This window comes from Pristiophorus japonicus, chromosome 10, assembly GCF_044704955.1.
Source record: "Pristiophorus japonicus isolate sPriJap1 chromosome 10, sPriJap1.hap1, whole genome shotgun sequence".
NCBI lineage: Eukaryota > Metazoa > Chordata > Chondrichthyes > Pristiophoridae > Pristiophorus > Pristiophorus japonicus.
In genome coordinates, this window is record NC_091986.1 from 178,138,346 (window position 1) to 178,210,105 (window position 71,760).

A 71,760-nucleotide genomic window follows, 5' to 3' on the forward strand; every position below is an offset into this window, starting at 1 on the left:
CACTTATTTATTCTTCTATCTCCCTCTGACTGTTTGACGATCTGTAGTACATTCCCAGTAGTGTGATCACCCCTTTTCTATTTTTCAATTCAAACCACATGGCCTCGTTTGATCATCCCTCTAACATATCATCCATTCTCACATGTAATTGTTGCTTTAATTAATACTGTGATGCCCACATCCTTTTTTGCCCTCTCTCTATCCCCTCTGAAAACCCTGTAACTAGGAATGTTGAGCTGCCATACCTGCCCTTCTTTCAGCCATGTCTCTGTAATAGCTATAATATCATACTCTTAATGTCAATCTGTGCTCTCAGCTCATCTGCCTTATTCTCTATACTCCTTGCATTGAAGTATATATCATTTAGTGGTGCCAAACTCCCTTCTTGTCTATTTTCCAGCCCTTGTTTCCTCTTTCTTCCAAATTCACTTTCTACTTTCCTGCTGCCCAATTCCAACTTTGCTTCTCTCTCCACTTAATCTATTCTCAGGTTTCCATCTCCCTGCCAAGCTTACTGAAACCATCCCCAACAACACTCGCAAACCCTCCCGCAAGGATACTGTCCTGGCTCCGTTGAGGTGCAACCCGTCCACCTCCCCCAGAAATGGTCCCAGTGCCTCAGGAATCTAAAGCCCATGCAGCCTGCACCATCTCTCCAGCCATGCATTCAATCTTTTTTTATCTTCTTATTTCTGTACACACTAGCACAGGCACCAGCAGTAACCAAAGATTACTACCTTTGAGGTCCTGCTTTTTAATCTCTATCCAGCTCCCTAAACTGCCTGCAGGACCACAGCCCTCTTTCTACCTACATCATTGGTACTGATAAGGACCATGACCTCCGGCTGTTCGCCCTCTCCCCCCAGAATATCTTGCAGTCGCTCAGTGACATCTTTTACCTTAGCACCAGAGAGGCAACATACCATCCTGGAGTCACGTCTGCAGCCACAGAAACCCTGTCTGCTCCCCTGACAATCGAATCCCCTACCAATATTGCTCTTCCACCCTTCTTCCTCCCTCCATGTGCAGCTGAGCCACCCGTGGTGCCGTGATCTTGGCTCTGGCTGCACTCCCCAGAGGCACCATTACCCTCACCAGTACTCAGAACAGAATACTGGTTGGAGAGCGAGATGGACTCAGGTGACTCCTGCACTATCTGCCTAGTCCTCCTCTTCTGCCTGGTGGTCACACATTTCCTCTCTGCCTGCACACGTTTAGGCTGTGCGTTGACCACCTCTAGAAATGTACTATCCACGAAATTCTCATTCTCGCAGATGCACCGCAGTGACTCCAGCCGACGCTCAAGTTCCGAAACCCGGAGCTCGAGTTGCTGTAGCACTTCCTGCACATGTAAGCACATAAGAACATAGGAATTAAGAACAGGAGTAGGCCATCTAGCCCCTCGAGCCTGCTCCGCCATTCAATAAGATCATGGCTGATCTGGCCGTGGACTCAGCTCCACTTACCCGCCCGCTCCCCGTAACCCTTAATTCCCTTATTGGTTAAAAATCTATCTATCTGTGACTTGAATACATTCAATGAGCTCGCCTCAACTGCTTCCTTGGGCAGAGAATTCCACATATTTACAACCCTCTGGGAGAAGAAATTCCTTCTCAACTCGGTTTTAAATTGGCTCCCCCGTATTTTGAGGCTGTGCCCCCTAGTTCTAGTCTCCCTGACCAGTGGAAACAACCTCTCTGCCTCTATCTTGTCTATCCCTTTCATTATTTTAAATGTTTCTATAAGATCACCCCTCATCCTTCTGAACTCCAACGAGTAAAGACCCAGTCTACTCAATCTATCATCATAAGGTAACCCCCTCATCTCCGGAATCAGCCTGGTGTCTGTACCCCCTCCAAAGCCAATATATCCTTCCTTAAGTAAGGTGACCAAAACTGCACGCAGTACTCCAGATGCGGCCTTACCAATACCCTATACAGTTGGAGCAGGACCTCCCTGCTTTTGTACTCCATCCCTCTCGCAATGAAGGCCAACATTCCATTTGCCTTCCTGATTACCTGCTGCACCTGCAAACTAACTTTTTGGGGTTCATGCACAAGGACCCCCAGGTCCCTCTGCACCTCAGCATGTTGTAATTTCTCCCCATTCAAATAATATTCCCTTTTACTGTTTTTTTTCCCAAGGTGGATGACCTCACACTTTCCGACATTGTATTCCATCTGCCAAATCTTAGCCCATTCGCTTAACCTATCTAAATCTCTTTGCAGCCTCTCTGTGTTCTCTACACAACCCGCTTTCCCACTAATCTTTGTGTCATCTGCAAATTTTGTTGCACTACACTCTGTCCCCTCTTCCAGGTCATCTATGTATATTGTAAACAGTTGTGTTCCCAGCACCGATCCCTGTGGCACACCACTAACCACCGATTTCCAATCCGAAAAGGACCCATTTATCCCGACTCTCTGCTTTCTGTTCGCCAGCCAATTCTTGACCCATGCTAATACATTTCCACTGACTCCGCGTACCGCTATCTTCTGCAGTAACCTTTTGTGTGGCACCTTATCAAATGCCTTTTGGAAATCTAAATATACCACATCCATCGGTACATCTCTATCCACCATGCTCGTTATATCCTCAAAGAATTCCAGTAAATTAGTTAAACATGATTTCCCCTTCATGAATCCATGCTGCGTCTGCTTGATTGCACTATTCCTATCTAGATGTCCCGCTATTTCTTCCTTAATGATAGTTTCAAGCATTTTCCCTGCTACAGATGTTAAACTAACCAGCCTATAGTTACCTGCCTTTTGCCTGCCCCCTTTTTTAAACAGAGGCATTACATTAGCTGCTTTCCAATCCGCTAGTACCTCCCCAGAGTCCAGAGAATTTTGGTAGATTATAACGAATGCATCTGCTATAACTTCCGCCATCTCTTTTAATACCCTGGGATGCATTTCATCAGGACCGGGGAACTTGTCTACCTTGAGTCCCATTAGCCTGTCCAGTACTACCCCCCTAGTGATTGTCTCAAGGTCCTCCCTTCCCACATTCCTATGACCAGCAACTTTTGGCATGCTTTTTGTGTCTTCCACTGTGAAGACCGAAGCAAAATAATTGTTTAAAGTCTCAGTCATTTCCACATTTCCCATTATTAAATCCCTCTTCTCATCTTCTAAGGGACCAACATTTACTTTGGTCACTCTTTTCCGTTTTATATATCTGTAAAAGATTTTACTATCTGTTTTTATGTTTTGCGCAAGTTTACCTTCGTAATCGATCTTTCCTTTCTTTATTGCTTTTTTAGTCATTCTTTGCTGTTGTTTAAAATTTTCCCAATCTTTTAGTTTCCCACTAACCTTGGCCACCTTATACGCATTGGTCTTTGATTTGATACTCTCCTTTATTTCCTTGGTTATCCACGGCTGGTTATCCCTTCTCTTACCACCCTTCTTTTTCACTGGAATATATTTTTGTTGCGCACTATGAAAGAGCTCCTTAAAAGTCCTCCACTGTTCCTCAATTGTGCCACCGTTTAGTCTGTGTTTCCAGTCTACTCTAGCCAACTCTGCCCTCATCCCACTGTAGTCCCCTTTGTTTAAGCATAGTACGCTAGTTTCTGACAACTTCCTCACCCTCAATCTGTATTACAAATTCAACCATACTATGATCACTCATTCCAAGAGGATCTTTTACTAGGAGATCGTTTATTTTTCCTCTCTCATTACACAGGACCAGATCTAAGATAGCTTGCTCCCTTGTAGATTCTGTTACATACTGTTCTAAAGAACAATCCCGTATGCATTCTATGAATTCCTCTTCCAGGCTACCTCGTGCGATTTGAGTTGACCAATCGATATGTAGGTTAAAATCCCCCATGACTACTGCCGTTCCTTTTTCACATGCCTCCATTATTCCCTTGATTATTGCCCGCCCCACCGTGAAGTTATTATTTGGGGGCCTATAAACTACGCCCACCAGTGACTTTTTCCCCTTACTATCTCTAATCTCCACCCACAATGATTCTACAATTTCAAATCATAGCTACTGTTGCCATTTTTTTTCCAGACAGCAGGTGCTGGTAATGTTTCTGCTGTTGCCATTTACACCTCCTCTAAACCCATCTTTCTTTACATGTCCCATTACCAATCCCTTTTGTTAATCACTACTGCCCTCCACCCAATCACAGACCTTCCCTTTTGTTCTTCCCTGCTTCTGCTTGCTTAAAAGCAGTTACATTTGCCAGTTTGAAATGTTAACTCTGTATCTTTCTCCACAGGTGCTGCCTGACCTGCGTATTTCCAGCATTTATTTCAGATTTCTAGTCGGAATTAATAGCGTCGCCCAAAGTGAAACTGTCCAAATGGCTGCGGTCAGCTCAGTTCATTATCCACGACAGATTATTGCTATTGAGCATCTGCTTTGCACATCATCTACCATCGCATGTAACTAATACTTTGGACATGTAGAATTTACTGTTTATACTTTCAACTTTGCCCATCTGTCAAAGACTTTCTCATTCTCAGCCTCTATCTCACTTCTCCCTGGAGAGAGCACCTGGAACAAAACTTGTGATTTATTCCAGATCAATCAGCCTGGTCCTATAAAAGGTTTGAAGGTAGGTTCTCCATTTTGAAATTGGGTTGAGAAAAGACAGCTTCCATTTTAACTCCAGATATTTCAGAGCTGTCATTTCCCATTTTATCATAATGTACACACTAACTAAAGCAGTGTTGTACAGCAGTGTACCCACAGAGATTTAAAGAAAATGGGTACTTAACAGCATTTTTAAATTTTATAAGTTTGTTAATTCATAAACCATACACAAAGTTAAGTAACTTTAATTGCTCATTCCCCAAACCTAGATTCATCACTAGCCTGCATTGTGATTGGGTGCTTGCTTTAAGGCTTTAAAAAAAAAACTACAGGTAAAAACTTGTGAAAAATCTTTATTCCAAAGTAGTGACAACAACAATAACATAAAACATATCCTGTTCCAATTCAAGTAGACTTTAATACAGTCAAAGGTTCCAAGAACCATCTGTAAAAGAACCCAACATTCTTCATTGATGGCTGCATGGTTTTTTTCTCCACCATTATTTTCTTATTATTGGTCTCTTCACTTTGGGTTCTCCCAGCTTTCTCTCTCTTCTCCCCACCAACCCCATTTTATTCCCCGTGGAAGCTGCTAAGTAATTAAGTTGCTCACGTCTATTCCTCCCTCCCAATTTGCACCTCCCAGCGAATAGACTAACTAATTTTATTTAAAATACACACTGGTCCTGGGGTGCATCCCATCTGATCAGTGCAAGTGTTTCAAACCACAGTAAGCCCGATAGGCTAGAAAGCAGTAATACAAGTTGCACAGACCTAATATTGGATGTCAGTAATAAAGGGAGGTAGGCAGAGGGGGTGGGGGCAGTGTGTACGCGATGATCTATTCATATTTAAGAGTTGTCTGCCTTCACTGATTTAGACAGGTGCTGGTTATCGATAATTCAAACTCCGTTTATTTCAAGAATTTAACCGTGGATGTTTCCTAAGCAACCCCAGAGTATATTTTCTTCCCGACCTAAAGCTGATAGTCACATTTAATAAAGATCTCCTTTTCCTTTTTGAAAGGAAACACACAATTAACAGCAACAAAGAGGTATGAAGAAAAATCAACAGTCTACCTAAAGTGATAACATTTAATTTTGTTTGCTAAATTCTTGCGGTACAACATTCCCCTGCACATTCCATTTACATTCCCTCATCTGTCTGCAAGTTACTGAGGCTTCAAGTCCTGCTCCTCATCCATTATACCCGCAATTTAAAAATCATTGAGCCGGTAGTTCCTTCATTTTAAACTCTCGGCAGAAGTGGGCAGAAAGGTGCTGCCTTTGGACTGGTTTGATTATTTGGCATTTAATTATGTGCTCGTTTGCAGAATAGAATCCATTTTAACACCTTCAAAAACCCAAATGAAAATGTACATTACATTGCTGTGTAGAATATTGTGTTACTGCTCAGAATACAGTAAGAGACCAAACCATGAACGCGGCAAGCACAGCAAATCCAGACATGCACTTCACAGCATCACAAGTTATAGCTATAAAATAAAACAAAAAGACATTAGTTTCAAACTTACAATAGCAATCGATTTTCCCTATAAAATTTGAGGCTGTGCAATAACCATCAAAACTAGAAAGAATAAACTTGCATTTCTACAGCACCTTTCACAAACTCAGGACATCCCAAAGCGCTTCACAGCCAATGAAGTACTTTTTGAAGTGTAGTCATTGTTGTAATGTAGGAAATACAGCAGCCAATTTGCGCACAGTAAGTTCCCACAAACAGCAATGTGATAATGACTAGATAATCTGTTTCTGATGTTGGTTGAGGTAGACATTTTGAGAACTCCCTGCTCTTCCAGTGGTGCCATGGGATCTTTTGCTTCCACCTGAGAGAGCAGATGGGGCCTCGGTTTTATGTTTCATCTGAAAGAGGGCACCTCAGCAGTGCAGCACTCTCTCAGCACTGCACTGGGAGTGTCAGCTCGGATTGTGCTCAAGACTCGAGTGGGACTTGAACCCATGACTTTCGGACTCAGGGAGAGTGCTCCCACTGGGCCATGGCCGATACTGTACAGCAACAAAGGAAGTTTGCTTTCCAAAAATCTACTAAAAAGTTACCAATAGGAATGAGAAAGAAATACGAGTTATCTCGCCAATCAAAAAATACAACAAATGCCTCATCTTCCGGGCGTGCATCATCAGGGAGTTGTGCTCACACATTCTATAATTTCTGTCCGTACAGTGCAAGTGGGGGTCTGAGCACAACCAGAACATTCTGTGGCAATTCAAGATTTCTTTGACTATTTTTTCTACAGCAAGGATTTGAAAGGGAGTTATATCAGATGAGTATTTTAAATGCAAAAGGATGTTCACACAGGGTTAAAAGTCTCTTTGCGGCTGTAAAGAACCGGGTGGGGGTGGGTCCGATGTAGAAACAGAAAATGCTGGAAATACTCAGTAGGTCAGGAAGCATCTGTGGAGAGAGAAAAACAGGGTTTACGTTTCAGATCGATGACCTTTCATCAGAACGTTAACTCTTGTTTCTCGCACCTCAGATGCTGCCTGGCCTGCTGAGTATTTCCAGCATTTTCTGTAATTGTAACCCAAGTCGGCAGGAAACTGAGGGGTTCCCCCTTTCCCTAAGCCCCCCATCCCGATTTACATAAGGCACAAATTTTTACTATCTACGGACTTCCAATGGAAAGTAAAATTGTGCGGTGAGTAAAGTGGGAGGGGAAGGGGGACAATCCAATCCAGCTAGATCGCCGCTGGGCAAGTTGGGTTAAAATTACCCACGAAAGGTTTATGTGTTACTGGATCAAGCATTGAAGAGGTATCTTAAAGCTGGAGGTAGTTTTGTGGAATACGATTGGCTCACAGACCATTGCACAGTCAGGATCCACCTGTATTATTTTAGTCTTCAGTAACACTTGTGCAATCCTCTCAACTACTCAATGGGAACAGATGGTCCAGTGCAGTGGGAAAGATTCAGATGGTCACCTTATTCCATTCATCTTTTCCCATTTCCTTCCCCGCTCCGTAGGTACAGATTAGGGAAGATGATTTTACTGCTATCAAAACCCCAATACAAATCTCCCCACTCAGAGCTGACAGAATTAATTTTGCTCAGTTCTGTCGAAGGATATGAATTAATAATGATTACTCACAGATTTCTTCGGAGAGTATCTTAACCCAATAAACAGCTTTGCTCTCGGCAATAGTCGCTCTGTAATAGAAAGCAATCATTGGCATAAATATCACAAACATTTGCCAAGTATACAAAATTGAGGGGCAGGAAAAGACCAACTGGTCGGCCAAGCCTGCCCTACATCTCATCATGGCCACAGCATCATGACTAGATACTTCGTCCCCGCAGCATGTAACCTCCTGATAGAGGCACAAAACCAAGGGCCATTCCTCTCCAACCCCCTCAGACCACTGAAACCAGTCCACGAGATCACAAAGTGTTATCTGTTAATCCACTTACCGTCTCTGATGCAATCTCTGATACCCCAGTCCAGGACCGGTGAGGCTCCCTCTTGAAGGCAGAGTTCGTACCCACTGCACCAGCTAGCAACGCATTCCAGAGTCTCACTACTCTCTGGGAAAAGCCCATCATCAAGTCTATTGTATATAAATCCAGGCTGGACTGTTTACAATGCAATAGTTGGTAGATTTTTTACCAGAGACTTTGCATGGGGAGCAGTTTTCGGCAAGATGTTTTAATACTGCCTGAATTTATCTTTGGTAACAATGTTACTGCAAGGCTGGAGATGCTCCTAGTAGATAGTAATTTCAGCTTACAACCCCTTCTCCGCCTGGCACTAATAAGCAATCAGCAACCAGTTAAAATATTACTCAAGCTAAGACTTGAGAATTGAGTTTATCTCCATCCCATTTTTTTTGCCCGGTGGCTTTGATATGGATGGAGTACTGACCTCAGTCCAAAGATGGTAATTGTAGGAACCCATGACTCGCACCCTCCTGTTCTGTTCTATTCTCCACCCTCACCCTCATTACATGAAATGTACAACACAGAAACAGACCATTGGCCCAATAGGTCCGTGCCGGTGTTTATGCTCTACACAAGCCTCCTCCCACCCCAATCACCATGTCCTTCTATTCCCTTCTCCGTCACCGGTTTATCTAGCTTCCCATTAAATGTATCTATGCTATTCGCCTCCAGCACTCTTCGTGGTATTCTCACCACTCTCTGGGTAAAGAAATCTACCCTGAATTCCTTACTGGATATATTAGTGACTCTTCTATTTATGGCCCCTAGTTTTGGACTCTCCCATAAGTGGAAACACTTTCTCTCCATCTACCCTATCAAACTGCTTCATAATTTTTTTTAAAAACCTCTATCAATGGTCTCTAAATATTTCCCCATCATCCCCCCCCTCACCCACAAATGTTTCTTCTCTCAAGACATTAAACTCTTGCCGTGTGCCATTCTACAGGCACAGAATCTTACCCAAGGTGACACTTCGTAATGCACAAGTCCACACAGTGTTGGATTCATTCTAACCCGGGAGTGGGCGCAAGTTGGGTAGCATCCATTTTGGGTGCAAGCTGGAGCTGCCTGCTAATCCAAAGCAGAGTTTGGGGCTTTCAATTTTCCACAGGGTAGAAGTCCCAGAGTTATTGTGTAAACTGACAGTTTTTGTGTTGTTTCTCTGGGGGAGAAGATTCACTTTCAAATGGTTACCCGCCTGTCCCCAGATATTTCTGGGTTTTGATAATTCAGGATCAACCAGCAGCAAAATACTTACACAAATGTCATTTTACTGACGCAGTTCGCCGGTGGGGTCCAGGAGTAAATGACGTTGCCGTTTTTGTCATTGATGTTCGAATGAGTAATCGCACTATTCCCCCTGTTGAAACACTGCAGTGAGGTAATGCAAGAAGTTAATGCTTAGAAGTACAATGGGTCAGAATTTGCTAGAGTGAGACATCTCGCAGCATGCCTTCAACCTTCAGCTCAAAACATTTTTGACCTCTAGTTCCAGTCTCACCAGCCAGGGGAAACAGCCTCCCTGCATCTGCCCTGTAAGAATTGTATGTTTCAATGAGGTCACCTCTCATTTTTCTAAACCCCACAGAATATATGCCCATTCTATTAAATCTTTGCTCATAAGACAGCCCTCTCATCCCAGGACTCAATCTGGTGAACCTTCACTGCACCCTCTTGAAGGCAATTATATCCTTCCTTAGGTAAAGAGACCAAAACCATACACAGTTCTTCTGGTGTGGTCTCACCAAAGTCTTATATTTTTTGGGTTTTTTTTTTGGGGCACTAAAACCAAATTTTTTTTCCCCAAGTGCCCCCTATAAAAAGGGGAGGGGGACACTAAAAACACCGGCAATTAAAACAAATTAAACTTTAAAACATAAAATCAAATTAAAATTTGGTTGCCGGGGGTGATGATGCACTCCAGTCCCTCCGGCGCCCACCTCTCGCGGAAGGCCGCGAGTGTACCGGTGGACACCACGTGCTCCATCTCCAAGGACACCCTGGACCGGATGTACGCGCGGAAGAGAGGCAGGCAGTCAGGCTGCAAAGTCTTATATAGTTGCAGCAAGACATCCTTATGTTTATACTTAAACCTCCTTTCAATAAAGGCTAACATATCATTTGGCTTCCTAATTGCTTGCTGTACTTGTATATTAGCTTTCTGATTTATGTACAAGGACCCGCAAATCCCCCTGAATAAATCCAAAAGTTTATCTCCTTAACCAATGAGATTAAAGGATTGAGAAAGAAACAGGAAGGACGGAGAAGGAAATGGAGTGAATTAGAGTCAAATCAGGTATTGAAAGAGAAAGAGGGAAAAAAAGATTAGATTAGGAAAAAGAAAAAAGAAAAAATTACATTTTTTTTACATCTCTCAACAATTCACAACCTGAAGGAATAGGACTCCAAACTTTTAATTGGACCCTTTCTGGGTCAGAGAGGTTGATTGGCCATCATTAACAATAATCACGTTGTTAAAAGGGTACTTCCGCTGTTAATTACTAGACTTCACCATCTGCTGTGAGTATAATGGGCAGTTAATGCTCAAAAACAGCAACCTCATGAAACTCGGGGGGGAGGGAGTGTCAAGAGTGAGTTTGAACTTCCCTCAAGAGCTCTGGCTTTGAATTCTGTGTCAACATTCAGTGGGTGTTTCATCGTCCGACTGTCTCTCCCCCTCCCCGTGTGTGAGTTGTAGGAGTCCATAAACCCTTCCCTCCACATAGGACTGACCATCCGCCCCAACCAAAAAAATCGGCTGGTATAAAGATGGTCACGGCCATGGAAGGAGCGTTGATGTTGCGGCCCGTCAGACTGTTAATCGGACCGTGAATCCCTCCACTGCTTCACGCTCTACTCAGGGGGGAAATATGGAAGCACCAATATGCCAAAATCTACAGCAAAAGCAAAAAATTATTTTTGACCAAATGATGAAAACAGTGGGACCATTATAAGATTAATTATAATTGCAGTATTAATACACAAATTATTCGTACCGCTAAGGTTTTCGTATCCGGTGATGATGTTGACCACGTGCCGATTGCAATAGCAGCACCGGGTTCCCGTGCTTGCAATAGGATGCCTTTGTATATTCCACCCGCTATTTTCACTGTAAAGGAAGGGGAGATTTTCTTGGTACAAGTACATTTTTTTTTTACTAAAAGCACCCCATCAAATCTGTAAGCAATGAATTGTTTTGCTGGAAACTATTGACACGAGAAAACAGAATTTAACAAGAAGTTGTTACACATGAAAAAGATTAATGGGCACCGAGGAATTGGACAGACCAAACACCGTAAGATCAACTTCCTGCATTCATATACTTGGGAGTACAGTTCTGGTCTTCATAATTACAAAATGGGTGTAGAGGTACTGGAAAAGGTGCAGAGAGACTTTACAAGCATGATTTTATTTTTAAACTCTTTTGAGTTTACCTGCGAAAACATAAAACATTAAACGGTGCCACCCGACCTGGGTGACACTCCAGACATTTACAAGGCCCTTTTTTTTTTCCCCCCTTTTTTTGTTTTTTTTGTGTTTTTCTTTTTTTGGTTTTTTTTTGGGCACTAAAATCACAATTTTCCCCAGTGCCCCCTATAAAAGGGAAGGGGGACACTAAAAGCACCGGCAATTAAAACAAATTAAACTTAAAAACGTAAAATCAAATTAAAATTTGGTTGCCGGGCGTGATGATGCACTCCAGTCCCTCCGGTGCCCACCTCTCGTGATTTTATTTTTATTCATGGGAAGTGGGCATCACCTGCAAGGCCTGCATTTATTGCCCATCCCTAATTGCCCTTAACTGAGCGGCTTGCCATTTCAAAGGGCAGTTAAGAGGCAACCATATTGCAACATAGAGGACAGACTGGATTATGGGGAGCGGGCACGGAATTGGAGCTAAATCCATGATCAGATCAGCCATGATCTTATTAAATGGTGGAGCAGGATCGAGAGGCCAAATGGCCCACTCCTGCTCCTATTTCTTATATTCTTATGATGTCATCGCCTTGCATGGCAACCCCTTTGCGCCCCAAAGCAGAAGTTGCTTAGCGCCCCAAAGCAGAAGTTGCTTAGCGCCCCGTGAGGCTGCTGCGTGCCAGCATTTTTTTTTTCCTTCAGCCCCCGTCAAAGTCACACGGTCTGGACCGCGATCATAGCTCTGGTGACCCTGTGGAGGTCATCAAAGGGCCTGCAGAGGTCGCAGCAGCCCTCCCCTTTAACAGAAAGGGAGGGCTGTTGAAACAGATCATCGTTACTCGTTAGAGCACACCGTAAATCCCACAACATTGCATCCCCTATGGGTTTTTATATGGCAATCTGGTAGTTATATAATCACCATTACTGATACTAACTTTTTATTCCAAATTAATTTATTAATTGAATTTAAAATTCCCCAGCTGCTGTGGTAACATTTAAACTCGTGTGTCTCGATCATTAGCCCAGGCTTCTGGATTATCAGTCTAATACCATAACCACGATGTTACCGTTCCCTATATACCAGAACGGAGAGGATGTATGTATCGGGAAAGACTGAACAGGCTGCGGCATCCTTCCTCTAGAAAAGAGAAGGCGGAGGGGTGACCCGACAGAGGTCTTTAAAAATTATGAAGGGTTTTTGATAGATGTAGAGAAGATGTTTCCAGTTGTGGGAAACACCAAAACTAGGGGGCAAAAATAAGATAGTCACTAATAAATCCAATAAGGAATTCAAGAGAAACCTCTTTATACAGATTGGTTGGATGTGAAACTCCCTACTACTTGGAGAGGTTGAGGCAAATAGCATATATGCAGTTAAGGGAAAGCTCAATAAACACATGAGGGAGAAAAGAATAGGATATGCAGATAGGGCGAGATGACAAGGAGTGGGAGGGGGCTTGTGCGAAGTGTAAACACCGACATGGACCAGTTGGGCCAAATGGCCTGTTTCTGTGCTGTTTATTCTATGTAATATAGTATCTCTCGCATCAGAAAGGTATCTCGGGATGCATCATACGACGACGTTCATTTTTTTTTAAATGGACAGAAGGAAAGAGAAGGGTGGGTACATCAAATTGGGGGAGCAGCACTGCAAGAAGAGGTGAAGAAAATCATCAAGACTTGGGAAGGAAAGAAGGGAGAGGCAGGCTTGGGGATTTAGGAAGGAAGATCCAGAGCATGAGGTATGATGACTGAAAGAAGCCAATGGTGAAAGAGAGAATGGGGAACAAGGTCTAGGCCAATGTCTGAGGAGCAAAGGTCACCAAGGTATGGTGGGGTGGGGTGGGGCAAGGTCAGAGAAGCATTTACCCAGTCACCATTGTCCAGTGCCCATTACCCATTGTCCAGTGCTCATTACCCAGTGCCCATTGTCCAGTGCCCATTATCCAGTCCTACCTTGCAGCGCCGGGCTGCTGGTCTTGCTGAATTCGATGGTGTAGGGGGTCATGCTCTCCTGATGGGTAATGTTCTGGTGCTTGGGGTGCATGGTTGTGCAGGCACTGATCGGCGCCCCGGTGGGAAGGGGCGAGGCGGGCAAGCAGAGCGCCAGCAGCCCGAGCAGGGCGAGGCGGATCTGAGGTTGCGAGCTCTCCATGTCCCGGCGCTGAGTGCCGCGCTCCCCGGGCTCCGCCCCTCTTATAGCGGCTCAGTCCCGCTCCGCCCCCGCCGCTCCTCCCAAACCACACGTGCGGCTTTAGCTCTTTGAGATGCAGCTTGCTCTGACCGAGCAGCTCCTCAGAACATCTTAAGGTGCTTCGCCTCTCATTACTGACCACTTGAAAACTCGCCTCGGCGTCAGAGGTTGTCGGTTCAAGTCCCGCTCCAGGGACCTGAGCACAAAAATCTCGCTGACACTCCAGTGTAGTGCTGAGGGAGCGCTGCATTGTCAGAGGGACAATACTGAGGGAGTGCTGCACTGTCGGAGGGGCAGTTCTGAGGGAGTGCCGCACTGTCGGAGGGACAGTACTGAGGGAGTGCCGCACTGTCGGAGGGACAGTACTGAGGGAGTGCCGCACGGTCTGAGGGGCAGTACTGAGGGGGTGCCGTACAGTCGGAGGGACAATACTGAGGGAGTGCCGCACTGTTGCAGGGATAGTACTGAGGGAACGCTGCACTGTCGGAGGGACAGTACTGAGAGAGTGCTGTACTGTCGGAGGGTCAGTTCTGAGGGAGCGCTGCACTGAAGGAGTGGGAGTACTGAGGGAGCTCTGCACTGTCAGAGGGACAGTATTGAGGGAGCCTCGCACTGTCGGAGAGACAATACTGAGGGAGCCTTGCACTGTCAGAGGTGCAGTACTGAGGGAGTGCCGCATTATCGGAGGTGCCGTTTTCGGATGAGACGTTAAACCGAGGCCCCATCTACTCCTTCAGGTGGGCGTAAAAGATCCCAAGGCACTATTTGGAAGCAGAGTAGGGAAGTTCTTACTGGTGTCCTGGCCAATCTTTATCCCTCAATCAACATCACTAAAAAAACAGACTATCTAGTCATTCTCACGTTGCTGTTTGTGGGAGCTTGCTGTGCACAAATTGACTGGCGTTTCCCACATTACATAAGAACATAAGAAATAGGAGCAGGAGTAGGCCATTTGACTCCTCGAGCCTGCTCCGCCATTTAATAAGATCGTGGTTGATCTGATCATGGACTCAGCTCCACTTCCCTGCCCGCTCCCATAAACCTTTATTCCTCTATCACTCAAAAATCTGTCTATCTCCACCTTAAATATATTCAATGACCCAGCCGAAAATTCCACAGATTTACAACCCTCTGAGAGAAGAAATTCATCCTCATCTCAGTTTTAAATGGGCGGCCCCTTATTCTGAGACTATGCCCCCTAGTTTTAGTTTCCCCGATGAGTGGAAATATTCTCTCTGCATCCCGAGCCCCCTCATTATCCCTACCGCAGAGAGTTGTTGATGCCAGTTCATTGGATATGTTCAAGAGGGAGTTAGATATGGCCCTTACGGCTAAAGGGATCAAAGTGTATGGAGAGAAAGCAAAAAAAGGGTACTGAGGTCAATGATCAGCCATGATCTTATTGAATTTTGGTGCAGGATCGAAGGGCCGAATGGCCTACTCCTGCACCTATTTTCTATGTTTCTATTGGCCCGGACTTTGCATTGAGAATAACAGTGAGGCTAACAGCGCTCATGGTTATGGAGTAAATCAGACAGCAAATTCTGGAGTACGCACATGGACACACGAAAATCAGGATGTTGCGGTCTGTGTTACCCTCCTCCTCCGCAGCCTGCGCTATAGCGGTACCTTGCCAATCAACTCAACAATGAAATCAATGTAAGGGCATGAAGTTGCTGTTCTTCTTCGGCATTCCATGAGGTCCTGACGTTCCAGGTCCCAAACTTCATTTTAACGGTTGGAAGATGCCTGTACGTAAATTCTTTTAACGTGGGATGGCGGATGCGCACCAGCTACCACATGGGCTTGACAGAGCAAGGTCTTGGGCCAATGGCAAGGGGATCCAATTCGATTGGAGACCAGGCTCTGCTGCATGGTTTTGGCACACAAACACACACACATATTCCTACTGTCCCCCTCCCTCCTTCCCACAGGTGCTCTCTCCCTTGGTTTCAGATAATGCAGTGTAGGCCTCCTGACCTCGCTACACCTTCCCTGGGCCCCGACCCCGCTGCTGGTCCATGCTGCGCAACTCCTAGGCATCGACCTCGCTGCTGGGTCCCGACCTCACTCCTGGGCCCTGACCTTGCTGCTGGGCTTGTCCTCTCTCCTGGGCCCTGACCTCACTGCTGGGTCTTGACCTCGCTTTATACACTGGAGTTTAGAAGGATGAGAGAGGATTCTCATAGAAACATATAAGATTCTGACGGGACGGGACAGGTTAGATGCGGGTAGAATGTTCCCAATGTTGAGTAAGTCCAGAACCAGGGGACACAGTCTGAGGATAAGGGGTAGGCCATTTAGGACTGAGATGAGGAGAAACTTCTTCACTTAGAGAGTTGTTAACCTGTGGAATTCCCTGCCGCAGAGAGTTGTTGATGCCAGTTCATTGGATATATTCAAGAGGGAGTTAGATATGGCCCTTACGGCTAAAGGGATCAAGGAGTATGAAGAGAAAGCAGGAAAGGGGTACTGAGGGAATGATCAGCCCTGATCTTATTGAATGGTGATGCAGACTCGAAGGGCCGAATGGCCTACTCCTGTACCTATTTTCTATGTTTCACCTCTCTTGGGCCCGCACCTCCAGATCTCGCTGCTGGGCTCAACCTCACTCCTCCGGACCTCGCGCGACCTCGCTGCTCAACCAGACCATTGCTCCACCCGATCATGAAGTTGCTGTATTTACTCACTGGACACTGACTAAATATGGCAGAATAGTTAGGGCTGGTGCATTCAGGTGTAAGTGAAGCTTAACGGTGTGATAAGTCTGAATTATTGCCAACCAACCTCTCTGGCACTGAACATTTAATTTTACAAGTGTGGAATCTCATTCCTTCAGAATTTAATTAATGTTGGAGATTTTAAAAATATAAAAATAATTTTTTAAACTTTTCCTGTTGGTCTCTTTTATCTATCTCTCTGTTAATCCCTTCTTTTTCAATCTTTATTTCACTTACTGTACATGACTTAAATCTAATTTATACTTCCGGGTTTATACTTCTTGGTTTACTTTATTTATTATAGAATCATAGAATCATAGAAGTTTACAGTACGGATGGAGGCCATTTTGACCCATCGTATCCACGCCTAATCCCACTTTCCAGCTCTTGGTCCGTAGCCCTGTAGTTTACGGCACTTTAAGTGCACATCCAAGTATTTATTAAATGTGGTGAAGCTTTTTACCTCTACCACCCTTTCAGGCAGTGAGTTCCAGACCCGCACCACCCTCTGGGTGGCGAAATTTCCCCTCATATCTCCTCTATACCTCCCCCCAATTACTTTAAATCTAATGCCCTCTGGTTGTTGACCCCCTCTGCCAAGGGAAACTGGTCCTTCCTATCCACTCTATCCAGGCCCCTCATAATTGTATACACATCAATCAGGTCTCCTCTCAGCCTCCTCTGTTCCAATGAAAACAGACCCAGCATCTACAATCTTTCCTCAGAGCCAAAATTCTCCAGCCCAGGCGACATTCTTGTAAATCTCCTCTGCACCCTTTCCAGTGCAATCACATCTTTCCTGTCATGTGGTGACCAGAACTACACATAGTACTCCAGCTGCGGCCTAACCAGTGTTTTATACAGTTCAGGCATAACATCCTTGCTCATGTATTCCATGCCTCGACTAATGAAGGCAAGTATTCCATATGTCTTCTTAACCACCTTATCTACCTGGTCTGCTATCTTCAGGGATCTGTGGACCTGCACTCCAAGGTCCCTTTGTTCCTCTACACTTTTCAGTGTCGTACTATTTAATGTGTATTTCCTTGCCTTGTTAGACCTCCCCAAATGCATTACCTCACACTTATCCAGATTGAATTCCATTTGCCACTGTTCTGCCCACCTGACCAGTACATTGATATCTTCCTGCAGTCTGCAGCGTTCTTCTTCATTATCAACCACACAGCCTATTTTAGTGTCCTCTGCAAACTTCTTAATCATACCCTCAACATTCAAGTCTAAGTCATTGACATATATACCACAGAAAGCAAGGGACCCAGAACTGAGCCCTGTGGAACCCCACTGGATACAGCCTTCATGTCACAAAAACACCCATCAACCATTACGCTTTGCTTCTTGCCTCTGAGGCAATTTTGGATCCAACTTGCTACTTTGCCCTGGATCCCATGGGCTTTTACTTTCGTGACCAATCTGCCATGTGGGACCTTATCAAAAGCTTTGCTAAAATCCATATACACTACATCATATGCACTGCCCTCATTGACCCTCCTGGTTAGCTCCTCGAAAAATTCTATTAAGTTAGTCAGAGACGACTTTCCCTTAACAAATCCATGCTGACTGTCCTTGATTAATCCATGTCTTTCCAAATGAAGATTCATCCTGTCCATCAGGATTTTTTCCAATAAATTTCCCACTACTGAGGTTAGGCTGACTGGCCTGTAATTACTCCGTCTATCCCTTTCTGCATTTTTAAACAAAGGTGCAACATTAGCAGTCCTCTGGTCCTCTGGCACCACACCTGTTGCCAGAGAGGATTGGAAAATGATGGTCAGACCCTCTGTTATTTCCACTTTTGCTTCTCTTAACAGCCTGGGATACATTTCATCCGGGCCTGGTGATTTATCCACTTTCAAAGCTGCCATGCCCCTTAATACTTCCTCTCTTACGATGTTTATCTCGTCTAATATTTCACACTCCTCCTCTTCAGTTCAGGAGTCCGAGAGTTCGGGAGTTCAGGAGTCTGAGAGTTGGGGAGTCCGAAAGTTCGGGAGTTCAGGAGTCTGAGAGTTCTGCAGTCCGAGAGAGTGAGTTCTGGAGTCCGAGGAGCAGGAGGCCCGGAGGTCGGCAAGGAGTTCACTTCTGGCAAGGAGCCTGTCATGTATGTAACCTTTATGTAACAACACTGCAATATTGTATATACGTAAGAAATGCACACCTTGAACACAGGGGGTGAACTTGTGGGAGACACTCCTCACCTGGTCACCCAGGTATATAAAGGGAGGTCCCACGCAGGGTCATCACTTCTTGGTCCTGTGAATAAAGGTTCAGATCATGGAGTGACCTTGTCCATAGAATGTGCCTTGTGTGGATTTGTGGTATTGTGTAAGGACTTTACATTGGCGACGAGAAACGGGAATCAACGACCCACGAGAATGGCCACCGGCGGCACAGATGAACGGTGCTGTGTTGGTGAGGACTGGGAAGATTTCATTGAGAGGCTTCAGCAGAGTTTTGTCATGAAGGACTGGCTGGGAGACGCAGCGGCCGACAAGCGAAGGGCTCATTTGTTAACCAGCTGTGGATCTAAGACTTACGCGCTCATGAAAGATCTGCTAGCACCTAAGAAGCCGGCCGACAAAACCTTTGAAGAGCTCAGCAAACTAATCGGTGAGCACATCAAACCAGCGAGCAGCGTACAAATGGCCCGACACAGATTTTATACCCACCGACGTCGGGAAGGACAGAGCATACCGGATTTCGTTGCGGACCTCCGGCACTTGGCCAGCCTCTGTAAGTTCACAGACGTCTGCAGGGGGGAGATGCTAAAGGATTTCGTTATTGAGGGCATTGGTCATGCTGGGATTTTCAGAAAGCTAATTGAGACCAAGGACTTGACCTTGGAAGCGGCGGCGTTGATGGCTCAGACTTTTATGGCGGGGAAGGAGGAAACCAAGATAATATACGCGCGCAATTCTGCCTCCAACGTGGTGATGGATCAGGGAGTCAATATCATAAATGCGACACAGAGCCCCGCAGGCAGGCAAGGGCAGTTCGACACACCCCAGGCAGCAATAGACCCAAGAGTAAGTCTCCAACAGAGACAATTGCAAGCTGAATGGACATTTACGCCCCCCTCAGTGGACAATGCGGCCTGGGATGGGGCTATTGACACCCACTAACAGGGTGCTCAAGAGCAGTCAAAGGGACAATCAGCGAGGAATGCCTGGTAACAGCTCTTTTGTTCACAACAATGGGAATCTCAGTTCATGCTGGAGGTGTGGGGGCAGACATGCTGCCAGGACTTGCAGGTTTCAACAGTTCGTTTGCAGAAATTGTAACCTCACTGGCCATTTAGCCAGAATGTGCAGGAAGCCTGCGACCAGGCTAATTTACGAGGCAGATGGACCAGAAGAGGGGTCTGCGAGGCAGGGTGACGCGTGGGGCAAAATCAATGGACGCTGAAGTTCAGCGGGTTCATGTGGCAAACATTCACAGCTCCATATACCAAAACGCCACCTATGATGATGAAAGTCCTATTAAACGGCATCCTTGTACGCATGGAGCTGGACACGGGGGCCAGCCAGTCACTCATGAGTGTTCAACAATTCAAAAACCTGTGGCCACTCAAAGCCAGCAGACCCAAACTAGAACGCATTGAGATGCAATTACAGACGTATACCAAAGAAATAATTCCAGTGCTAGGCAGTGCAATGTTGGCGGTCACACACAATGGATCGGTGAACCGGCTGCTACTCTGCATTGTCCCGGGCAATGGTCCCGCACTGTTGGGGAGGAGCTGGTCAGCTGAGATGAACTGGAAATGGGGGCATGTGCAAGCCATGTCATCTGTGGAGCGAAGTTCATGCTCACAGGTCCTACAGCAATTTGAGTCACTATTTCAACCTGGCGTCGGGACGTTCAAAGGTACCAAAGTAGTGATACGCATCACCCCGGACGCCAGACCAGTGCACCACAAAGCCAGAGCTGTCCCGTATGTGATGCGGGAGAAAATTGAGAGCGAGTTGGACCGGTTGCTGAGAGAGGGCATCATCTCGCCTATTGAATTCAGCGACTGGGTGAGCCCCATCATTCCCGTCCTAAAAGCGGATGGCTCGGTCAAGATCTGTGGCGACTACAAGGCTATTATCAACCGGGTGTCTCTACAAGACCAATACCTGCTCCCGAGAGCGGAGGACCTTTTTGCCACGCTGGCAGGTGGCAAGCTGTTCACCAAGTTGGACCTCACTTCAGCCTACATGACCCAAGAACTGGCCAATGAATCTAAACTACTGACCACCATCACCACGCACAAGGGACTGTTTGTTTACAACAGGTGTCCGTTTGGCAGCGGCCGCGATTTTTCAAAGAAACATGGAAAACCTGCTCAAATCCATTCCCGGAACAATCGTATTTCAGGACGACATCCTCATCACCGGTCGTGACACCGAGGAACACCGCCACAACCTGGAGGAGGTGCTACACCGACTGGACCGGGTAGGCCTGCGACTTAAGAAGTCTAAGTGTGTGTTTGGCTCGCGAGGTCAAGTTTCTGGGCAGGAGGGTTGCTGCAGATGGGATTCGGCCTACCGAATCCAAAACGGAGACGATTCGACGAGCGCCCAGGCCCTGCAACACATCGGAGCTGCGTTCATTTCTGGGACTCTTGAACTATTTCGGGAACTTTCTGCCGAACTTAAGCACATTGTTGGAGCTGCTACACATGCTCCTGTGTAAGGGTTGCAATTGGTTTTGGGGTGACTGTCAGGAACGGGCTTTCAATCGGGCGCGGAACCTACTTTGTTCAAATAAGTTGTTGACCCCGTACGACCCCCGTAAGAAATTGGTTCTGGCATGTGATGCATCGTCCTATGGGGTTGGGTGCGTGCTGCAGCAGAGTAACGCTGAGGGCCAACTACAACCTGTGGCTTATGCCTCCAGGTCGCTCTCTCAAGCTGAACGGGGATATGGGATGGTTGAGAAGGAAGCGCTTGCATGTGTCTATGGGGTGAAAAAGATGAATCAGTACCTTTTTGGCAGGAGGTTTGAATTAGAAACGGACCACAAGCCGTTAACCAGCAAGGCTGTCAATGCCAATGCGTCAGCTCGCATACAGCGATGGGCCTCATGCTCGCTGCGTATGACTACACCATCCGGCACCGGCCCGGCACCGAAAACTGCGCTGACAAGCTCAGCAGGCGTCCACTGGCACTGAGGGAGCAGCGGAGCAAAGCGCTGAGATGGTCATGGCTGTTGATGCCTTTGACAGCGCAGGCTCCCCCATCACAGCCCGCCAGATCAAAATCTGGACCAACAGAGATCCCCGCCTATCCTTGATTAAGAAATGTGTCCTGACTGGGGATTGGGCGCCCGCACACAGAGCATGCCCTGAGGTCAGACCGTTTCACAGACGGATGGATGAGCTCTCCATCCAAGCCAACTGCCTACTATGGGTCAGCCGGGTAGTCATGCCCCAGAGGGGCAGGGAAGCATTCATCAGGGAACTCCACAGCGAGCATCGTGCTGATGAAGGCCATTGCCCGGTCACATGTGTGGTGGCCGGGAATTGATTCAGACCTGGAACACTGTGTTCGCAGGTGCACGACGTGTGCCCAGCTAGATAATGTCCCCAGGGAAGCCCCGCTCAGCCCGTGGCCCTCGCCCACCAGGCCATGGTCACATATTCACGTAGACTACGCGGGCCCATTCATGGGAAAAATGTTTCTCATTGTGGTTGATGTGTACTCGAAATGGATCGAATGCATCATTTTGAATTCGTGCACGACATCCACCACCGTTGAGAGTCTGCGCGCGGTCTTTGCGACCCACAGCCTGCCGGACATCCTTGTTAGCGATAATGGCCCATGTTTCACAAGCTACGAATTCCGGGAGTTCATGTCGGGTAATGGCATTAACCATGTCAGGACAGCACCGTTCAAGCCGGCCTCCAATGGCCAGGCGGAACGTGCGGTCCAAATCATAAAACAAGGCATGCTCCGGATTCAAGGACCCTCCCTTCAATGCCGCCTATCGCGCCTCCTGCTGGCCTATAGGTCCCGACTCCACTCGCTCACGGGGGTCCCGCCCGCGGAGCTACTCATGAAACGAACACTCAAAACTCGGCTGTCCCTCATTCATCCAGTCCTGTCCGACATTGTTGAGGGCAAGCGCCAGTCCCAAAACGAGTACCATGACCAAAATTCAAGGGGGAGATGTATAGAAATTGATGACCCCGTATTTGTTCTCAATCACGCTTTGGGGTGAGGGTACTGTAATAGACAAAGAGGGGAATAGAGTCATAGTGGTTAAACTTAACAATGGGCAGATATGCCGCAAGCATCTGGACCAAGTAAAAAAAGGTTCAGCATGGACACTGAGGAACCTGAGGAAGATCATGAGATGGTATTCACACCACCGCCAGTGAACGAGTAACAAGAACATTCAGCAGCATGCACAGTCCCTGCGGTCAGCCCGGACAGACCGGAATCACCACAGGTGACAGAGACGCATACCAAGGCTCAACAACCAGAGCCCCAACTGCGGCGCTCCACGAGAGAGCGCAGACCACCCGAGAGACTTAACCTATGATCCCAATAAGATGTTGAGGGGGAGGTGATGTCATGTATGTAACATTTATGTAACAACACTGCAATACTGTATATACATAAGAAATGCACACCTTGACCACAGGGGGTGAACTTGTGAGAGACACTCCTCACCTGGTCATCCAGGTATATAAAGGGAGGTCCCACGCAGGGTCATCACTTCTTGGTCCTGTGAATAAAGGTTCAGGTCATGGAGTGATCTTGTCCATAGAATGTGCCTCGTGTGGATTTGTGGTACTGTGTAAGGACTTTACAGAGCCCACAGCCCTCATCCGGGCAGGTAAGTGATTGGCTGGTTGATTGATAAATATCTCTCTTTTATAACAGATAAATCTAAATAGAGGGATGGCAGGGCAGGTCATTCCTGTGGAGTGCATGTCCTGCGGCACGTAGGAAGCCCTGGATGCTTCATGCAACCGAGACAACTATGTGTGCAGGAGGTGTCTCCAGCTTCAACTACTCGAGCTCCGCATTTCGGAGCTTGAGCAGCGGCTGGTGTCAATACGGTGCATCTGCGAGGCTAAGAGCTATGTGGATAGCATGTTTCAGGAGATGGTCACCCCAGATGCAGGTAGAGGGGAAGTGGGTGAACACCAGACGGAGGAAGAACACTAGGCAGGTAGTGCAGGAGCCTCCCCCGCCCTGAGTCCATCTCGCTTTCCAACCGATATTCTGTTCTGAGCACCGGTGAGGGCGATGGTGCCTCTGGGGAGTGCAGCCAGAGCTAATCCAAGGCACCATGAGTGGCTCAGCTGAAAAGGGAGAGGGACAAAGAATAACAGATCTATAGTGGTAGGGGATTCAATAGTTAGGGGCATAGAGAGGCATTTCTGCGGCTGTTGACGTGACTCCAGGATGGTATGGTGCCTCCCTGGTGCCAGGATCAAGGATGCCACAGAGCGGAAGCAGGGCATTCTGGGGGGAGAGGGTGAACAGCGAGAGGTCGTGGTCCATATCGGGACAGCTCCATATGTTTTGCTCCTCGCAGCAATTTTCCCACTTATTTATTCTTCTATCTCCCTCTGACTGTTTGGGAGTCCATAGTACATTCCCAGTAGTGTGATCGCCCCTGCTTTGTTTTTCAATTCGACCCATATGGCCTCATTTGATGACCCCTCTAACATATCATCCATTCTCACATGTAATTGTTACTTTAATTAATATTGCGACCCCCCACATCCTTTTTTACCCTCTCTCTATCCCCTCTGAAAACTCTGTAACTAGGAATGTTGAGCTGCCATACCTGCCCTTCTTTCAGCCATGTCTCTGTAATAGCTATAATATCATTCTCCAATGTCAATCTGTGTTCTCAGCTCATCTGCCTTATCCTCTATACACTCCTTGCATTGAAGTATATACCATTTAGTGGTGCCAAACGCCCCTCTTGTCTATTTTCCAGCCCTTGTTTCCTCTGTCTTCCAAATTCACTGTCCTGCTGCCCAATTCCAGCTTTGCTTCTCTCTCCACTTAATCTATTCTCGTGTTTCCACCCCCCCGCGAAGGAAGCTCAACTGTGGCTAACAAGGGAAATTAGGGATAGCGTTAAATCCAAGGAAGAGGCATATAAATTGGCCAGAAAAAGCAGCAAACCTGAGGACTAGGAGAAATTTGGAATTCAGCAGAGGAGGACAAAGGGTTTAATTAGGAGGGGAGAATAGAGTATGAGAGGAAGCTTGTAGGGAACATAAAAACTGACTGCAAAAGCTTCTATAGATATGTGAAGAGAAAAAGATTAGTGAAGACTGACGTAGGTCCCTTGCAGTCAGAATCAGGTGAATTTATAATGGGGAACAAGGAAATGGCAGACCAATTGAACAAATACTTTGGATCTGTTCTTCACTAAGGAAGCCACAAATAACCTTCCGGAAATACTAGGGGTTCGAGGGTCTAGCGAAAAGGAGGAACTGAAGGAAATCCTTATTAGTCAGGAAATTGTGTTCGGGAAATTGATGGGATTGAGAGACAATAAATCCCCAGGGCCTGATATGCTGCATCCCAGAGTACTTAAGGAAGTGGCCCTAGAAATAATGGATGCATTGCTAATCATTTTCCAACATTCTATTGACTCTGGATCAGTTCTTATGGACTGGAGGGTAGCTAATGTAACACCACTTTTTAAAAAAGGAGGGAGACAGAAAACGGAATTATGGACCGGTTAGCCAGACATCAGTGGTGGGGAAAATGTTGGAATCAATTATTTAAGATGAAATAGCAGCGCATTTGGAAAGCAGTGACAGGATCGGTCCAAGTCAGCATGGATTTATGAAAGGGAAATCATGCTTGACAAATCTTGTAGAATTTTTTGATGATGTAACTAGTAGAGTGGACAAGGGAGAACCAATGGATGTGGTGTATTTGGACTTTCAAAAGGCTTTTGACAAGGTCCCACACAAGAGATTAGTGTGCAAAATTAAAGCACATGGTATTGGGGGTAATGTATTGATGTGGATAGAGAACTGGTTGGCAGACAAGAAGCAGAGAGTCGGAATAAACGGATCCTTTTCAGAATGGCAGGCAGTGTCTAGTGGGGTGCCGCAGGGCTCAGTGCTGGGACCCCAACTATTTACAATATACATCAATGATTTGGATGAAGGAATTGAATGTAATATCTCCAAGTTTGCAGATGACACTAAACTGGGTGGCGGTGTGAGCTGTGAGGAGGATGCTAAGAGGCTGCAGGTGACTTGGACAGGTTAGGTGAGTGGGCAAATGCGTGGCAGATGCAGTATAATGTGAATAAATGTGAGGTTATCCACTTTGGTGACAAAAACAGGAAGACAGAATATTATCTGAATGGTGACAGATTAGGAAAAGGGGAGCTGCAACGAGACCTGGGTGTCATGGTACATCAGTCATTGAAGGTTGGCATGCACGTACAGCAGGCGTTGAAGAAGGCAAATGGCATGTTGGCCTTCACAGCTAGAGGATTTGAGTATAGGAGCAGTGAGGCCTTACTGCAGTTGTACAGAGACCTGGAATATTGTGTTCAGTTTTGGTCTCCTAATCTGAGGAAAGACGTTCTTGCTATTGAGGGAGTACAGCGAAGGTTCTCCAGACTGATTCCCGGGATGGCAGGACTGACATATGAGGAGAGACTGGATCAACTGGGCTTGTATCCATTTGTTTCCAGAATGAGAGGGGATCTCATAGAAATATAAAATTCTGACTGGATTGGACAGGTTATAGGCAGGAAGAATGTTCCCATTGCTGGGGAGTTCCAGAACCAGGAGTCACAGTCTAAAAATAAGGGGTAAGCCATTTAGGACCGGGACGAGGAGAAACTTCTTCACTCAGAGAGTGGTTAACCTGTGGAATTCCCTACCGCAGAGAGTTGTTGAGGCCAGTTCGTTAGATATATTCAAAAGGGAGTTCGATATGGCCCTTACGACCAAAGGGATCAAGGGGTAATGGAGAGAAAGCAGGAACGGGGTACTGAGGTTGAATGATCAGCCATGATCTTATTGAATGGCGGTGCAGGCTCGAAGGGCCGAATGGTTTGCTCCTGCACCTAATTTCTATGTTTCTATGTAAACCATCCCCAACAGCACTAGCAAACCAGTCGTACCATTTAATGTGTATTCCCTTACCTTGTTAGACCTCCCCAAATGCATTACCTCACACTTATCCAGATTGAATTCCATTTGCCACTGTTCTGCCCACCTGACCCGTACATTGATATCTTCCTGCAGTCTGCAGTTTTCTTCTTCATTATCAACCACACAGCCTACTTTAGTGTAATCTGCAAACTTCTTAATCTTACCCCCAACATTCAAGTTCAAGTCATTAATATATACCACAAAAAGCAAGGGACCCAGCACTGAGCCCTGCGGAACCTCACTGGATACAGCCTTCCAGTCACAAAACCACCCATCAACCATTACGCTTTGCTTCCTGCCTCTGAGCCAATTTTGGATCCAACTTGCTACTTTGCCCTGGATCCCATGGGCTTTTACTTTCGTGACCAATCTGCCATGTGGGACCTTATCAAAAGCTTTGCTAAAATCCATATACACTACATCATATGCATTGCCCTCATTGACCCTCCTGGTTAGCTCCTCGAAAAATTCTATTAAGTTAGTCAGATACGACCTTTCCTTAACAAATCCATGCTGACTGTCCTTGATTAATCCATGTCTTTCCAAATGAAGATTCATCCTGTCCTTCAGGAATTTTTCCAATAATTTTCCCACTACTGAGGTTAGGCTGACTGGCTTGTAATTACTCCGTCTATCCCTTTCTGCATTTTTAAACAAAGGTGCAACATTAGCAGTCCTCTGGTCCTCTGACACCACACCTGTAGCCAGAGAGGATTGGAAAATGATGGTCAGAGCCTTTGCTATTTCCTCTTTTGCTTCTCTTAACAGCCTGGGATACATTTCATGCGGGCTTGGTGATTTATCCAATTTCAAAGCTGCAATGCCCCTTACTTCCTCTCTTATGATGTTTATCTCGTCTAATATTTCACACTCCTCCTCTTCAGTTCAGGAATTCAGGAGTCCGAGAGTTCTGGAGTTCAGGAGTCTGAGAGTTGGGGAGTCCGAGAGTTCAGGAGTTCAGGAGTCTGAGAGTTCTGCAGTCCGAGAGAGTGAGTTCAGGAGTCTGAGGAGCAGGAGGCCTGGAGGTCGGCAAGGAGTTCACTTCTGGCAAGGAGCCTGTCATGTATGTAACCTTTATGTAACAACACTGCAATTCTGTATATACGTAAGAAATGCACACCTTGACCACAGGGGGTGAACTTGTGGGAGACATTCCTCATCTGGTCATCCAGGTATATAAAGGGAGGTCCCACGCAGGGTCATCACTTCTGGAGTCCTGTAATAAAGAGTTAAGGTCACAGATTGGCCTTGTCCCTGGAACGTGTCTCATGTGGTTTTATGCTATATAGTAAAGACTTTACATTGGCGACGTGAAACGGAAATTCACGGCCCACGAGAATGGCCACCGGTAGCACACAGGAATGGTACTGTGCTGGGGAAGACTGGGACGATTTTGTCGAGTGGCTTCAGCAGAGCTTCGTTACGAAAGATTGGCTGGGGGATGCAGCGGCCGACAAGCGAAGGGCCCATCTCCTGATCAGCTGCGGTCCAAAGAATTATGCGCTCATGAAGGACTTACTGGCACCCGAAAAGCCATCGGACAAAACCTTTGAAGAGCTTAACAAATTAATCGGGGAGCACCTCAAACCGGCGAGCAGCATACACATGGCTCAACACAGATTCTACACCCACCATGTCGTGAAGGACAGAGCATACCGGACATTGTAGCGGACCTCCGGCGTTTGGCCAGCCTCTGTAAGGTCACAGACGCCTGCATGCTAAGGGACGTCTTTATCGAGGGTATCGGTCATGCGGGAATTTTTCGCAAGTTAATTGAGACCAAGGACTTGACCTTGGAAGCGGCAGCGTTGTTAGCTCAAACTTTCATGTCAGGGGAGGAAGAGACGAAAATGATTTACACGCGCAATTCTGCCTCTAACGCGGCGATGGATCAGGGAGTCAACATCATCAATGCTACTCAGAGCCCCGCAGGCAGGCAGGGGCAGTCCGACATTTACCAGGCAGCAATAGACCCCAGAGCAGGACCTCAACAGAGACAATGGCAGGCTGAACGGACGTTCACGCCATCACAGTAGACAATGCGGCCCAGGATGGGGCCATTGACACCCACAAATAGGGTACTTAAGAGCAGTTAAAGGGACAGTCAGCGCGGAATGCCTGGCCATAGTCCCTTTGTCCCCAACAATGGAAACTTTAACTCATGTTGGGGGTGTGGGGGAAAACACTGAGCCAGATCTTGCAGATTCCAACAGTTTGTCTGCAGAAACTGAAATCTCAGTGGCCATTTCGCTCGAATGTGCAGAAAACCTGCAACCAGACTAATATATGAGGCAGGTGAACCAGAAGAGGGTTCTGTGAGGCAGGATGACTTTTGGAGCAAATCGATGGACGCCGAGGTTCAGCGGGTCCACGCGGCGAATATTCACAGTTCATACACCAAAACGCCACCAATGATGATGAGGGTTTTGTTGAACGGTATCCCAGTACGCATGGAGCTGGACACTGGGGCCAGCCAGTCACTCATGGGCGTTCAGCAATTTGAGAAGCTATGGCCGCTCAAAGCCAGTGGACCCAAATTAGAACGTATTGAGACACAATTACGGACTTACACCAAATAAATAATTCCGGTGCTAGGCAGTGCAATGATGGCTGTCACACACAATGGGTTAGTGAACCGACTGCCACTCTGGATTGTCTCGGGCAATGATCCCGCACTGTTGGGGAGGAGCTGGTTAGCTGAGATGAACTGGAAATGGGGGGGATGTTCACGCTATGTCCTCGGTGGAGCGAAGTTCGTGCTCACAAATCCTACAACAATTCGAGTCACTATTCCAACCGGGCGTCGGGACTTTCAAAGGCACTAAAGTAGTGATACACATCACTCCGGACGCCAGGCCAGTGCACCACAAAGCCAGAGCGGTGCCGTATGTGATGCGGGAAAAAATCGAGAGCGAATTGGACCAGCTGTTGCGAGAGTGCATCATATCTCGCCTGTTGAATTCAGCGACTGGGCGAGCTCCATCGTTCCCGTTCTAAAAGCGGATGGCTCTGTCAGGATCTGTGGCGACTACAAGGCCACCATCAATCGGGTGTCCCTACAAGACCAATACCCGCTCCCAAGAGCGGAGGACCTCTTCACCACACTGGCAGGCGGCAAGTTGTTCACCAATTGGACCTCACTCCAGCCTATATGACCCAGGAACTGGCTGACGAATCCAAACTACTGACCATCATCACCACACACAAGGGACTGTTTGCGTATAACAGGTGCTCGTTTGGCATTCGATCAGCGGCCGCGATTTTTCAACGTAACATGGAAAGCCTGCTTAAATCCATTCCGGGAACGATCGTATTCCAGGTCGACATCCTCATCACGGGTCGAGACACTGAGGAACACCTCCACAACCTGGAGGAGGTGCTACGCTGACTGGGCCGGGTAGGCCTACGACTCAAGAAGTCTAAAAGCATGTTCTTAGCTCCTGAGGTTGAGTTTCTGGGCAGGAGGGTTGCTGCAGATGGGATTCGGCCCACCGAATCCAAAACAGAGACGATTCGACGAGCACCCAGGCCCTGCAACACATTGGAGCTGCATTCATTCCTGGGACTGTTGAACTATTTCGGGAACTTTCTACCGAACTTGAGCACGTTGTTGGAGCCGCTATACGTGCTCCTGCGTAAGGGTTGCGATTGGTTTTGGGGTGACTGTCAAGAACGGGCTTTTGATCGGGCACGAAACCTACTTTGTTCAAACAAGTTGTTGACCCTGTACGACCCCTGTAAACATTTAATTCTAACATGTGATGCATCGTCCTATGGGGTTGGATGCGTGTTGCAGCAGGGTAATGCTGAGGGTCAGCTACAACCTGTGGCTTATGCCTCCAGGTCGCTCTCTCAAGCAGAACGGGGCTATGGGATGGTCAAGAAGGAAGCGCTTGCATGTATCTATGATGTAAAAAAAATGCATCAGTACCTCTTCGGTATGAAGTTTGAATTAGAGACGGACCACAAGCCACTCACATCCCTGTTGTCTGACAGCAAGGCAGTCAATGCCAGCGCATCAGCTCGCATACAGCGATGGGCTCTCACGCTAGCTGCTTATGACTACTCCATCCGGCACCGGCCCGGCACTGAAAATTGCGCTAACGCGCTCAGCAGGCTCCCACTGGCCTCCACTGAGGGGGCAGCTGAGCAAAGCGCTGATATGGTCATGGCTGTCGATGCCTTTGACAGTGCAGGCTCCTCCATCACAGCCCGCCAAATCAAAATCTGGACAAACAGAGATCCCCTCCTATCCCTGATTAAGAAATGACTGGGGATTGGGCGCCCGCACACGGAGCATGCCCTGAGGAGGTCAGACCGTTCCACAGGCGGATGGCTGAGCTCTCCATCCAAGCCGACTGCTTGCTATGGGGCAGCCGGGTAGTCATGCCCCAGAAGGGCAGGGAGGCATTCATCAGGGAAGTCCACAGCGAGCACCCAGGCATTGTGATGATGAAAGCCATTGCCCGGTCACACGTTTGGTGGCCTGGAATTGATTCAGACCTGGAACACTGTTCGCAGGTGCACGACTTGTGCCCAGCTGGGAAATGCCCCCAGGGAAGCCCCGCTCAGCCCGTGGCCCTGGCCCACCAAGCCATTGTCACGCATTCATGTTGACTACGCAGGCCCATTCATGGGGAAGATGTTCCTCATTGTAGTAGATGCGTACTCGAAATGGATCGAGTGCATCATCTTGAATTCATGCAAGTCATCCACCACCGTGGAAAGCCTACGTGCGATCTTTGCAACCCATGGCTTGCCGGACATCCTGGTTAGTGATAATGGCCTGTATTTCACGAGCTATGAATTCCGGGAGTTTATGTCGTGCAATAGCATCAACCACGTCAGGACTGCGCCATTCAAGCCGGCCTCCAATGACCAGGCGGAACGGGCAGTCTAAATCATTAAGCAAGGTATGCTCAGGATTCAAGGACCCTCCCTACAATGCCGCCTATCACGCCTCCTGGTGGCCTATAGATCCCGCCCGCATTCACTCACGGGGGTCCCGCCCGCAGAGCTACTAATGAAACGGACACTCAAAACTTGGTTGTCCCTCATCCACCCAGTCCTGACTGACATAGTTGAGGGCAAGCGCAAGTCACAAAACGAGTACTATGACCGTAATTCAAGGGGGAGATGTATAGAAATAAATGATCCTATATTCGTCGTCAATCACGCCATGGGGCCCAAATGGCTTGAAGGCACTGTAATTGACAAAGAGGAGAATAGGGTCATCGTGGTAAAACTCAACAATGGCCAGAAATGCCGTAAGCATCTGGACCAAGTAAAAAAAAAAGGTTCAGCATGGACACGGAGGAACCTGAAGAAGACCATGAGATGGAGCTCACAACACCGCCAGCGAACGAGCAACAAGAGCATTCAGAAGAATGCACAGTCCCTGAGGTCAGCCCGGACAGGCCGGAATTACCACAGGTGACAGACACTCACGTCAGTGTCCAACAACCAGAGCCCCAACTGTGGCGCTCCACGAGGGAGCGTAGACCACCTGAAAGACTAAACCTCTGATCCCAATAAGACTTTGGAGGGGGGAAGGTGATGTCATGTTTGTAACTACAATGTAACACTATTGTATTACTGTATACACTCAACTTAGTTGCATACCTTGACCACAGGGGGTGAACTTGTGGGAGACACTCCTTACCTGATCACACAGGTATACAAAGGGAGGTCCCACGCAGGGTCATCACTTCTGGAGTTTTGTAATAAAGAGTTAAGGTCACAGAGTGACCTTGTCCCTGAGTGACCTTGTCCCTGGAATGTGCCTCGTGTGGTTTCATGCTGTAGAGTAAGGACTTTACATTTATCTCGTCGAATATTTCACACTCCTCCTCTTCAGTGCAGGAGTTCAGGAGTCCGAGAGTTCTGGTGTTCAGGAGTCCGAGAGTTGGGGAGTCCAAGAGTTTGGGAGTTCAGGAGTCCGAGAGTGCTGCATTCCGAGAGTGAGTTCTGGAGTCTGAGATAGTGAGTTCAGGAGTCCGAGGAGCAGGAGGCCCAGAGGTCGGCAATGAGTTCACTTCTGGCGAGGGGCGCACCGCCCTCGTCCGGGCAGGTAAATGATTGGCTGGTTGATTGATAAATATCTCTCTTTTATAACAGGTAAATCGAAATAGAGGGATGGCAGGGCAGGTCATTCCTGTGGAGTGCATGACCTGCGGCATGTGGGAAGTCCTGGATGCTTCGCGCAACCGAGACAACTATGTGTGCAGGAGGTGTCTCCAGCTTCAACTACTCGAGCTCCGCATTTCGGGGAAGTGGGTGAAGTGGGTGAAGACCAGACGGAGGAAGAACACTAGGCAGGTAGTGCAGGAGTCCCCCCTGCCCTGAGTCCATCTCGCTTTCCAACTGATATTCTGTTCTGAGCACAGGTGAGTGCAGCCAGAGCCAATCCAAGGCACCATGAGTGGCTCAGCTGCACAGGGGGGAGGGACAAAGAATAACAGATCTATAGTGGCAGGGGATTCAATAGTTAGGGGAATAGAGAGGCATTCCTGCGGCTGTTGACGTGACTCCAGGATGGTATGGTGCCTCCCTGGTGCCAGGGTCAAGGATGCCACAGAGCAGAAGCAGGGCATTCTGGGGGGAGAGGGTGAACAGCGAGAGGTCGTGGTACATATCGGGACAGCTCTATAGGTTTTGCACATCGCAGCAATTTTCCCACTTATTTATTCTTCTATCTCCCTCTGACTGTTTGGGAGTCTGTAGTACATTTCCTGTAGTGTGATCGCCCCTTTTCTGTTTTTCAATTCAACCCATATGGCCTCGTTTGATCATCCCTCTAACATATCATCCATTCTCACATGTAATTGTTACTTTAATTAATACTGCGACGCCCACCTCCATTTTTACCCTCTCTCCATCCCCTCTGAAAACCCTGTAACTAGGAATGTTGAGCTGCCATACCTGCCCTTCTTTCAGCCATGTCTCTGTAATAGCTATAATATCATTCTCCCAATGTCAATCTGTGTTCTCAGCTCATCTGCCTTATTCTCTATACTCCTTGCATTGAAGTATATACCATTTAATGGTGCCAAACTCCCTTCTTCGCTATTTTCCAGCCCTTGTTTCCTCTGTCTTCCAAATTCACTTTCTACTTTCCTGCTGCCCAATTCCGGCTTTGCTTCTCTCTCAACTTAATCTATTCTCAGGTTCCCATCCCCTTGCCAAGATTATTTAAACCATCCCCAACAGCATTAGCAAACCCTCCCACGAGGATACTGGTCCTGGCTCCGTTGAGGTGCAACCCGTCCAGCTTGTACCGGTCCCACCTTCCCTAGAAATGGTCCCAGTGCCTCAGGAATCTAAAGCCCATGCAGCCTGCACCATCTCTCCAGCCATGCATTCAATCTTTTTTTTATCCTCCCATTTCTGTACACACTAGCACATGGCACCAGCAGTAACCAAAGATTACTACCTTTGAGGTCCTGCTTTTTAATCTCTATCCTAGCTCCCTAAACTCTGCCTGCAGGACCTCAGCCCTCGTTCTACCTATGTCATTGGTACTGATAAGGGCCATGACCTCCGGCTGTTCACCCTCTCCCCCCAGAATGTCTTGCAGTCACTCGGTGACATCTTTTACCTTGGCACCAGAGAGGCAACATACCATCCTGGAGTCACGTCTGCAGCCACTGAAACCTTGTCTGCTCCCCTGACAATCGAATCCCCTAGTACTATTGCTCTTCCACCCTTCTTCCTCCCTCCATGTGTAGCTGAGCCACCCGTGGTGCCATGATCTTGGCTCTGGCTGCACTCCCCAGAGGCACCACTGCCCTCACCAGTACTCAGAACAGAATACTGGTTGGAGAGCGAGATGGACTCAGGGGACTCCTGCACTATCTGCCTAGTCCTCCTCTTCTGCCTGGTGTTCACATTTCCTCTCTGCCTGCAAACATTTAAGCTGTGGGTTGACCGCCTCTAGAAACGTGCTATCCACGAAATTCTCAGTCTCGTGGATGCACCGCAGTGACTCCAGCCTCTGCTCAAGTTCCGAAACTCGGTGCTCGAATTGGTGCAGCTGGTAACACTTCCTGCGCATGTGGTCGTCCAGGCTACGCAAAGCGTCCAGGACTTCCCACATGATGCAGGATGTGCACTCCACGGGACTGAGCTGCCCTGCCATGTCTCTATTTAATAGACTCAGAACTAACCCAGCAGAAATAAACGGAAAACTTAACAAAAAGCACTCACCAGCTACTCAACAATCAGCTCCTCCCCTTGTGCCGACATCACTTTTTCTACTCTGATGTCACTCTTTCAGATTCTGCCTGTTGAGTTGCTCCCGCTCTCGCTCTGCCCCCACTCTAGTCTCCCCTGGGTCCGTTGCTGCCTCCGGTCTCGGACCTGCATTCGGCGCTCCTTTTTTCGCCGCTCCTGCTCTCGCTCTGGTCTCACCCAGGTCTGCTCCTCCTCCGGTCTAATTTTATATAACGCCTTTCACAACCACCGAACGTCTCAAAGTGCTTTATAGCCAATGAAGTACTTTTTGAAGTGTAGTCACCGTTGTAATGTAGGAAATGCAACAGCCAACTTGTGCAAAGCAAGCTCCCACAGACAGCAATGTGATCATGACCAGATAATGTTTATGTTGATTGAGGGATAAATATTGGCCAGCGTACAGGGATAACTCCCCTGCTCTTCTTCAAAATAGTGCCATGGGATCCTTCACATCTACCTGAGAGAGTAGATGGGCCTCGGTTTTATGTCTCATCCAAAAGACTGGACCTCCGACATTACAGCGCTCCCTCAGTACTGCACTGGAGAGCCATCCTAGGTTTTAGTGCTCAAGGCTCTGGAGTGGGACTTGAAGCCACAACCTTGACTCAGGTGAGAGCACTACCCACTGAGCCACAGCTGACCTCAAGCTCGAGAAACAGCGTCTCATCTTTCGATTAGGCACTTTACAGCCTTTCCGACTCAACATCGAATTCTACAATTTCAAATCATAGCTACTGTTGCCATTTTTTCCAGACAGCAGGTGCTGGTAATGTTTCTGCTGTTGCCATTTACACCTCCTCTAAACCCATCTTTCTTTACATGTCCCATTACCAATCCCTTTTGTTAATCACTACTGCCCTCCACCCAATCACAGACCTTCCCTTTTGTTCTTCCCTGCTTCTGCTTGCTTAAAAGCAGTTACATTTGCCAGTTTGAAATGTTAACTCTGTATCTTTCTCCACAGGTGCTGCCTGACCTGCTGAGTATTTCCAGCATTTATTTCAGATTTCTAGTCGGAATTAATAGCGTCGCCCAAAGTGAAACTGTCCAAAGGGCTGCGGTCAGATCAGTTCATTATCTGCGACAGATTATTGCTATTGAGCATCTGCTTTGCACATCATCTACCATCGCATGTAACTAATACTTTGGACATGTAGAATTTACTGTTTATACTTTCAACTTTGCCCATCTGTCAAAGACTTTCTCATTCTCAGCCTCTATCTCACTTCTCCCCAGAGAGAGCACCTGGAACAAAACTTGTGATTTATTCCAGATCAATCGGCCTGGTCCTATAAAAGGTTTGAAGGTAGGTTCTCCATTTTGAAATTGGGTTGAGAAAAGACAGCTTCCATTTTAACTCCAGATATTTCAGAGCTGTCATTTCCCATTTTATCATAATGTACACACTAACTAAAGCAGTGTTGTACAGCAGTGTACCCACAGAGATTTAAAGAAAATAAGTACTTAACAGCATTTTTAAATTTTATAAGTTTGTTACTTCATAAACCGTACACAAAGTTAAGTAACTTTAATTGCTCATTCCCCAAACCTAGATTCATCAATAGCCTGCCTTGTGATTGGGTGCTTGTTTTAAGGCTTTAAAAAAAAAACTACAGGTAAAAATTTGTGAAAAATCTTTATTCCAAAGTAGTGACAACAACAATAATGTAAAACATGCCCTGTTCCAATTGAAGTAGACTTAAATACAGTCAAAGGTTCCAAGAACCATCTGTAAAAGAACCCAACATTCTTCATTGATGGATGCATGGTTTTTTTCTCCACCATTATTTTCTTATTATTGGTCTCTTCACTTTGGGTTCTCCCAGCTTTCTCTTTCTTCACCCCACCAACCCCATTTTATTCCCCGTGGAAGCTGCTAAGTAATTAAGTTGCTCACGTCTATTCCTCCCTCCCAATTTGCACCTCCCAGCGAATAGACTAACTAATTTTATTTAAAATACACACTGGTCCTGGGGTGCATCCCATCTGATCAGTGCAAGTGTTTCAAACCACAGTAAGCCCGATAGGCTAGAAAGCAGTAATACAAGTTGCACAGACCTAATATTGGATGTCAGTAATAAAGGGAGGAAGGCAGAGGGGGTGGGGGCAGTGTGTACGAGATGATCTATTCATATTTAAGAGTTGTCTGCCTTCACTGATTTAGACAGGTGCTGGTTATCGATAATTCAAACTCTGTTTATTTCAAGAATTTAACCGTGGATGTTTCCTAAACAGCCCCAGAGTATATTTTCTTCCCGACCTAAAGCTGATAGTCACGTTCAATAAAGATCTCCTTTTCCTTTTTGAAAGGAAACACACAATTAACAGCAACAAAGAGGTATGAAAAAAAATCAACAGTCTACCTAAAGTGATAACGTTTAATTTTGTTTGCTAAATTCTTGCGGTACAACATTCCCCTGCACATTCCATTTACATTCCCTCATCGGTCTGCAAGTTACTGAGGCTTCAAGTCCTGCTTCTCATCCATTATACCTGCAATTCAAAAATCATTGAGCCGGTAGTTCCTTCATCTTAAACTCTCGGCAGAAATGGGCAGAAAGGTGCTGCCTTTGGACTGGTTTGATTATTTGGCATTTAATTATGTGCTCGTTTGCAGAATAGAATCCATTTTAACACCTTCAAAAACCCAAATGAAAATGTACATTACATTGCTGTGTAGAATATTGTGTTACTGCTCAGAATACAGTAAGAGACCAAACCATGAACGCGGCAAGCACAGCAAATCCAGACATGCACTTCACAGCATCACAAGTTATAGCTATAAAATAAAACAAAAAGACATTAGTTTCAAACTTACAATAGCAATCGATTTTCCCTATAAAATTTGAGGCTGTGCAATAACCATCAATATTAGAAAGAATAAACTTGCATTTCTACAGCACCTTTCACAAACTCAGGACATCCCAAAGCGCTTCACAGCCAATGAAGTACTTTTTGAAGTGTAGTCATTGTTGTAATGTAGGAAATACAGCAGCCAATTTGCGCACAGTAAGTTCCCACAAACAGCAATGTGATAATGACTAGATAATCTGTTTCAGATGTTGGTTGAGGTAGACATTTTGAGAACTCCCTGCTCTTCCAGTGGTGCCATGGGATCTTTTGCTTCCACCTGAGACAGCAGATGGGGCCTCGGTTTTATGTCTCATCTGAAAGAGGGCACCTCAGCAGTGCAGCACTCTCTCAGCACTGCACTGGGAGTGTCAGCTCGGATTGTGCTCAAGACTCGAATGGGACTTGAACCCATGACTTTTGGACTCAGGGAGAGTGCTCCCACTGGGCCATGGCCGATACTGTACAGCAACAAAGGAATTTTGCATTCCAAAAATCTACTAAAAAGTTACCAATAGGAATGGGAAAGAAATACGAATTATCTCGGCAATCAAAAAATACAACAAATGCCTCATCTGCCGGGTGTGCATCATCAGGGAGTTGTGCTCACACATTCTATAATTTCTGTCCGTACAGTGCAAGTGAGGGTCTGAGCACAACCAGAACATTCTGTGGCAATTCAAGATTTCTTTGACTATTTTTTCTACAGCAAGGATTTGAAAATGACGATGTATTTTAAATGCAAAAGGATGTTCACACAGGGTTAAAAGTCTCTTTGCGGCTGTAAAGAACCGGGTGGGGGTGGGTCCGATGTAGAAACAGAAAATGCTGGAAATACTCAGTAGGTCAGGAAGCATCTGTGGAGAGAGAAACAGGGTTTACGTTTCAGATCGATGACCTTTCATCAGAACGTTAACTCTTGTTTCTCGCACCACAGATGCTGCCTGGCCTGCTGAGTATTTCCAGCATTTTCTGTAATTGCAACCCAAGTCAGCAGGAAACTGAGGGGTTCTCCCTTCCCCTAAGCCCCCCCATCCCGATTTACATAAGGCACAAATTTTTACTATCTACGGACTTCCAATGGAAAGTAAAATTGTGCGGTGAGTAAAGTGGGAGGGGAAGGGGGACAATCCAATCCAGCTAGATCGCCGCTGGGCAAGTTGGGTTAAAATTACCCACGAAAGGTTTATGTGTTACTGGATCAAGCATTGAAGAGGTATCTTAAAGCTGGAGGTAGTTTTGTGGAATACCATTGGCTCATAGACCATTGCCCAAAGTCAGGATCCACCCGTATTATTTTAGTCTTCAGTAACACTTGTGCAATCCTCTCAACTACTCAATGGGAACAGATGGTCCAGTGCAGTGGGAAAGATTCAGATGGTCACCTTATTCCATTCATCTTTTCCCATTTCCTTCCCCACCCAGTAGGTGCAGATTAGGGAAGATGATTTTACTGCTATCAAAACCCCAATACAAATCTCCCCACTCAGAGCTGACAGAATTAATTTTGCTCAGTTCTGTCGAAGGATATGAATTAATAATGATTACTCACAGATTTCTTCGGAGAGTATCTTAACCCAATAAACAGCTTTGCTCTCGGCAATAGTCGCTCTGTAATAGAAAGCAATCATTGGCATAAATATCTCAAACATTTGCCAAGTATACAAAATTGAGGGGCAGGAAAAGACCAACTGGTCGACCAAGCCTGCCCTACATCTCATCATGGCCACAGCATCATGACTAGATACTTCGTCCCCGCAGCATGTAACCTCCTGATAGAGGCACAAAACCAAGGGCCATTCCTCTCCAACCCCCTCAGACCACTGAAACCAGTCCACGAGATCACAAAAGTGTTATCTGTTAATCCACTTACCGTCTCTGATGCAATCTCTGATACTTCAGTTTAGCACCGGTGAGGCTTTTTCTTGAAGGTAGAGAGTTAGTATTTACTGTACCAGTTAGCAACGCATTCCAGAGGCTCGCTACTCTCTGGGAAAAGCCCATCATCCAGTCTATTGTATATAAATCCAGGCTGGACTGTTTACAATGCAATAGTTGGTAGATTTTTTTACCAGAAACTTTGCATGGGGAGCAGTTTTCTGCAAGATGTTTTAGTACTGCCTGAATTTATCTTTGGTAACAAGGTTACTGCAAGGCTGGAGATGCTCCTGGTAGATAATAATTTCTGCTAACAACCCCCTCTCTGCCTGGCACTAATAAAGCAACCAGTTAAAATATTACTCCAGCTAAGACTTGAGAATTGAGTTTATCTCCATCCCATTTTTTTGCCCGGTGGCTTCGATGTGGATGGAGTACTGACCTCAGTCCAAAGATGGTAATTGTAGGAACCCGTCACTCGCACCCTCTTGTTCTGTTCTATTCTCCACCCTCACCCTCATTACATGGAATGTACAACACAGAAACAGACCATTGGCCCAATAGTTCCGTGCCGGTGTTTATGCTCCACACAAGCCTCCTCCCAACCCGATCACCATATCCTTCTATTTCCTTCTCTGTCACCTGTTTATCTAGCTTCCCATTAAATGTATCTATGCTATTTGCCTCCAGCACTCTTCGTGGTATTCTCACCACTGTCTGGGTAAATAAATCTGCCCTGAATTCCTTACTGGATATATTAGTGACTCTTCTATTTATGGCCCCTGGTTTTGGACTCTCCCATAAGTGGAAACACTTTCTCTCCATCTGCCCTATCAAACTGCTTCATAATTTTTTTTTTTTTTAAAACATCAATGATCTCTGAATATTCACCCCCCACCCCCCACCCCCTGAATGTTTCTTCTCTCAAGACATTAAACTCTTGCCGTGTGCCATTCTACAGGCACAGAACCTTACCCAAGTGACACTTCGTAATGCACAAGTCCACACAGTGTTGGATTCATTCTAACCCGGGAGTGGGCGCAAGTTGGGTAGCATCCAGTTTGGGTGCAAGCTGGAGCTGCCTGCTAATCCAAAGCAGAGTTTGGGGCTTTCAATTTTCCACAGGGTAGAAGTCACGGAGTTATTGTGTAAACTGACAGTTATTGTGTCGTTTCTCTGGGGGAGAAGATTCACTTTCAAATGGTTACCCGCCTGTCCCCAGACATTTGAACACCTCGTGTCATTTCTGGGTTTTGATAATTCAAGGTCAACCAGCAGCAAAATACTTACACAAATGTCATTTTACTGACGCAGTTCGCCGGTGGGGTCCAGGTGTAAATGACGTTGACGGTTTTGTCATTAATGTTCGAATGAGTAATCGCACTATTCTCCCTGTTGAAACACTGCAGTGAGGTAATGCAAGAAGTTAATGCTTAGAAGTACAATGGGTCAGAATTTGCTAGAGTGAGGCATCTCGCAGCATGCCTTCAACCTTCAACTCAAAACATTTTTGACCTCTAGTTCCAGTCTCATCAGCCAGGGGAAACAGCCTCCCTGCAAGTGCCCTGTAAGAATTGTATGTTTCAATGAGGTCACCTCTCATTTTTCTAAACCCCACAGAATATATGCCCATTGTATTCAATCTCTGCTCATAAAACAGCCCTCTCATCCCAGGACTCAATCTGGTGAACCTTCACTGCACCCTCTTGAAGGCAATTATATCCTTTCTTAGGTAAAGAGACCAAAACCATACACAGTTCTTCTGGTGTGGTCTCACCAAAGTCTTATATAGTTGCAGTAAGACGTCCTTATGTTTATACTTAAACCTCCTTTCAATAAAGGCTAACATATCATTTGGCTTCCTAATTGCTTGCTGTACTTGCATATTAGCTTTCTGTGATTTGTGTACAAGGACCCGCAAATGCCCCTGAATAAATCCAAAAGTTTATCTCCTTAACCAATGAGATTAAAGGATTGAGAAAGAAACAGGAAGGACGGAGAATGAAATGGAGTGAATTAGAGTCAAATCAGGTATTGAAAGAGAAAGAGGGAACGAAAGATTGGATTAAGATGGTAAGAGAGAGGAAAAAGAAAAAAGATAAAATTACATTTTTTTTACATCTCTCAACAATTCACAACCTGAAGGAATAGGACTCCAAACTTTTAATTGGACCCTTTCTAGGTCAGAGAGGTTGATTGGCCATCATTAACAATTATCACGTCGTTAAAAGGGTACTTCCGCTGTTAATTACTAGACTTCACCATCTGCTGTGAGTATAATGGGCAGTTAATGCTCAAAAGCAGCAACCTCATGAAACTCAGGGGGGGAGAGGGGGAGAGGGAGTGTCAAGAGTGAGTTTGAACTTCCCTCAAGAGCTCCGGCTTTGAATTCTGTGTCAACATCCAGTGGGTGTTTCATCGTCCGACTGTCTCTCCCCCTCCCCGTGTGTGAGTTGTAGGAGTCCATAAACCCTTCCCTCCACATAGAACTGACCATCCGCCCCAACCAAAAAAATCGGCTGGTATAAAGATGGTCACGGCCATGGAAGGAGCGTTGATGTTAATCGGACCGTGAATCCCTCCACTGCTTCACGCTCTACTCAGGGGGGAAATATGGAAGCACCAATATGCCAAAATCTACAGCAAAAGCAAAAAATCCTTTTTGACCAAATGAAGAAAACAGTGGGACCATTATAAGATTAATTATAATTGCAGTATTAATACACAAATTATTCGTACCGCTAAGGTTTTCGTATCCGGTGATGATGTTGACCACGTGCCGATTGCAATAGCAGCACCGGGTTCCCGTGCTTGCAATAGGATGCCTTTGTATATTCCACCCGCTATTTTCACTGTAAAGGAAGGGGAGATTTTCTTGTTACAAGTACATTTTTTTTTACTAAAAGCACCCCATCAAATCTGTAAGCAATGAATTGTTTTGCTGGAAACTATTGACACGAGAAAACAGAATTTAACAAGAAGTTGTTACACATGAAAAAGATTAATGGGCACCGAGGAATTGGACAGACCAAACACCGTAAGATCAACTTCCTGCATTCATATACTTGGGAGTACAGTTCTGGTCTTCATAATTACAAAATGGGTGTAGAGGCACTGGAAAAGGTGCAGAGAGACTTTACAAGCATGATTTTATTTTTATTTATTCATGGGATGTGGGCATCGCCTGCAAGGCCTGCATTTATTGCCCATCCCTAATTGCCCTTAACTGAGCAGCTTGCCATTTCAAAGGGCAGTTAAGAGGCAACCATATTGCAACATAGAGGACAGACTGGATTATGGGGAGCGGGCACGGAATTGGAGCTAAATCCATGATCAGATCAGCCATGATCTTATTAAATGGTGGAGCAGGATCGAGAGGCCAAATGGCCCACTCCTGCTCCTATTTCTTATATTCTTATGATGTCATCGCCTTGCATGGCGACCCCTTTGCGCCCCAAAGCGAAAGTTGCTTAGCGCCCCGTGAGGCTGCCGCGTGCCAGCATTTTTTTCCCCTTCAGCCCCTGACAAAGTCACATGGTCTGGACCGCGATCATAGCTCTGGTGACCCTGTGGAGGTCATCAAAGGGCCTGCAGAGGTCGCAGCAGCCCTCCCCTTTAACAGAAAGGGAGGGTCATTGAAACGGATCATCGTTATTCGTTAGAGCGCGCAACATTGCGCTCCCTATGGGTTTTTATATGGCAATCTGGTAGTTATATAATCACCATTACTGATACTAGTGTTTTATTCCAAATTAATTTATTAATTGAATTTAAAATTCCCCAGCTGCCGTGGTGGGATTTAAACTCGTGTGTCTCGATCATTAGCCCAGGCTTCTGGATTATCAGTCTAATACCATAACCACAATGTTACCGTTCCCTATATACCAGAACGGAGAGGATGTATGTATCGGGAAAGACTGAACAGGCTGCGGCACCCTTCCTCTAGAAAAGAGAAGGCTGAGGGGTGACCCGACAGAGGTCTTTAAAAATTATGAAGGGTTTTTGATAGGGTAGATGTAGAGAAGATGCTTGCAGTTGTGGGAAACACCAAAACTAGGGGGCAAAAATAAAAGATAGTCACTAATAAATCCAATAAGGAATTCAAGAGAAACCACTTTATCCAGATTGGTTGGATGTGAAACTCCCTACTACTTGGAGAGGTTGAGGCGAATAGCATATATGCAGTTAAGGGAAAGCTCGATAAACACATGAAGGAGAAAGGAATAGGATATGCTGAAAGGGCGAGATGACAAGGAATGGGAGGAGGGTTGTGCGGAAGTGTAAACACCGACATCGACCAGTTGGGCCAAATGGCCTGTTTCTGTGCTGTACATTCTATGTAATATAGTATCCCTAGCATCAGAAAGATATCTCAGGATGCATCATATGAAGACGTTAATTTTTTTTTAAATGGACAGAGGGAAAGAGAAGGGTGGGTAGATGAAATTGGGGCAGCAGCGCTGCAAGAAGAAAAGAGGTGAAGAAAACCATCAAGACTTGGGAAGAAAAGAAGGGAGAGGCAGGCTTGGGGATTTAGGTAGGAAGATCCAGAGCATGAGGTATGATGACTGAAAGAAGCCAATGGTGAAAGAGAGAATGGGGAACGTGGTCTAGGCCAATGTCTGAGGAGCAAAGGTCACCAAGGTATGGTGGGGTGGGGTGGGGCAAGGTCAGAGAAGCATTTACCCAGTCCCCATTACCCAGTGCCCTTTACACATTACTCAGTGCCCATTACCCAGTGCCCATTGCTCAGTGTCCACTGCCCAGTGCCCATTACCCATTGCTCATTACACAGGAGCAAAGGTCACCAAGGTATGGTGGGGTGGGGTGGGGCAAGGTCAGAGAAGCATATACCCAGTCCCCATTACCCAGTGCCCTTTACACATTGCTCAGTGCCCATTACCCAGTGTCCAGTGTCCATTGCCCAGTGCTCATTACACATTGCTCAGTGCCCATTACACAATGCTCAGTGCCCATTACCCAGTGTCCATTACCCAGTGCCCATTGCTCAGTGTCCATTGCCCAGTGCCCATTACCCATTGTTCATTACACATTGCTCAGTGCCCATTGCTCAGTGCCCATTACCCAGTGCCCATTACCCAGTGCCCATTACACATTGCTCAGTGCCCATTACACAATGATCAGTGCTCAGTGCCCATTACCCAGTGCCCATTGCTCAGTGCCCATTGCTCAGTGTCCAGTGCCCATTATCCAGTGCTACCTTCCAGCGCCGGGCTGCTGGTCTTGCTGAATTCGATGGTGTAGGGGGCCATGCTCTCCTGATGGGTAATGTTCTGGTGCTTGGGGTGCATGGTTGTGCAGGCACTGATCGGCGCCCCGGTGGGATGGGGCGAGGCGGGCAAGCAGAGCGCCAACAGCCCGAGCAGGGCGAGGCGGATCTGAGATTGCGAGCTCTCCATGTCCCGGCGCTGAGTGCCGAGCTCCCCGGGCTCCGCCCCTCTTATAGCGGCTCAGTCCCGCTCCGCCCCCGCCGCTCCTCCCAAACCACACGTGCGGCTTTAGCTCTTTGAGATGCAGCTTGCTCTGACCGAGCAGCTCCTCAGGACATCTTAAGGTGCTTCTTCTCCCATTACTGACCACTTGAAAACTCGCCTCGGCGTCAGAGATTGTCGGTTCAAGTCCCACTCCAGGGACCTGAGCACTTTTGGAGGGTCAGTACTGAGGGAGCGCTGCAGTGTCGGAGGGACAATACTGAGGGAGTGCTGCACTGTTGGAGGGATAGTACCGAGGGTACGCTGCACTGTCAGAGGGACAGTACTGAGAGAGTGCTGCACTATCGGAGGGATAGTACTGAGGGAACGCTGCACTGTCAGAGGGACAGTACTGAGAGAGTGCTGCACTGTCGGAGGGTCAGTTCTGAGGGAGCGCTGCACTGAAGGAGTGGCAGTACTGAGGGGGCTCTGCACTGTCGGAGGGACAGTACTGAGGGAGTGCCGCATTATCGGAGGTGCCGTTTTCGGATGAGACGTTAAACCGAGGCCCCATCTACTCCTTCAGGTGGGCGTAAAAGATCTCAAGGCACTATTTCGAAACAGAGTAGGGAAGTTCTTACTGGTGTCCTGGCCAATCTTTATCCCTCAATCAACATAACTAAAAAAACAGACTATCTAATCATTCTCACGTTGCTGTTTGTGGGAGCTTGCTGTGCACAAATTGACTGCGGCGTTTTCCACATTACATAAGAACATAAGAAATAGGAGCAGGAGTAGGCCATTTGACTCCTCGAGCCTGCTCCGCCATTTAATAAGATCATGGCTGATCTGATCATGGACTCAGCTCCACTTCCCTGCCCGCTCCCATAAGCCTTTATTCCTCTATCACTCAAAAATCTGTCTATCTCCACCTTAAATATATTCAATGACCCAGCCGACAATTCCACAGATTTACAACCCTCTGAGAGAAGAAATTCCTCCTCATCTCAGTTTTAAATGGGCGGCCCCTTATTCTGAGACTATGCCCCCTAGTTTTAGTTGCCCCTATGAGTGGAAATATTCTTTCTGCATCCCGAGCCCCCTCATTATCCCTACCGCAGAGAGTTGTTGATGCCAGTTCATTGGATATGTTCAAGAGGGAGTTAGATATGGCCCTTACGGCTAAAGGGATCAAAGTGTATGGAGAGAAAGCAAAAAAAGGGTACTGAGGTCAATGATCAGCTATGATCTTATTGAATTTTGGTGCAGGCTCGAAGGGCCGAATGGCCTACTCCTGCACCTATTTTCTATGTTTCTATTGGCCCGGACTTTGCATTGAGAATAACAGTGAGGCTAACAGCGCTCATGGTTATGGAGTAAATCAGACAGCAAATTCTGGAGTACGCACATGGACACACGGAAATCAGGATGTTGCGGTCTGTGTTACCCTCCTCCTCCGCAGCCTGCGCTATAGCGGTACCTTGCCAATCAACTCAACAATGAAATCAATGTAAGGGCATGAAGTTGCTGTTCTTCTTCGGCATTCCATGAGGTCCTGACATTCCAGGTCCCAAACTTCATTTTAACGGTTGGAAGATGCCTGTACGTAAATTCTTTTAACGTGGGATGGCGGATGCGCACCAGCTACCACATGGGCTTGATAGAGCAAGGTCTTGGGCCAATGGCAAGGGGATCCAATTCGATTGGAGACCAGGCTCTGCTGCATGGTTGTGGCACACAAACACACACACATATTCCTACTGTCCCCCTCCCTCCTTCCCACAGGTGCTCTCTCCCTTGGTTTCAGATAATGCAGTATAGGCCTCCTGACCTCGCTACACCTTCCCTGGGCCCCGACCCCGCTGCTGGTCCATGCTGCGCAACTCCTAGGCATCGACCTCGCTGCTGGGTCCCGACCTCACTCCTGGGCCCTGACCTTGCTGCTGGGCTTGTCCTCTCTCCTGGGCCCTGACCTCACTGCTGGGTCTTGACCTCGCTTTATACACTGGAGTTTAGAAGGATGAGAGGGGATTCTCATAGAAACATATAAGATTCTGACAGGACGGGACAGGTTAGATGCGGGTAGAATGTTCCCGATGTTGAGTAAGTCCAGAACCAGGGGACACAGTCTGAGGATAAGGGGTAGGCCATTTAGGACTGAGATGAGGAGAAACTTCTTCACTTAGAGAGTTGTTAACCTGTGGAATTCCCTGCCGCAGAGAGTTGTTGATGCCAGTTCATTGGATATATTCAAGAGGGAGTTCGATATGGCCCTTACGGCTAAAGGGATCAAGGAGTATGAAGAGAAAGCAGGAAAGGGGTACTGAGGGAATGATCAGCCCTGATCTTATTGAATGGTGGTGCAGGCTCGAAGGGCCGAATGGCCTACTCCTGCACCAATTTTCTATGATTCTATGACAAATGAAGTAAACCAAGAAGTATAAACCAGGAAGTATAAATTAGATTTAAGTCATGTACAGTAAGTGAAATAAAGATTGAAAAAGAAGGGATTAACAGAGAGACAGATAAAAGAGACCAACAGGAAAAGTTTTCAAAAAAACTCCTCCGGACCTCGCGTGACCTCGCTGCTCAACCAGACCTCGCTCCACCCGATCATGAAGTTGCTGTATTTACTCACTGGACACTGACTAAATATGGCAGAATAGTTAGGGCTGGTGAATTCAGGTGTAAGTGAAGCTTAACGGTGTAATAAGTCTTAATTATTGCCAAACAACCTCTCTGGCACTGAATATTTATTTTTACAAGTGTGAAATCTCATTCCTTCAGAATTTAATTAATGTTGGAGATTTTAAAAATATTAAAATTTTTTTGAAAACTTTTCCTGTTGGTCTCTTTTATCTGTTAATCTCTCTGTTAATCCCTCTTTTTCAATCTTTATTTCACTTCCTATGCATGACTTAAATCTAATTTATACTTCCTGGTTTATACTTCTTGGTTTACTTCATTTATCATAGAATCATAGAAGTTTACAGCACGGATGGAGGCCGTTTTGGCCCATCGTGTCCACGCCTAATCCCACTTTCCAGCTCTTGGTCCGTAGCCCTGTAGTTTACGGCACTTTAAGTGCACATCCAAATATTTATTAAATGTGGTGAAGCTTTTTACCTCTACCACCCTTTCAGGACAGTGAGTTCCAGACCCGCACCACCCTCTGGGTGGCGAAATTTCCCCTCATATCTCCTCTATACCTCCCCCAAAATTACTTTAAATCTAATGATCTCTGGTTGTTGACCCCCTCTGCCAAGATAAACTGGTCCTTCCTATCCGCTATATCCATAATTGTATCCATAATTGTATACACCTCAATCAGGTCTCATCTCAGCCTCCTCTATTCCAATGAAAACAGACCCAGCATAAGAACATAAGAACATAAGAATTAGGAACAGGAGTAGGCCATCTAGCCCCTCGAGCCTGCTCCGCCATTCAACAAGATCATGGCTGATCTGGTCGTGGACTCAGCTCCACTTACCCGCCCTCTCCTCGTAACCCTTAATTCCCTTATTGCTTAAAAATCTATCTATCTGTGACTTGAAAACATTCAATGAGCTAGCCTCAACTGCTTCCTTGGGCAGAGAATTCCACAGATTCACAACCCTCTGGGAGAAGAAATTCTTTCTCAACTTGGTTTTAAATTGGCTCCTCCGTATTTTGAGGCTGTGCCCCCTAGTTCTAGTCTCCCCCACCAATGGAAACAACCTCTCTGCCTCTATCTTGTCTATCCCTTTCATGATTTTAAATGTTTCTATAAGATCACCCCTCATCCTTCTGAACTCCAAGGAGTAAAGACCCAGTCTACTCAATCTATCATCATAAGGTAACCCCCTCATTTCTCGAATCAGCCTATGAATCGTTTCTGTAACCCTTCCAAAGCTAGTATATCCTTCCTTAAGTAAGGTGACCAAAACTGCACGCAGTACTCCAGGTGCGGCCTTACCAATACCTTATACAGTTGCAGCAACACCTCCCTGCTTTTGTACTCCATCCCTTTCGCAATGAAGGCCAACATTCCATTTGCCTTCCTGATTACCTGCTGCACCTGCAAACTAACTTTTTGGGATTCATGCACAAGGACCCCCAGGTCCCTCTGCACCACAGCATGTTGTAATTTCTCCCCATTCAAATAATATTCCCTTTTACTGTTTTTTTTCCCCAAGGTGGATGACCTCACACTTTCCGACATTGTATTCCATCTGCCAAACCTTAGCCCATTCGCTTAACCTATCCAAATCTCCTTGCAGCCTCTCTGAGTCCTCGACACAACCCACTTTCCCACTAATCTTAGTGTCATCTGCAAATTTTGTTGCACTACACTCTGTCCCCTCCTCCAGGTCATCTATGTATATTGTAAACAGTTGTGGTCCCAGCACCGATCCCTGTGGCACACCACTAACCACTGATTTCCAACCCGAAAAGGACCCATTTATCCCGACTCTGTTTTCTGTTAGCCAGCCAATTCTCTATCCATGCTAATACATTTCCTCTGACTCCGCGTACCTTTATCTTCTGCAGTAACCTTTTGTGTGGGACCTTATCGAATGCCTTTTGGAAATCTAAATACACCACATCCATCGGTACACCTCTATCCACCATGCTCGTTATATCCTCAAAGAATTCCAGTAAGTTAGTTAAACATGATTTCCCTTTCATGAATCCATGCTGCGTCTGCTTGATTGCACTATTACTATCCAGATGTCCCGCTATTTCTTCCTTAATGATAGCTTCAAGCATTTTCCCCACTACAGATGTTAAACTAACCGGCCTATAGTTACCTGCCTTTTGTCTGCCCCCTGTTTGAAACAGAGGCGTTACATTAGCTGCTTTCCAATCCGCTGGTACCTCCCCAGAGTCCAGAGAATTTTGGTAGATTATAACAAATGCATCTGCTATAACTTCCGCCATCTCTTTTAATACTCTGGGATGCATTTCATCAGGACCAGGGGACTTGTCTACCTTGAGTCCCATTAGTCTGTCCAGCACTACCTCCCTAGTGATGGTGATCATCTCAAGGTCCTCCCTTCCCACATTCCTATGACCAGTAATTTTTGGCATGGTTTTTGTGTCTTCCACTGTGAAGACGGAAGCAAAATAATTGTTTAAGGTTTCAGCCATTTCCACATTTCCCATTATTAAATCCCCCTTTTCATCTTCTAAGGGACCAACATTTACTTTAGTCACTCTTTTCCATTTTATATATCTGTAAAAGCTTTTACTATCTGTTTTTATGTTTTGCACAAGTTTACCTTCGTAATCTATATTGCTTTTTTTGTTTTTTTGTCATTCTTTGCTGTTGCTTAAAATCTTCCCAATCCTCTTGTTTCCCACTAACCTTGGCCACCTTATACGCATTGGTCTTTGATTTGATACTTTCCTTTATTTCCTTGGTTATCCATGGCTGGTTATCTCTTCTCTTGCCGCCCTTCTTTTTCACTGGAATATATTTTTGTTGCGCATTATGAAAGAGCTCCTTAAAAGTCCTCCACTGTTCCTCAATTGTGCTACTGTTTAGTCCTTGTTTCCAGTCTACTTTAGCCAACTCTGCCCTCATCCCACTGTAGTCCCCTTTGTTTAAGCATAGTACGCTCGTTTCTGACACAACTTCCTCATCCTCAATCTGTATTACAAATTCAACCATATTGTGATCACTCATTCCGAGAGGATCTTTTATGAGGAGATCTTTTATTTTTCCTGTCTCGTTACATAGGACCAGATCCTAAATGGCTTGCTCCCTTGTAGGCTCTGTTACATACTGTTCTAAGAAACAATCCCGTATGCATTCTATGAATTCCTCCTCCAGGCTACCCTCTGCGATTTGATTTGACCAATCGATATGTAGGTTAAAATCCCCCATAACTACTGCCGTTCCTTTTTCACATGCCTCCATTATTCCCTTGATTATTGCCCACCCCATCATGAAGTTATTATTTGGGGGCCTATAAACTACGCCGACCAGTGACTTTTTCCCCTTACTATCTCTAATCTCCACCCACAATGATTCAACATTTTGTTCATTGGGGCCAATATCATCCCTCACAACTGCCCTGATATCATCCCTTATTAACAGAGCTACCCCACCTCCCTTCCCTTCCTGCCTATCTTTCCGAATCGTCAGATACCCCTGTACGTTTAATTCCCAGTCCTGGCCACCTTGCAACCATGTCTCTGTAATGGCTACCAAATCATACCCATTTGTAATGATTTGTGCCGTCAACTCATTTACTTTATTTTGAATGCTGCGTGGATTTAGCTAGAGTGTTTTCATCCTAGTTTTTAAACCATGATTTTTAGTTTTTACCCCTCCTGCAGCCCTTTTATATTCAGTGGCCCTTTTTGTTTCTTGCCTTTGGTTTCTCTGCCCTCCACTTTTACTCATCTCTTTTCTGTCTTTTGTTTTTGTCTCCTTTTTGTTTCCCTCTGTCTCCCTGTATTGCTTCCCATTCCCCTGCCATATTAGTTTAACTCCTCACCAACAGCACTAGCAAACACTCCCCCGAGGACATTGGTTCCGGTCCTGCCCAGGTGCAGACCGTCTGGTTTGTACTGGTCCCACCTCCCCCAGAACCTGTTCCAATGCCCCACGAATTTGAATCCCTCCCTGCTGCACCACTGCTCAAGCCACGTATTCATCTGTGCTATCCTGCAATTCCTACTCTGACTAGCACGTGGCACTGGTAGCAATCCCGAGATTACTACTTTTGAGGTCCTACTTTTTAATTTAACTCCTAGCTCCTTAAATTCGTCTCGTAGGACCTTATCCCTTTTTTTACCTATGTCGTTGGTACCAATGTGCACCACGACAACTGGCTGTTCTCCCTCCCTTTTTAGAATGTCCTGCACCTGCTCCGAGACATCCTTGACCCTTGCACCAGGGAGGCAACATACCATCCTGGAGTCTCGATTGCGGCTGCAGAAACGCCTATCTACTCCCCTTATGATTGAATCCCCTATCACTATCGCTCTCCCACTCTTTTTTATGCCCTCCTGTACAACAGAGCCAGCCACGGTGCCATGAACTTGGCTGCTGTTGCTCTCCCCTAATGAGTCATCTCCCTCAACAGCACTCAAAACAGTGTATCTGTTTTGCAGAGGGATGACCAGATGGGACCCCTGCGCTACCTTCTTTGTACTACTCTTCCTGCTGGTCTTCCATCTCATGTGGTAAGACCAACTCACTACACGTGCCACTTATGTCATTCTCAGCATCGTGGATGCTCCAGAGTGAATCCACCCTCAGCTCCAATTCCGCAACGCGGTCCACCAGGAGATGGAGGCGGATACACTTCTTACACATATAGTTGTAAAGGACACCGGAAGCGTCCCTGAGTTCCCACATGGCACAGGAGGAGCATATCACGTGACCGATCTCTCCTGCCATGTCTTAACCCTTAGATACCCTTAAATTGGTAATAACAATGTTACAGTTTACTTACTGATATAAAAATAAAAAGGAAAGCTACTCACCAATCACCAGCCAATCACTTACCCCATTGGCTGTGACGTCACCTTTTGATTCCTTTCTACTTCTTTTTTGCTTTCTCTCCCGATGTAGCTGCACAAGTATGCCTTTATAGGCCGCTCCGACGCTGCTCCCACCTCTTGCCAATAAGCATCTACAATCTTTCCTCAGAGCCAAAATTCTCCAGGCCAGGCGACATTCTTGTAAATCTCCTCTGCACCCTTTCCAGTGCAATCACATCTTTCCTGTCATGTGGTGACCAGAACTGCACACAGTACTCCAGCTGCAGCCTAACCAGTGTTTTATACAGTTCAGGCATAACCTCCTTGCTCTTGTATTCCATGCCTCGACTAATAAAGGCAAGTATTCCATATGTCTTCTTAACCACCTTATCTACCTGATCTGCTATCTTCAGGGATCTGTGGACCTGCACTCCAAGGTCCCTTTGTTCCTCTACACTTTTCAGTGTCGTACCATTTAATGTGTATTTCCTTGCCTTGTTAGACCTCCCCAAATGCATTACCTCACACTTATCCAGATTGAATTCCATTTGCCACTGTTCTGCCCACCTGACCCGTACATTGATATCTTCCTGCAGTCTGCAGCATTCTTCTTCAATATCAACCACACAGCCTATTTTAGTGTCATCTGCAAACTTCTTAATCATACCCTCAACATTCAAGTTCAAGTCATTGATATATATACCACAGAAAGCAAGGAACCCAGAACTGAGCCCTGCGGAACCCCACTGGATACAGCCTTCCAGTCACAAAAACACCCATCAACCATTACGCTTTGCTTCCTGCCTCTGAGCCAATTTTGGATCCAACTTGCTACTTTGCCCTGGATCCCATGGGCTTTTACTTTCGTGACCAATCTGCCATGTGGGACCTTATCAAAAGCTTTGCTAAAATCCATATACATTACATCATATGCACTGCTCTCATCGACCCTCCTGGTTAGCTCCTCGAAAAATTCGATTAAGTTAGTCAGACACGACCTTCCCTTAACAAATCCATGCTGACTGTCCTTGATTAATCCATGTCTTTCCAAATGAAGATTCATCCTGTCCCTCAGGAATTTTTCCAATTATTTTCCCACTACTGAAGTTAGGCTGATTGGCCTATAATTATTCCGTTTATCCCTTTCTGCATTTTTAAACAAAGGTGCAACATTAGCAGTCCTCTGGTCCTCTGACACCACACCTGTAGCCAGAGAGGATTGGAAAATGATGGTCAGAGCCTTTGCTATTTCCTCTTTTGCTTCTCTTAACAGCCTGGGATACATTTCATCCGGGCCTGATGATTTATCCAATTTCAAAGCTGCAATGCCCCTTAATACTTCCTCTCTTATGATGTTTATCTCGTCTAATATTTCACACTCCTCCTCTTCAGTTCAGGAGTCCGAGAGTTCGGGAGTTCGGGAGTCTAAGAGTTGGGGAGTCCGAGAGTTCGGGAGTTCAGGAATCTGAGAGTTCTGCAGTCCGAGAGAGTGAGTTCAGGAGTCCGAGGAGCAGGAAGCCCGGAGGTTGGCAAGGAGTTCACTTCTGGCAAGGAGCTTGTCATGTATGTAACCTTTATGTAACAACACTGCAATTCTGTATATACGTAAGAAATGCACACCTTGACCACAGGGGGTGAACTTGTGGGAGACACTCCTCACCTGGTCATCCAGGTATATAAAGGGAGGTCCCACGCAGGGTCATCACTTCTGGAGTCCTGTAATAAAGAGTTAAGGTCACAGATTGGCATCCCTGGAATGTGCCTCATGTGGTTTCATGCTGTAGAGTAAGGACTTTACATTGGCGACGAGAAACGGGAATTCACGGCCCACGAGAATGGCCACCGGTAGCACAGAGGAATGGTACCGTGTTGGGGAAGACTGGGACGATTTTGTCGAGTGGCTTCAGCAAAGCTTCGTTTAGAAAGACTGGCTGGGGGATGCAGTGGCCAACAAGCGAAGGGCTCATCTCCTGATTAGCTGCGGGCCAAAGACTTATGCGCTCATGAAGGACTTACTGGCACCCGAAAAGCCGTCGGACAAAACCTTTGAAGAGCTTAGCAAATGAATCGGGGAGCACCTCAAACCGGCGAGCAGCATACACATGGCTCGACACAGATTCAACACCCACCGACGTTGTGAAGGACAGAGCATACCGGACTTTGTAGCGGACCTCTGGCGTTTGGCCAGCCTCTGTAAGTTCACAGACGCCTGCAGGGGGGAGATGCTAAGGGACGTCTTTATCGAGGGTATCGGTCATGCGGGAATTTTTCACAAGTTAATTGAGACCAAGGATTTGACCTTGGAAGCGGCAGCGTTGTTAGCTCAAACTTTCATGTCAGGGGAGGAAGAGACGAAAATGATTTACGCGCGCAATTCTGCCTCTAACGTGGCGATGGATCAGGGAGTCAACATCATCAATGCTACTCAGAGCCCCGCAGGCAGGCAGGGGCAGTCCGACATTTACCAGGCAGCAATAGACCCCAGAGCGGGAACTCAACAGAGACAATGGCAGGCTGAACGGACGTTCACGCCATCACAGTGGACAATGCGGCACGGGATGGGGCCATTGACACCCACTAATAGGGTACTTAAGAGCAGTCAAAGGGACAGTCAGTGCGGAATGCCTGGCCATAATCCCTTTGTCCCCAACAATGGAAACTTTAACTCATGCGGGAGGTGTGGAGGAAAACACTGAGCCAGATCTTGCAGATTCCAACAGTTTGTTTGCAGAAACTGAAATCTCAGTGGCCATTTAGCTCGAATGTGCAGAAAACCTGCAACCAGACTAATATATTAGGGAGATGAACCAGAAGAGGGTTCTGTGAGGCAGGATGACTTTTGGAGCAAATCGATGGACGCCGAGGTTCAGCGGGTCCACGCGGCGAATATTCACAGTTCATACACCAAAACGCCACCAATGATGATGAGGGTTTTGTTGAACGGTATCCCAGTACGCATGGAGCTGGACACTGGGGCCAGCCAGTCACTCATGGGCGTTCAGCAATTTGAGAAGCTATGGCCACTCAAAGCCAGTAGACCCAAATTAGAACGTATTGAGACATAATTATGGACTTACACCAAAGAAATAATTCCGGTGCTAGGCAGTGCAATGATGGCTGTCACACACAATGGGTTAGTGAACCGACTGCCACTCTGGATTGTCCCGGGCAATGGTCCCGCATTGTTGGGGAGGAGTTGGATTGCTGAGATGAACTCGAAATGGGGGGGATGTTCACGCTATGTCCTCGGTGGAGCGAAGGTCGTGCTCACAAATCCTACAACAATTCGAGTCACTATTCCAACTGGGCGTCGGGACTTTCAAAGGCACTAAAGTAGTGATACACACCACCCCGGACGCCAGGCCAGTGCACCACAAAGCCAGAGCGGTGCCGTATGTGATGCGGGAAAAAATCGAGAGCGAATTGGACCAGCTGTTGCGAGAGTGCATCATCTCGCCTGTTGAATTCAGCAACTGGGCGAGCTCCATCGTTCCCGTTCTAAAAGCGGATGGCTCTGTCAGGATCTGTGGCGACTACAAGGCCACCATCAATCGGGTGTCCCTACAAGACCAATACCCGCTCCCAAGAGCGGAGGACCTCTTCACCACGCTGGCAGGCGGCAAGCTGTTCACCAAGTTGGACCTCACTTCAGCCTATATGACCCAGGAACTGGCCGACGAATCCAAACTACTGACCATCATCACCACGCACAAGGGACTGTTTGCGTATAACAGGTACCCGTTTGGCATTCGATCAGCGGCCACGATTTTTCAATGTAACATGGAAAGCCTGCTTAAATCCATTCCGGGAACGATAGTATTCCAGGTCGACATCCTCATCACGGGTCGAGACACTGAGGAACACCTCCACAACCTGGAGGAGGTGCTACGCTGACTGGGCCGGGTCGGCCTACGTCTCAAGAAGTCTAAATGCCTGTTCTTCGCTCCTGCGGTTGAGTTTCTGGGCAGGAGGGTTGCTGCAGATGGGATTCGGCCCACCGAATCCAAAACAGAGGCGATTCGACGAGCACCCAGGCCCTGCAACACATCGGAGTTGCGTTCATTTCTGAGACTCTTGAACTATTTCGGGAACTTTCTGCCGAACTTAAGCACATTGTTGGAGCCGCTACACGTGCTCCTGCGTAAGGGTTGCGATTGGTTTTGGGGGGACTGTCAGGAACGGGCTTTTGATCGGGCACGAAACCTACTTTGTTCAAACAAGTTGTTGACCCTGTACGACCCCTGTAAACATTTAGTTCTGACATGTGATGCATCGTCCTATGGGGTTGGGTGCGTGTTGCAGCAGGGTAATGCTGAGGGTCAGCTACAACCTGTGGCTTATGCCTCCAGGTCGCTCTCTCAAGCAGAACGGGGCTATGGGATGGTCAAGAAGGAAGCGCTTGCATGTGTCTATGGTGTAAAAAAAATGCATCAGTACCTCTTCGGTAGGAAGTTTGAATTAGAGACGGACCACAAGCCACTCACATCCTATTGTCAGACAGCAAGGCTGTCAATGCCAACACATCAGCTCGCATACAGCGATGGGCCCTTACGCTAGCTGCTAGCTCCATCCGGCACTGGCTCGGCACTGAAAATTGCGCTGACGCGCTCAGCAGGGTCCCACTCGCCTCCACCGAGGGGGCAGCTGAGCAAAGCGCTGAGATGGTCATGGCTGTCGATGCCTTTGACAGTGCAGGCTCCCCCATCACAGCCCGCCAGATCAAAATCTGGAGAAACAGAGATCCCCTCCTATCCTTGATTAAGAAATGTGTCCTGACTGGGGATTGGGCGCCCGCACAAGGAGCATGCCCTGAGCAGGTCAGACCATTCCACATCCAAGCCGACTGCCTTCTATGGGCCAGCCGGGTAGTCATGCCCCAGAAGGGCAGGGAGGCATTCATCAGAGAAATCCACAGCGAGCACCCAGGCATTGTGATGATGAAAGCCATTGCCCGGTCACACGTTTGGTGGCCTGGAATTGATTCAGACCTGGAACACTTCGCAGGTGCACGACCTGTGCCCAGCTGGGTAATGCCCCCAGGGAGGCCCCGCCCAGCCCGTGGCCCTGGCCCACCAAGCCATGGTCACGCATTCACGTTGACTACGCGGGCCCATTCATGGGGAAGATGTTCCTCATTGTAGTAGATGCGTATTCGAAATGGATCGAGTGCATCATCCTGAATTCATGCAAGTCATCCACCACCGTGGAAAGCCTATGTGCGATCTTTGCAACCCATGGCTTGCTGGACATCCTGGTTAGTGATAATGGCCCGTGTTTCACGAGCTATGAATTCCGGGAGTTTATGTCGGGCAATGGCATCAACCACGTCAGGACTGCGCCGTTCAAGCCGGCCTCCAATGGCCAGGCGGAATGGGCAGTCCAAATCATTAAGCAAGGTATGCTCAGGATTCAAGGACCCTTCCTACAATGCCGCCTATCACGCCACCTGGTGGCCTATAGATCCCGCCCGCACTCGCTCATGGGGGTCCCGCCCGCAGAGCTACTCATGAAATGGACTCTCAAAAACTCGGTTGTCCCTCATCCACCCAGTCCTGACCGACATAGTTGAGGGCAAGCGCATGTCCAAAACGAGTACCATGACCGTAATTCAAGGGGGAGATGTATAGAAATAAATGATCCTCTATTCGTAATCAATCACGCCATGGGGCCCAAATGGCTTGAGGTTACTGTAATTGACAAAGAGGAGAATAGGGTCATCGTGGTTAAACTCAATGGCCAGAAATCTGGACCAAGTAAAAAAAAGGTTCAGCATCGACACAGTGGAACCTGAAGAAGACCATGAGATGGAGCTCACACTACCGCTAGGGAACATGCAACAAGAGCAATCAGAAGAATGCACGGTCCCTGAGGTCAGCCCGGACAGGCCAGAATCACCACAGGTGACAGACACTCACGTCAGTGTCCAACAACCAGAGCCCCAACTGCGGCGCTCCACGAGGGAGCAGAGACCACCTGAAAGACTAAACCGATGATCCCAGTAAGACTTTGGAGGGGGGAAGGTGATGTCATGTTTGTAACTACAATGTAACACTACTGTATTACTGTATACACTCAACTTAGATGCACACCTTGACCACAGGAGATGAACTTGTGGGAGACACTCCTTACCTGATCACACAGGTATATAAAGGGAGGTCACACGCAGGGTCATCACTTCTGGAGTCTTGTAATAAAGAGTTAAGGTCACAGAGTGACCTTGTCCCTGGAATATGCCTCGTGTGGTTTCATGCTGTAGAGTAAGGACTTTACATTTATCTCGTCTAATATTTCACACTCCTCCTCTTCAGTTCAGGAGTTCAGGAGTATGAGAGTTCTGGTGTTCAGGAGTCCGAAAGTTGGGAAGCCCAAGAGTTCGGGAGTTCAGGAGTCTGAGAGTTCTGGAGTTCAGGAGTCCGAGAGTTCTGGTGTTCAGGAGTCCAAGAGTTCGGGAGTTCAGGAGTCTGAGAGTTCGGGAGTTCAGGAGTCCGAGAGTTCTGGTGTTCAGGAGTCCAAGAGTTCGGGAGTTCAGGAGTCTGAGAGTTCGGGAGTTCAGGAGTCTGAGAGTTCGGGAGTTCAGGAGTCTGAGAGTGCTGCAGTCCGAGAGAGTGAGTTCAGGAGTCCGCGGAGCAGGAGGCCCGGAGGTCAGCAATGAGTTCACTTCTGGCGAGGAGCTCACAGCCCTCGGCCGGGTAGGTAAATGATTGGCTGGTTGATTGATAAATATCTCTCTTTTACAACAGATAAATCTAAATAGAGGGATGGCAGGGCAGGTCATTCCTGTGGAGTGCATGTCCTGCGGAATTTTGGAAGTCCTGGATGCTTCGCGCAACCGAGACCAGCATGTGTACAGGAGGTGTCTCCAGCTTCAACTACTCGAGCTCCGCATTTCGGAGCTCGAGCAGCGGCTGGTGTCAATACGGTGCATCTGTGAGGCTAAGAGCTACGTGGATAGCATGTTTCAGGAGGTGGTCACCCCACATGCAGTAGAGGGGAAGTGGGTGAACACCAGACGGAGGAAGAACACTAGGCAGGTAGTGCAGGAGACCCCCTGCCCTGAGTCCATCTCGCTTTCCAACTGATATTCTGTTCTGAGCACCGGTGAGGGCGATGGTGCCTCTGGGGAGTGCAGCCAGAGCTAATCCAAGGCACCATGAGTGGCTCAGCTGCACAGGGGGGAGGGACAAAGAATAACAGATCTATAGTGGCAGGGGATTCAATAGTTAGGGGCATAGAGAGGCATTTCTGCGGCTGTTGACGTGACTCCAGGATGGTATGGTGCCTCCCTGGTGCCAGGGTCAAGGATGCCACAGAGCGGAAGCAGGGCATTCTGGGGGGAGAGGGTAAACAGCAAGAGATCGTGGTACATATCGGGACAGCTCTATAGGTTTTGCACATCGCAGCAATTTTCCCAAATATTTATTCTTCTATCTCCCTCTGACTGTTTGGGAGTCTATAGTACATTCCCTGTAGTGTGATCGCCCCTTTTCTGTTTTTCAATTCAACCCACATGGCCTCGTTTGATCATCCCTCTAACATATCATCCATTCTCACATGTAATTGTTACTTTACTTAATACTGCGACACCCACCTCCATTTTTACCCTCTCTCCATCCCCTCTGAAAACCCTGTAACTAGGAATGTTGAGCTGCCATACCTTTCAGCCATGTCTCTGTAATAGCTATAATATCATACTCCTAAGTGTCAATCTGTGCTCTCAGCTCATCTGCCTTACTCTCTATACTCCTTGCATTGAAGTATATACCATTTAATGGTGCCAAACTCCCCTCTTCGCTATTTTCCAGCCCTTGTTTCCTCTGTCTTCCAAATTCTTTTCTATTTTCCTGCTGCCCAATTCCGGCTTTGCTTCTCTCTCAACTTAATCTATTCTCAGGTTCCCATCCCCTTGCCAAGATTATTTAAACCATCCCCAACAGCATTAGCAAACCCTCCCGCGAGGATACTGGTCCTGGCTCCGTTGAGGTGCAACCCGTCCAGCTTGTACCGGTCCCACCTTCCCTAGAAATGGTCCCAGTGCCTCAGGAATCTAAAGCCCATGCAGCCTGCACCATCTCTCCAGCCATGCATTTAATCTTTTTTTATCCTCCCATTTCTGTACACACTAGCACATGGCACCAGCAGTAACCAAAGATTACTACCTTTGAAGTCCTGCTTTTTAATCTCTATCCTAGCTCCCTAAACTCTGCCTGCAGGACCTCAGCCCTCTTTCTGCCTATGTCATTGGTACTGATAAGGACCATGACCTCCGGCTGTTCACCCTCTCCCCCCAGAATGTCTTGCAGTCTCTCGGTGACATCTTTTACCTTGGCACCAGAGAGGCAACATACCATCCTGGAGTCACGTCTGCAGCCACTGAAACCCTGTCTGCTCCCCTGACAATCGAATCCCCTAGTACTATTGCTCTTCCACCCTTCTTCCTCCCTCCATGTGCAGCTGAGCCACCCGTGGTGCCGTGATCTTGGCTCTGGCTGCACTTCCCAGAGACATCATTGCCCTCACCAGTACTCAGAACAGAATACTGGTTGGAGAGCGAGATGGACTCAGGGGACTCCTGCACTATCTGCCTAGTCCTCCTCTTCTGCCTGGTGGTCACACATTTCCTCTCTGCCTGCAAACATTTAAGCTGTGGGTTGACCGCCTCTAGAAACGTGCTATCCATGAAATTCTCAGTCTCTTGGATGCACTGCAGTGACTCCAGCCACTGCTCACGTTCCAAAACGTGGAGCTCGAATTGGTGCAGCTGGTAACACTTCCTGCACATGTGGTCGTCCAGGCTACGCAAAGCGTCCAGGACTTCCCACATGACGCAGGATGTGCACTCCACGGGACTGAGCTGCGCTGCCATGCCTCTATTTAATAGACTCAGAACTAACCCAGCAGAAATAAACTGAAAACTTAACAAAAAGCACTCACCAGCTACTCAACAATCAGCTCCTTCCCTTGTGCCGACGTCACTTTTTCTACTCTGACGTCACTCTTTCAGATTCTGCCTGTTGAGTTGCTCCCGCTCTCACTCTGCCCCCACTCTAGTCTCCCCTGGGTCCGCTGCTGCCTCCGGTCTTGGGCCTGCATTCGGCGCTCCTTTTTTCGCCGCTCCTGCTCTCGCTCTGGTCTCACCCAGGTCTGCTCCTCCTCTGGTCTAATTTTATATAACATTTCCTCTCTTCAGTGACTAAAGTAAATGTTGGTCCCTTAGAAGATGAGAAGGGGGATTTAATAATGGGAAATGTGGAAATGGCTGAGACCTTAAACAATTATTTTTCTTCGGTCTTCACAGTGGAAGACACAGAAAACATGCCAGAAATTACTGGTCACGGGAATGTGGGAAGGGAGGACCTGGAGACAATCGCTATCACTAGGGGGGTAGTGCTGGACAGGCTAATGGGACTCAAGGTAGACAAGTCCCCTGGTCCTGATGAAATACATCCCAGGGAATTAAAAGAGATGGCAGAAGTTATAGCAGATGCATTCGTTATAATCTACCAAAATTCTCTGGACTCTGGGGAGGTACCAGCGGATTGGAAAGCAGCTAATGTAACGCCTCTGTTTAAAAAAGGGGGCAGACAAAAGGCAGGTAACTATAGGCCGGTTAGTTTAACATCTGTAGTGGGGAAAATGCTTGAAGCTATCATTAAGGAAGAAATAGCGGGACATCTAGATAGGAATAGTGCAATCAAGCAGACGCAGCATGGATTCATGAAGGGGAAATCATGTTTAACTAATTTACTGGAATTCTTTGAGGATAAAACGAGCATGGTGGATAGAGGTGTATGGATGGATGTGGTGTATTTAGATTTCCAAAAGGCATTCGATAAGGTGCCACACAAAAGGTTACTGCAGAAGATAAAGGTACGCGGGGTCAGTGGAAATGTATTAACATGGATAGAGAATTGGCTGGCTAACAGAAAGCAGAGAGTCGGGATAAATGGGTCCTTTTCGGGTTGGAAATCGGTGGTTAGTGGTGTGCCACAGGGATCGGTGCTGGGACCACAACTGTTTACAATATACATAGATGACCTGAAAGAGGGGACAGAGAGTAGTATAACAAAATTTGCAGATGACACAAAAATTAGTGGGAAAGCGGGTTGTGCAGAGGACACAGAGAGGCTGCAAAGAGATTTAGATAGGTTAAGCGATTGGGCTAAGGTTTGGCAGATGGAATACAATGTCGGAAAGTGTGAGGTCATCCACCTTGGGAAAAAAAACAGTAAAAGGGAATATTATTTGAATGGGGAGAAATTACAACATGCTGCGGTGCAGAGGGACCTGGGGGTCCTTGTGCATGAATCCCAAAAAGTTAGTTTGCAGGTGCGGCAGGTAATCAGGAAGATGAATGGAATGTTGGCCTTCATTGCGAGAGGGATGGAGTACAAAAGCAGGGAGGTCCTGCTGCAACTGTATAGGGTATTGGTGAGGCCGCACCTGGAGTACTGCATGCAGTTTTGGTCACCTTACTTAAGGAAGGATATAGTAGCTTTGGAGGGGGTACAGAGACGATTCACTAGGCTGATTCCGGAGATGAGGGGGTTACCTTATGATGATAGATTGAGTAGACTAGGTCTTTACTCGTTGGAGTTCAGAAGGATGAGGGGTGATCTTATAGAAACATTTAAAATAATGAAAGGGATAGACAAGATAGAGGCAGAGAGGTTGTTTCCACTGGTCAGGGAGACTAGAACTAGGGGGCACAGCCTCAAGATACGGGGGAGCCAATTTAAAACCAAGTTGAGAAGGAATTTCTTCTCCCAGAGGGTTGTGAATCTGTGGAATTCTCTGCCCAAGAAAGCAGTTGAGGCTAGCTCATTGAATCTATTCAAGTCACAGATAGCTAGATTTTTAACCAGTAAGGAAATTAAGGGTTATGGGGAGCGGGCAGGTAAGTGGAGCTGAGTCCACGGCCAGATCAGCCATGATCTTGTTGAATGGCGGAGCAGGCTCGAGGGGCTAGATGGCCTACTCCTGTTCCTAATTCTTGTGTTCTTATTATGTTCTTGTAACGCCTTTCATAACCACCAACTGTCTCAAAGTGCTTTACAGCCAATGAAGTACTTTTTGAAGTGTAGTCACCGTTGTAATATAGGAAACGCAACAGCCAACTTGCGCAAAGCAAGCTCCCACAGACAGCAATGTGATCATGACCAGATAATGTTTATGTTGATTGAGGGATAAATATTGGCCAGGATACGGGGATAACTCCCCTGCTCTTCTTCAAAATAGTGCCATGGGATCCTTCACATCTACCTGAGAGAGTATATGGGCCTCGGTTTTATGTCTCATCCAAAAGACGGGACCTCCGACATTACAGCGCTCCCTCAGTACTGCACTGGAGAGCCATCCTAGGTTTTAGTGCTCAAGGCTCTGGAGTGGGACTTGAAGCCACAACCTTGACTCAGGTGAGAGTACTACCCACTGAGCCACAGCTGACCTCAAGCTCGAGAAACAGCGTCTCATCTTTCGATTAGGCACTTTACAGCCTTTCCGACTCAACATCGAATTCTACAATTTCAAATCATAGCTGCTGTTGCCATTTTTTCAGACAGCAGGTGCTGGTAATGTTTCTGCTGTTGCCATTTACACCTCCTCTAAACCCATCTTTCTTTACATGTCCCATTACCAATCCCTTTTGTTAATCACTCCTGCCCTCCACCCCATCACACTCCTTCCCTTTTGTTCTTCCCTGCTTCTGCTTGCTTAAAAGCAGTTACATTTGCCAGTTTGAAATGTTAACTCTGTATCTTTCTCCACAGGTGCTGCCTGACCTGCTGTGTATTTCCAGCATTTATTTCAGATTTCTAGTCGGAATTAATAGTGAAACTGTATAAAGTGCTGTGGTCAGATCAGTTCATTATCTGCGGCAGATTATTGCTAATGAGCATCTGCTTTGCACATCATCTACCATCGCATGTAACTAATACTTTGGACATGTAGAATTTACTGTTTATACTTTCCACTTTGCCCATCTGTCAAAGACTTTCTCATTCTCGGCCTCTGTCTCACTTCTCCCCAGAGAGAGCACCTGGAACAAAACTTGTGATTTATTCCAGATCAATCAGCAAGGTCCAGCAAAGGGTTTGAAGGTAGGTCCTCCATTTTGAAATTGGGTTGAGAAAAGACAGCTTCCAGGGGTATTTAACATTTAGGAAAGATAGACAGAAAGGAAAAGGAGGCGGGATGGCATTGCTGGTTAAAGAGGAAATTAATGCAATAGTAAGAAAGGACATTAGCTTGGATGATGTGGAATCGGTATGGGTGGAGCTACAGAATACCAAGAGGCAGAAAATGCTAGTGGGAGTTATGTACAGACCACCAAACAGTAGTAGTAAGGTTGGGGACAGCATCAAACAAGAAATAAGAGATGCATGCAATAAAGGTACAGCAGTTATCATGGACGACTTTAATCTACATATTGATTGGGCTAACCAAACTGGTAACAATGCGGTGGAGGAGGATTTCCTGGAGTGTATTAGGGATGGTTTTCTAGATCAATATGTCGAGGAACCAACCAGGGAGCTGGCCATCCTAGACTGGGTGATGTGTAATGAGAAAGAACTAATTAGCAATCTTGTTGTGCGAGACCCTTTGGGGAAGAGTGACCGTAATATGGTAGAATTCTTTATTAGGATGGAGAGTGACAGTTAATTCAGAAACTAGGGTCCTGAACTTAAGGAAAGGTAACTTCGATGGTTTGAGGCGTGAATTGGCTAGAATACACTGGCAAATTATACTTAAAGGGTTGACGGTGGATAGGCAATGGCAAACATTTAAAGATCACATGGATGAACTTCAGCAATTGTACATCCCTGTCTGGAGTAAAAATAAAACGGGGAAGGTGGCTCAACCGTGGCTAACAAGGGAAATTAAGGATAGTGTTAAATCCAAGGAAGAGGCATATAAATTGGCCAGAAAAAGCAGCAAACCTGAGGACTGGAAGAAATTTAGAATTCAGCAGAGGAGGACAAAGGGCTTAATTAAGAGGGGGAAAATAGAGTATGAGAACAAACTTGCCAGGAACATAAAAATTGACTGCAAAAGCTTCTATAGATATGTGAAGAGAAAAAGATTAATGAAGACAAACATAGGTCCCTTGCAGTCGGATTCAGATGAATTTATAATGGCGAACAAAGAAATGGCAGACCAATTGAACAAATACTTTGGTTCTGTCTTCACAAAGGAAGACACAAATAACCTTCCGAAAGTACTAGGGGACCGAGGGTCTAGTGAGAAGGAGGAACTGAAGGCTATACTTATTAGGCGGGAAATTGTGTTTGGGAAATTGATGGGATTGAAGACCAATAAATCCCCATGGCCTGATAATCTGCATCCCAGAGTACTTAAGGAAGTGACTCTAGAAATAGTGGATGCATTGGTGATCATTTTCCAACAGTCTATCTGTTGTGTATCTGTAAAGCATGCACTCCCATGTTCCGCCACCAGGGAACGCATCCCCTGAAGTCCCAAAGGATCCCAGCATCCCTTGGGAGCACTGTATATAAGCCGGCCCCTAAGGCCTGTTCCACACTCTGGAGTACCTTAATAAAGACTGAGGTCACTGTTACTTTAACCTCCCTGTGTGCAGTCTCATCTGTGTTAGGAACAAAATAACTGGCGACGAGTGTACGAATCCAATGCAAACATGCAGCAAACTGTGGGCATCCTGGAGAAGTTCTCGGAGGGTGAGGACTGGGAAGCCTATGTCAAACGGTTAGACCAGTACTTTCTAGTCAACGAGCTGGACGGAGAAGGAAGCGCTGCAAAAAGGAGAGCAGTCCTCCTCACAGTCTGCGGGGTACCAGCCTATAGCCTCATGAAGAATCCTCTGGCTACGGTGAAACCAACAGAAAAGTCATATGAGGAGCTGTGTACACTGGTTCAGGAGCATCTTAACCCGAGGGAGAGTGTGCTGATGGCGAGGTATCGGTTCTTCATGTGCCAGCGATCTGAAGATCAGGAAGTGGCGAGCTACGTCGCCGAGCTAAGGCGACTTGCAGGACAATGTGAGTTTGATCACTACCTGGAGCAGATGCTCAGAGACTTTTTTGTACTGGGCATTGGCCATGAGACCATCCTACGAAAACTTTTGACTGTAGAGACACCGACCCTCGGTAAGGCCATTGCGATAGCACAGGCGTTTATGTCCACCAGCGATAACACCAAACAAATCTCTCAGCACACAAGTGCTAGCAATGTTCATAAATTAACTGGAACTGTGTTTGCGAGCAGAAATGTACAGGGCAGAAACCACGAGTCTGCAACTGCCAGCAGGTGACCCAGATGACTCAGAGTCCGCAACAAAGGATGAATGCAAGGCAATTCACACCTTGCTGGCTTTGTAGAGGCTTCCATTCAGCCTATTCACGCCGCTTCAAAGGGTATGTTTGCAAGAGCTGTGGAACAACGGGGCACCTCCAACGAGCTTGCAGACGAGCTGCAAGCTCTGCAAAACCACCACATGGCAGAGGAAGATCGGTCCATGGTGGATCAAAGCAATTTCGAACCTCAGAGAGAGGAGGCAGATGCTGAAGTACACGGGGTGCACACATTTTCGACGAAATGTCCACCTATAATGCTAAATGTAAAATTGAATGGCTTACCCGTAGCCATGGAACTGGACACTGGTGCTAGCCAATCCATCATGAGTAAAAAGATGTTTGAGAGACTGTGGTGCAACAAGGCACTCAGACCAGCACTGAGCCCCATCCACACGAAACTGAGAATGTACGCCAAAGAGCTCATCACTGTCCTGAGCAGCACCATGGTCAAGATCACCTACGAGGGCACGGTGTATGAACTGCCACTCTGGATTGTCCCGGGTGATGGCCCCACACTGCTTGGAAGGAACTGGCTGGGCAAAATCCGCTGGAACTTGGATGACATCCGAGCGCTATCACATGTCGATGAGGCCTCTGTACCCAGGTTCTTAACAAATTTCCTTCCCTTTTTGAGCCCAGGCATTGGAAACTTTTCCGGGACCAAGGTGCGGATCCACTTGGTCCCAGAGACACGACCCATTCACCACAAGGCGCAGGCGGTACCTCAAATGATGAGGGAGAGAGTGGAAATCAAGCTGGACAGGCTGCAACGCGAGGGCATCATCTCCCCAGTGGAATTCAGCGAGTGGGCCAGCCCAAGTGTTCCATTACTTAAAAGTGACGGCACGGTCAGGATTTGCGGCGATTATAAAGTAACTATTAATCGTTTCTCGCTACAGGACCAATACCCGCTACCTAAGGCAGACGAACTATTTGCGACGCTGGCAGGAGGCAAGACATTCACCAAGCTCGACTTGACTTCAGCCTACATGACGCAGGAGCTGGAGGAGTCTTCTAAGGGCCTCACCTGCATCAACACACACAAGGGACTGTTCATCCACAACAGATGTCCATTTGGAATTCGGTCGGCTGCAGCGATCTTCCAGAGAAACATGGAGAGCCTACTCAAGTCAGTACCACGCACAGTGGTTTTTCAGGGCGACATATTCGTCAATGTCGGGACACCGTCGAGCACCTATAAAACCTGGAGGAGGTCCTCCAGCGACTGGATCGCGTAGGGCTGCGGCTGAAGAGGTCAAATGAGTCTTCGTGGCAGTGGAGTTTTTGGGGAGAAAGATCGCGGCAGATGGCATTCGGCCCACAGATGCTAAGACAGAGGCTATCAGGAACACGCCCAGGCCACAGAACATCACTGAGCTGTGGTCGCTCCTGGGACTCCTCAACTATTTTGGTAACTTCCTACCGGGGTTAAGCACCCTCTTAGAGTCCCTACATGTGTTATTGCTTAAAGGTGAGAACTTGGTATGGGGAAAAAAACAAGTAATTGCTTTTGAGAAAACCAGAAACATTTTATGCTCCAACAAGCTGCTTGTATTGTATAACCCGTGTAAAAGACTTGTGCTAGCATGTGATGCGTCGTCGTACGGAGTCGGGTGTGTATTACAACAAGCTAACGTTGCGGGGAAGTTGCAACCTGTCGCCTATGCCTCCAGAAGCTTGTCTAAGGCCGAGAGGGCCTACAGCATGATTGAGAAAGAGGCATTAGCATGTGTGTTCGGTGTAAAGAAAATGCATCAGTACCTGTTTGGCCTCAAATTTGAGCTGAAAACCGATCACAAGCCCCTCATATCCCTGTTCGCTGAAAACAAGGGGATAAATACTAATGCCTCAGCCCACATACAAAGGTGGGTACTCGCGCTATCAGCGTATAACTATACCATCCGCCACAGGCCAGGCACCGAGAACTGTGCGGATGCTCTCAGTCGGCTACCATTGCCCACCACGGGGATGGAAAAAGTGCAGCCTGCAAACTTGTTGATAGTGGGGCAGCCCGCAGACTTGCTGATGGTCATGGAAGCGTTTGAAAATGATAAATCACCTGTCACAGCCTGCCAGATTAGGACTTGGACCAGTCAAGATCCTCTGCTGTCCATCATAAAAACTGTGTACTGCATGGGAGCTGGGCCAGCATCCCCGTTGAAATGCAAGAGCTAATCAAACCGTTCCAGCGGTGAAAGGACGAGCTGTCCATTCAGGCAGACTGCCTGTTGTGGGGTAACCGCGTAGTGCTACCGAAAAAGGGCAGAGAGACGTTCATCTCGGATCTCCACAGCACACACCCGGGTACAGTAATGATGAAAGCGATAGCCAGATTCCACGTGTGGTAGCCCGGTATCGACTCTGACTTAGAGTCCTGTGTACGGCAATGCAGCATGTGTGCTCAGTTGAGCAATGCGCCCAGAGAGGCACCACTAAGTTTGTGGTCCTGGCCCTCCAGACCATGGTCGGGGATCCATGTCGACTATGTGGGCCCGTTTCTCGGTAAAGTGTTCCTGGTGATGGTGGATGCTTTTTCAAAATGGATCGAATGTGAAATAATGTCGGGAAGCACAGCCACCACCACCATTGAAAGCCTGAGGGCCATGTTTGCCACCCACGGCCTGCCTGACATACTGGTCAGTGACAACGGGCCATGTTTCACCAGTGCCGAATTTAAAGAATTCATGACCAGCAATGGGATCAAACATGTCACCTCGGCCCCGTTTAAACCAGCCTCCAATGTGCAGGCAGAGCGGGCAGTACAAACCATCAAACAGAGCCTTAAACGAGACACAGAAGGCTCACTCCAAACCCACCTGTCCTGAGTACAGCTCAGCTACCGTACGAGACCCCACTCGCTCACAGGGGTGCCCCCGGCTGAGCTGCTCATGAAAAGGACACTTAAAAACCAGACTCTCGCTGGTTCACCCAAAGTGCATGATCAGGTAGAGCAGGCGGTAGCAGCAAAATGTAAACGATGGTCGCGCCACTGTGTCACGGGAAATTGATCTGAATGACCACATGGTAAACTATGGACATGGTCCCAAGTGGATTGCGGGCACGGTGATAGCTAAAGAAGGGAGTAGGGTGTTTGTAGTCAAACTAGACAATGGACAAATTTGCAGAAAGTACCTGGACCAAACGAGGCTGCGGTTCACAGTCCTGAACAACCCACAGCGGACACCATCTTTGTCGAGCCCACAACACACACCCAAAGGATCAACGACACCACCCTGGACCAGGAAATCAAATCCATCACGCCCAACAGCCCAGCAAGGCCAGGCTCACCCAGCAGCCTGCAGGGCCAACAACATGCCAGCCCAGCGAGGGCACAGCCAACACACCAGAACAGACATTTGTACCGAGGCGGTCCACCAGGGAAAGAAAAGCTCCCGACCGCCTCACCTTGTAAATAGTTTTCACTTTGACTTTGGGGGCGGGGGGAGTGATGTTGTGTATCTGTAAAGCATGCACTCCCATGTTCCGCCACCAGGGAGCGCATCCCCTGAAGTCCCAAGGGATCCCAGCATCCCTTGGGAGCACTGTATATAAGCCGGTCCCGAAGGCCTGTTCCTCACTCTGGAGTGTCTTAATAAAGACTGAGGTTACTGTTACTTTAACCTCCCTGTGTGCAGTCTCATCTGTGTTAGGAACACAATACTATCGACTCGGGCTCAGTTTCTATGGACTGGCGGGTAGCTAATGTAACACCACTTTTTAAAAAGGGAGGGCGAGAGAAAGCGGGTAATTATAGACCAGTTAGCCTGACATCAGTAGTGGGGAAAATTTTGGAATCAATTATTAAGGATGAAATAGCAGTGCATTTGGAAAGCAGTGACAGAAAGCAGTGACAGAATCCAAGTCAGCATGGATTTGTGAAGGGGAAATCATGCATGACAAATCTTCTGGAATTTTTTGAGGATGTAACTAGTAGAGTGGACAAGGAAGAACCAGTGGATGTGGTGTATTTGGACTTTCAAAAGGCTTTTGACAAGGTCCCACACAAGAGATTGGTGTTCAAAATCAAAGCACATGGTATTGGGGGTAACATACTGACGTGGATAGAGAACTGGTTGGCAGACAAGAAGCAGAGAGTCGGGATAAACGGGTCCTTTTCAGAATGGCAGGCAGTGAATCGTGGAATGCCGCAGGGCTCAGTGCTGGGACCCCAGCTCTTTACAATATACATCAATGATTTAGATGAAGGAATTGAGTGTAATATCTCCAAGTTTGCAGATGACACTAAGCTGGGTGGCGGTGTGAGCTGTGAGGGGGACGCTAAGAGGCTGCAGGGTGACTTAGACAGGTTAGGTGAGTGGGCAAATGCATGGCAGATGCAGTATAATGTAGATAAATGTGAGGTTATCCACTTTGGGGGCAAAAACGCGAAGACAGAATATTATCTGAATGGTGGCAGATTAGGAAAAGGAGAGGTGCAACGAGACCTGGGTGTCATAGTTCATCAGTCATTGAAGGTTGGCATACAGGTACAGCAGGCGGTAAAGAAGGCAAATGGTATGTTGGCCTTCATAGCTCAGGGATTTGAGTATTGGAGCAAGGAGGTCTTGCTGCAGTTGTACAGAGCCTTGTTGAGGCCTCACCTTGAATATTGTGTTCAATTTTGGTCTCCTAATCTGAGGAAGGACATTCTTGCTATTGAGGGAGTGCAGCTAAGGTTCACCAGACTGATTCCCGGGATGGCCCGACTTACATATGAGGAGAGACTGGATCAACTGGGCCTTTATACACTGGAGTTTAGAAGGATGAGAGGGGATCTCACAGAAACATGCAAGATTCTGACAGGACGGGACAGGTTAGATGCGGGTAGATTGTTCCCGATGTTGGGGAAGTCCAGAACCAGGGGACACAGTCTTCGGATAAGGGGTAAGCCATTTGGGACTGAGATGAGGAGAAAGTTCTTCACTCAGAGAGTTGTTAACCTGTGGAATTCCCTGCCGCAGAGAGTTGTTGATGCCAGTTCATTGGATATATTCAAGAGGGAGTTAGATATGGCCCTTATGGCTAAAGGGATCAAGGGGTATGGAGA

The 71,760-nt window shown here is 47.1% G+C and overlaps 2 protein-coding genes and 1 long non-coding RNA gene across 3 annotated transcripts; 1 reads left to right on the forward strand and 2 right to left on the reverse strand.

Moving 5' to 3' along the window:
* Positions 1–4,891: 4,891 nt before the first annotated feature.
* Positions 4,892–13,644, reverse strand: LOC139275210 (putative defense protein 3). Its single transcript, XM_070892351.1, has 5 exons — positions 13,402–13,644; positions 11,025–11,137; positions 9,287–9,399; positions 7,682–7,740; positions 4,892–6,049 (listed from the first exon to the last, which is right to left on the reverse strand). Exons 1-5 carry the CDS (start codon positions 13,598–13,600, stop codon positions 5,967–5,969), a joined length of 567 nt encoding a protein of 188 aa, XP_070748452.1. The 5' UTR covers positions 13,601–13,644; the 3' UTR covers positions 4,892–5,966.
* Positions 13,645–18,316: 4,672 nt separating this feature from the next.
* Positions 18,317–32,445, forward strand: LOC139274858 (uncharacterized). The gene is made up of 3 exons (XR_011595628.1): positions 18,317–18,478; positions 27,403–27,581; positions 32,376–32,445. It is a non-coding gene; the product is annotated as an uncharacterized lncRNA (long non-coding RNA).
* A 3,924-nt stretch (positions 32,446–36,369) lies between these two features.
* LOC139275211 (putative defense protein 3) lies at positions 36,370–44,932 on the reverse strand. The gene is made up of 5 exons (XM_070892353.1): positions 44,700–44,932; positions 42,218–42,330; positions 40,769–40,881; positions 39,153–39,211; positions 36,370–37,529 (listed from the first exon to the last, which is right to left on the reverse strand). Exons 1-5 carry the CDS (start codon positions 44,896–44,898, stop codon positions 37,447–37,449), a joined length of 567 nt encoding a protein of 188 aa, XP_070748454.1. The 5' UTR covers positions 44,899–44,932; the 3' UTR covers positions 36,370–37,446.
* Between the last annotated feature and the right edge of the window lie 26,828 nt (positions 44,933–71,760).

Coding starts and splice junctions, on each gene's coding strand:
- LOC139275210 (XM_070892351.1), bottom strand. CDS start 13,600: ATGGAGAGCTCGCAACCTCAGATCCGCCTCGCCCTGCTCGGGCTGCTG. Junction 7,741..9,286: donor GTCAGTAAAATGACATTTGT/GTAAGTATTTTG, acceptor TTTCTATTACAG/AGCGACTATTGCCGAGAGCA. Junction 6,050..7,681: donor GATACTCTCCGAAGAAATCT/GTGAGTAATCAT, acceptor TTTATTTTATAG/CTATAACTTGTGATGCTGTG.
- LOC139275211 (XM_070892353.1), bottom strand. CDS start 44,898: ATGGAGAGCTCGCAATCTCAGATCCGCCTCGCCCTGCTCGGGCTGTTG. Junction 42,331..44,699: donor CAGCAGCCCGGCGCTGGAAG/GTAGCACTGGAT, acceptor CTTCCTTTACAG/TGAAAATAGCGGGTGGAATA. Junction 37,530..39,152: donor GATACTCTCCGAAGAAATCT/GTGAGTAATCAT, acceptor TTTATTTTATAG/CTATAACTTGTGATGCTGTG.